The following is a 72089-nucleotide window of genomic DNA, read 5'->3' as shown; positions in this document are numbered from 1 at the left end:
GGTTGGGGACAGATAGGTTGGGGAGGGAACGGGACGGGGAATTGAAATGTAATTGGAACAAGAGAAGGTCACCATGTTCAGAGTGCTGGTGTGTGTGAAATGGTCTCCCAATCCATGCTCAGTCCTATCACCCAACAGGAAGGTTTCCTCATGTTAGCAGGGTCTATATGTGACTCCAGTCTGGGTCTCTAGGTGACCTCAGTCTGTCCTTACCCAGCACAAGCCTATAAGTGACATGAGAATGGGGAATGCAAAGGAGGGGAGGGAGGTGACTGAGGCAGGTATGGATGTTTTGTAAGGAGATAGAGGGTGGCAGAGAGGTTCTGTGTACATGAATTATAGTAAGGTGTTTGACATGGTTGTCCATGGTAGACTCATTCAGAAGGTCAGGAGATGTAGGATCCAGGGAACCGTGGCTTCATAGTTTTGGAAATGGCTTACCCAATGAAGGCAGGGAGAGGTTATAAATGGAACATATTCTGCCTTGAGCTTGGTGATCAGCAGTGTTCTGCAGGGATCTGTTCTAGGAACCCTGCTGTTTGTGATTTTTTAAAATATAAATAACTTGGATGAGGAAGTGAAAGGGTGAGTTCATAAATTCTGATGAATTAAAATAAGGTGTTGACATAATGCAGAGGTGGGTTGCATAGTGGGTGGTGGAATTGAATCCAGAAAAGTGCGGTGATAAACTTTGGAAGGTTGACCTTAAGGACAGAGTACGATGTTAATGATAAGATTGTCTGTAGTATAGAGGAGCAGAGGGATCCTGAGGGTTTTTTTACAAAGCATATACAGTGTTTCCGTTTTTTGCACTTTTTTTTGAATCTATTCAATGTACATATATTGTGGTTGATTTACTTGTTTATTTATTTTTATTATTTTTATTTTATTTATTTTAGTTTTTCTTCCAGATTATGTATTGCATTGACTGCTGCTGCTAAGTTAACAAATTTCTTGTTACATGCTGATGATAATAACCTGATTCTGATTCTGATCTCTTAAAGTTACTGAGTAAGTTGACAAGGTGAATAAGAAGGCGTGTTGGCCTTCATTAGTTGGTGCATTGAGTTCAAGAGTGTGGTAATGTTGTGGCTGTATAAAAATTTTGTTAGATGAAACAAAGTATTGTGTTCAGTTTCAGTTACCTCGTTACAGGAAGGATGTAGAAGATTTAGAAAGGGTGCAGGGGATATTTACCAGGATGTTTCCTGGATCAGGGAGCATGGCCTATGACGAAAGGTTATGTGGGCTGGATCTTTTCCCTTTCGATGGACAAAGCTTGAGATGTGGCTTGATAGAGATGTATAATATGACAGTCATTGATAAAGTGGACAGACAGAACCTATTTCCCAAGTCAGCAATGGCCAATACAAGAAGATATGCTTTTATGGTCACTGGAGGGAAGTATAGGGGATGTTAGAGAAAGTGTTTTCAGACAGAGAGTGATAAGTACATAGAACATACTGCCATGGGTCTGGTAGAGGTGGATACATTCGGGACATCTACATGACTTCTGGAAAGGCAAATTGATTATCAGAAGTTGCAGAGCACTGCAAGAGGGAAAAGCAGGGTTGATCTTGGAATAGATTAAAATGTAGGCACAACATTGCAGGCCGAATGGTCTGTACTATGCTGTATTGCTCAGTGTTCTATATTACAGACAGAAAAACCATGCATAGCTCTGTGATGACACTGGTGCCAAGCTGTATGGGTCCTAATACCCTTCCCTTGGACAATATCAGTGTCGTGGAGAGGGGAGACTCGCAGCATGGGCAACTGCTGGTCTTGCATACAACCTTGCCCAGGCCTGCGCCCTGGAAACCTTCCAAGGCACAAATCCATGGTCTCATGAGACTAACGGATGCCTAAAAAAAAACGAGAGTCAGAGGTATTGAAGACAGGAGTGGGGGGGGTGCAACGTGTGGGGTGGAGATGGCTGCTGGAGGGAGATAAGTGGGAATTCTGAGGGTGTGAAGTGGAAACACTAAGGGATGTCAGTGCTGGAATCTGACCACGGGCGATAATAAGAACCAGGAGGAGAGGGGTGAGGGGATGAAGGAACAGTAACCAGACAGGGGAGGGTTTGGGAGGCTGTGGGTGAGCTGTGTGTGTGTGTGTGTGTGTGTGTGTGTGTGTGTGTCTGGTAGGGAGGTGGAATGTGTGTGTGGTAGGGAGTGGAAGTTGGGGGAAGTTTGGGGCTGGAGGAGGATCGGAAGAAGTGGTGATTGTGGGAGGGGTAGCTCCCACTGGAAGGAGGGCTACTGAAATTGGAGAACTCACCTGTTGGTCTATAGACCAACCAGTGGGAACATTAGGTGGTGCTCCTCCAGTGTGGTTTGTGCCTCTGCCTGGAAGTGGAGGAAGTCGGGGATAGACAGGTTGGGTAGGGAATGGGACAGGGAATTGAAATGCAATTAGGAAGCGGGGATGGTCACTATAGACAGAACAGGTGTGTGTGAAATGGTCTCCCAACCTGTGCTGAGTCCTACCACCTCGCAGGAAGGTTTCCTTGTGTTACCATGGTCTATATTTGACTCCCATCTGTCCTTACTGAGTCTGGGTCTGTATGTAACTCCATTTCGTCCCTACCCAGTCTGGGTATGTATATATATATATATGACACCAGCCCATCCTTAGTCTAGGTCGATATGTGACTCCAGTTTGACTTTAACCATTCTGGGTCTATATGTGACTCCAGTCCGTCCTTACCCAGTCTGGGTCTATAATGTAATTTCAGACCGTCCTTGCCCTGTATGGGTCTATATGCGATTCCAGATTGTACTTATCCAGTCTAGGTCGATATATGACCCCAGACTGTCCTTACCCTGTATGGGTCTATATGTGATTCCTGCCTGGGTTTCTATGTGGCCTCGGTATGCCCTTACCCAGTTAAAATATGGGCATAACATTGTGGGCTGAATGGCCTATACTGTGCTGTACTTCTCAATCCCTCAATGTTCTATATTACAAACTGAGAGCCAGAGGTAGTGAGGATGGAGGGGTGAGTGTGTGGGGTGGAGATGGCTGCTGGAGGGAGATAAGCAGGAATGCTGAGGGTCTGAATATGCCAAGGACATGGCGTGGAAGACTAGTGTGCCATCAGGGTGCCGGATTTTCATGACTCTGGAAGTGGGCGGATTTAAGGCCGGTGCCGCCGCCTGATGCATCGTGGGAGTACGCAGAAGATCGATAGCAACGAGCTGGCTGTGTGCCCAGAGACCCAAGTTCTTTGGGCACAGAGCTCGGAAAAACCAATGCAGCAGTCTTTTAACACCATGAATCAGCAAGTTGTTTTGTTATATCTCCTCTCTCACTGTGAAATGGAGCCACCTTTTATTCCCTTATTAGGGAGAGGGAGAGAGCCTGTGGTATGTCGAATTACCGGGTGAACGAGTAGTCTTTTGGGTACTACACGTTTGTGTCTTTATTGATGCTTTGCTGCACGTCTGAGTACTCGTGGGGGTGCCGATGCTTTTGCTGGTGGGGGAGGGGGTTTGTTGCTTTGCTGCTGCTTATACATGGGAGGGGGGAGTTGGGGAGGCTTTGGAGTTCTAACATTTAACTGTTATTCATTCTTTGGGGCACTCCTCTGTTTTTCACGGACGTGTACAAAGAAAAAGAATTTCGGCCTGCATGTTGTATACATTTCCCTGACATTAAATGTACCTACTGAAACCTACTGAAGTGGAAACACAAAGGGATATCAGTGCCGTAATTTGATAAGGATCACGGGTGATAATGGGAACCAGGAGGAGAGGAGTGAGGGCTTGAAGGAACAGGAACTGAACAGGGGAGGGTTTGCGAGGCTGTGGGTGAGCTGTGTGTGTGGTAGGGAGGTGGGACAAGGAGTGGGAGTGGGGAAAGTTGTGGACAGAAGGAGGATCTGAAGAAGAGGTCATCATTGCAAGGACAGTTCTCTCTGGGAGGAGGGTTACTGAGACTGGAGAAATCAGTGCTTACCCCATTCGTCTATAGATCTCCCAGTGGGAACATGAGGTGGTGTTCCTCCACTCTGGGTTGTGCCTCTGCCTGTTGGTGGAGATTATCGGGGACAGACAGGTTGGGGAGGGATGGGACGGATAATTGAAATGTAACTGGGAGATGGGGATTATCACTGTGGACACATTGTTGGTGTGTATGAAACAATCTCCCAGTCTGCATTCAGTCCAACAACACAGGAGGAAGGTTTCCTCATGAAACCATGGTCTAAGTGTGGCTTCAGTCTGTCCTTACCCAATCTGGGCCCATATGTGTCTCTAGTCCATTCTTACCCAGTCCTAGTCTATATGTAATTCCAATCCGTCCTTACCTAGTATGAATCTATCTGTGACTCCAGTCTGTCCTTTCCAAGTCTGGGTCTATATGTGACTCCAAACCATTCTTACCCTATCTGGTCTACATTTGACTCCAATCCATCCTTACCCAGTCTGAGTCTGTCTGTGACTCCAATCTGTCCTTACCAAGTCTGGGTCCAAACCATCCTTACCCTATCTGGTCTAAATGTGACTCCAATCTGTCCTTATCCAGTCTGGGTCTATAGAGACTCCAATATGTATATACTCATTCTGGGTCTGTATGTGACCCAGATTTTTCTTCCCCTGTCTGAGCCTATATGTGTGTACATCTGTCTTTAATTACCCTGGGTCTGCATGTGACTCCAATCTGTCCTTACCTAGTCTGAGTTTTATATATGACTCCAGTCTGTCCTTCCCCAGTACTGGGTCTGCAAGTAACTCATCTGCCTTTACCCAGTCTGTGTCTATTTGTGATTTCAGTCCATCCTTACAGTTTGGTCTCTATGTGACTCCAGTCCAACTATTTTCAGTTCCAACAGCTAAGAGTGTTGGATATTTGAAAATTTGTTGACCTGTTAGGGCAGGGCTAATGAAGCATTTCTGATTGAATTGTTTTGCGCTACATCAGCCAATAAGCAGCAGGCACTGTATATTCATATAACCCTTTGGGAGGGGCTGAGGTATAATCACCGAGGTGACCCTGAAGTCTTGTGTTTCACAGAAGATGGAGGGAGGCAAGAGGAGTGGTGTAGTGTATGGTGTGTGGTGCAGAAGTGATTATCAGTATTTCAAGGCAAGATCCTGCATCAGGGCAGAGAGTGGGGAAGGAAATGTCAGTGTAGCAGTGCGGATGGAGTGAGAAGAAAGTTGTCAGGGGTGATGATGAGGGGATGAAGAGTATTTGGCTAATTTTCCCCATTAGGAAAGAGATGGAAGTGGGGGACAGAGTTAGATGGAGAATGTAGAACATTGATCATCTCTCACAGTACAGGTCCAGTACGATATTGTGCCAACCTTTTAATCTTCTCTAAGATCAATCTAACCCTTCCAGTCCACATAACTCTCCATTCATCCATGAGCTATGTGCCCATGTAAGAGTCTCTTCGATGATATAGATGGAGGGAGACGGAGAGCGAGTTCTAAAACTGACAGTTGGATGTATTGAAGATGGAGTGGGGAGTGTGAAGGGAGGAGATAGCTGCTGGAGGCAAGAAGTGCTATCAGTGTTGGAATCTGATTAATTCTGGGGTGCACCATAACAGGTAAAAGATAGAAGGAACAGGAACCTGAGAGGAGAGGGGAGGGGACTGAGGGTAACCTATATATGTGCTAGAAGGGTGGATCAAAGAGGAGGAGAGAGGAAAAGTTGGGAGGATGGGGGAGGATCGAAAGAAAAGTTGATTGTGAGAGGGATGTGTCCCACCAGGGGAAGGTTTACCTACAATGGGGAACTCTATACTCACCCCATTGCTCTGTAGGCCACCCAGGAGGGAACATGAGGTGGTGCTCCTCCAGTGTGGGTTGTGCCTCAGCCTGGCAGTAGGGAGAAGGTCGAGGACAGACAGGTTGGGATGGGAATGGGATGGGGAATTGAAATTAAACTGGGAAATTGGATGGTCACTATGTTGAGAGTGTAGGTGTGTGTGAAAGGTAATGGTTATGGGCCAAGTGCTGGGATTATCAGGAGGGGCCCCTACTGGCCAGGGTAGATACAATGGGACAAATTCCTCTTTTCCTGAGCTATGGCAGGTCTGTATGCTGAGGACCCTGCTCTACACTTTATACATACCTGACTATGTGGCTAAGCTCAGATCCAAAGCCATCTTGAAATTCACAGGCATCCCCTCATTGTCGTACACATCAGAGTTGGCAATGAGCGGAGCGGGTTTGCACATTTGGTCTTGAGTTTCTTAGGTGATTGAGATTTGTTTATTTGTCAAACACTAACAAACTTTCCCACTATCATAGGAGTCACTGCCTCAAGAAGGCAACATCCATCATCAAAAATCGCCATGATCCAAGCCATGCCAACCTCTGGTAGTTCCCACTGGACAGGAGGTCTCAAAGGACCTTTCAACCATTCTGTTCTCGAACCAAATGGCACAACCCCACTCCCTCACCATAGCAACACTGTGACTGCTTTGATCATTTTGTAATAAACTAGACTTTGCAATGTTTGTTTAATTATGTTCTTTCTTGTACAAATTGTGTACAATTGATGTCTAATGTATATTTTGTTGTGAATGTTGTGTGCCTGTGCTGCTGCTGCTGGTTAGTTTCTCATTGCTCCTGGGATTTGTGCAGATGACAATAATCTTGATTTTGACTTTTTCTACAGAGGTCCCTAAGCAAAGCGGAAGGGTTGGGATTGACCATGGAACAAATTGTTTGGCACAACTTGGTGTGCTGTTGACCTTGATCAGTAAGTTGGCGTGGGGAGGTGCGGGTCCTGGTTTCCTTCCAATTTTATGTTATATAAATGTGATTTGGCGGTTGTTGTTTTTTCTTCTTTTATATATATAGATGGTTGTAAGACGTATTGCTCCGGGAGTTGGTTCCTAATGGTTTGTTTTTTCTTTTGTAGTTAGTGGGTTATTTTTTTAGTTGGGGTTCTCTTTTTTCCTTCTTTTTCTTATATAAAATTTTGTTTTTTCATTAGCATATATAAGTTTTTTTTCAGCCTTAATTATATATATACTAATTAGTTGAACTTTTGTATTTTATAGCTGTAGAAGATTATATATCAATAAAAAGATTTTAAAAATGAAAAGGGAGGTGCAGGTCCACATCTTGGGCTGGGGTCGACTTCAGAATGAGGGATCACCTACTGTGGAAGGAGATGAGGAGGGGTCTCTCCTCTCCAAGGGTTGGGATGCTTATACTCCTCTGTTGCAGAGGACTCAGGGACTGGGACTGGTTCCGAGGGACCTCACTTGCACATCCCAGAGAAATATGTTTGTCCATCTAGATGTTTGTGGCTAGATGTTCTGGGAAAAACCAGAGGTTAGTAGATGATCTGAATGGGCACCATTGTCCATCTATTACAGTGTGCCTACATTTATTCAGGAAGGTTTTAGTCTGGATGGAGAGGGTTCAGGGTAAAGGGGCAGTTGTTCTGAGGGACCTGAATGAATACAATTGCTCTGGATCTAGAATTCACTGTCTGAGAGGGTGGAGGAGGCAGAGATTCATACCACATCTGGACCAGCACTGGAATGGACAGAGAGGCGTGCAGTTGGGTGTTGGCTGGGACCACACTTTCCACCTTCACCAGCTATGGGCTGAATGTGGTAGAGTGGTAAGATCCCACAGGCAGCACCACCCTCACCCTGATCGATGAGCAACTCTTCATAAAGGCAGGAACAGGGTGAGTCCATTCCCCAATGGCTCCCTCACCATCGGCTCCACCATCGTGTCCTATGAGGCCAAATACTTGGCCCAGGTGGGACCACCGTGGGCAGGGAGTCACCACCAACACCCTGCCATCAGCCTCTTGGTCTACGGTGAGTCCTCAACTACAACACCTCACCCCTTTTCCCTACCCTCCCCTGCCCTCCTCCTCCCCAACTCAACTGCTCACCCTCCCCAACTCAAAATCTCCTCCCCTACAAGAGCACTGCATCATCCCCACCATGGTCACTGACCGTCCATCTCTCTCTTCACCTCTTTCCCCTCCCCTCGCCATTTTATCACCCCCTCCCCTGCAATGACCTCCCAGGCTCATCACTCTCTCTATCACCCACCCTATGCCACCCCCACCCCTCTCTCCACTCTGGTTATGAAGGCCGTATGGGAATGGGAGTCAGGGAGAGTGTTGTATTTTGTACTGGAGGCCTTTGAACGGTGGTCTGCCGCAGGAGTTGGTGCTGGGATCCCTGTCACCGGTTGTCTATGATCTGGGTGAGACTGTAACCAGCATGGTGGGTCAGTTGGTCAGTGGGAGACTGAGGGGTTAGTGCATTCCAGACAGTGCGGAGGCTCTTGTGTCTACAGTTCCCTGGTGTGATGGTGATTCCAGTCGAGGTGACGGTGGGGGAAAATCCGGTGCAGACGGGAGTCAGCTGCAATACCACACCCTCCACCACCTCCCAGCTTTTCATCGTGGAATGGCAGGATCCCACGGGCGGTACCATCCTCACCCTGATCAACAGGCAGCTCTTCATCAAGACTGGGACTCGGTACACGGACAGAGTGGGTCTGCTGCCCAATGGCTCCCTCACCATCAGCTCCACCACCCTGGCCGACAATGACAACTGCTCAGTCAAGATGGAACTACCCAATAGGCAGGGAGTCACCACCAACAATCTGACCATCACTTCCTCTGCACCTTCCACCTACCCCTCTCCCCCTCTCAAACCACTCTCATTGACCCTCCTCCATATTCCCCACTGCTGATGAGACCTCACTGACTGAAAGTTCCCCTTGGACCAGTGAGGAAGGAGGTTCTAACTGTCCGCTCCTCCTTTCCTCCTCTGCCCTTGCCCCACATTTTCCTCCTCATCACCACTGCCCTCCCCACCCAAGTACACTCCCCTCTGTTCTCTCCCTTCCCTCATCCTCACTCCTTTCCCTCACGACCCTCCCAATATTGTGGTGACCCCCTTCTCCTCCCTCTCCCCTCCCACAACACCCACCCTCCTTCCTCTTCCTTGACCCAATCCCCACCAATGAGGTCCACTAACTGTGTCTCACAGAGCAGGTGATGGAGGTGACACACTCTGTCCCTTGTCCCTCCTCCTCTCCTCCAATGAGACCAACTGTCTGTCTCTCCCACAGGGCCGGTGACCCTGACCATGTCTCGGAGCGGAATCCTGTAGAACCTCCTTTCTGTTCCCCTAGCCAACAGTACCCTATCACTACACCTTGCCTCTTCTTCTGCTTCCCTATGAACCACAGAGCTGGACTCAGTGCCAGAGAGCTCACTATTGTGACGTTCCTCTGTTCGGCCATCCCTCCCCAACAGTATCCAAAGTGGTATACCTCTTATTGAGGGCAATGGAGACCTGAGTACTTTGCACTCTTCGACTTTCCCCTTTCCCCCTCCTGACAGTCACCAAGTTACCTGTGTCCTGCATCTTGGGTGTAACTACCTCCTTGTATGTCGTCTATCAACCCCTCAGCCTCCTGAATAATCCAGAGTTGATCCAGTTCTTACTGCAGCTGAATGCACTTTTTGCAGGTGTAGTTGTCAGGGACGCAGGAGGTTTCCCTGCCTTCCCACATCCTGCAAGAGGAGCATTCAACTCTCCTGCTTGGCTATCGCATTGCTCTAAATGTGCGTAAAAAAAAAGAATAAATAATGAAAATAACTACAACAGCCTCTGCCTCTCCTCGCTGAATTCTTGATGAGCTAAAGCCTCCAACAATGGCCCACTCACACTATGGCCACTCCACTTAAACCTAACTTCATCCTTGCCAAGTCCTTAATTATGTACAATCGAATCATGAACTGTGGTGTGCAAAAAGTGCCGACTGCCTGAGCTCCCTTCTTTTAAACTCTCTCTCCCTCTATGCAATCCCCTATCACCTCAGGATTGTTGCATGCAAAATATTATTCTATATATAAACCCTCTGAACCCATGGATTAGTCTCCAGCCTGTAACCCACTCTTGGGAATCTGTATTCTAGGAGTAGTTATTCTACTGTATATATAAACCTCCAGAATCCCTGGATTAGATACCAGCCTGTAAACCACGCCCAAGATCTGTTAGTCCTCATGACACCCCGGATAGACCTCAACCTGTCATCCATACTCGGGGATCTATTTTATAGTATATAAACCCCAAAAACCGGGAATAGTTCTGAGGCTGTAACACACTCCTGGGATCTGTTAATCTATATACGAACCCTTCCGAATTCCTGGATTAGATCCCAACCTGTTAGCCGCTCCCGGGTTCTGCTATGCTCTGTCAAGACTCCCAATGGAACTGATCTTCCCTTCCTCTATCCAGATGGTGGTCTGAGTGTCGCAATGTCGCCGGGAATTGCTTTGGGTTAACTGACTGGTGTCACAATCATTGGTGCGTTGAGCGTCCACTTTATGAAATGTCAGCATTTCTTTCTCTCAGTATAACTGTGGTGAGTCTCAAATATGATCACCAGATCCATACCCCACTCACCCTGTAATTCCCTTCCCCCTCCTCATCCAAGCACCAGGCTGTTTCACCATTGATTTCATGTCTACACACCCACCACACAGTAACTCTCAATTCACACTGGCTTGTACGCACAGTCCTTGCACACGTGCCTGCTACCATTCACTGTCAACCATGTCAGCACACACTTTCATGCTGAAAAGGACTCACACTCACTCATTCACACATACACACCCACACACATCCGTGTAAACACAGCAGGGAGAGTGGGGACGGGACACACACATCTCCCATACGGGGAGCCATTAGGCAGTGACACCACCACCATCACGCCACCTGTTCACCTCCCCACAACTTACCCCAGAAAACTGTAATGGAGTGGGAAAGGTGAGAGAGGAGAAATCCCTCCAGCCCTACAGCCTTCCACACTCCCTTTTCCTGGTTTCAGTCATTCCCGGGACCTGGCCCAGGTCAGTACGTATCGCCTCCTCCCTCCCTGACTCCTCGATGGTGGGGCGTTTGATCTGGATCTCACAACCAGAGTCGGTAAAGAAACCGCCAATAGGTTTCTAAGGGGGACGGCAGAGGGGGAACTTACGGGCAGTGGTGTTCTCCTCAAAGTTCAAAGTACATTTATTATCAAAGTATGTATATATGATACAACCTTGAGATACATCTCCTTACAGACAGACACAAAACAAGAAGGCCAAGAGAACCTGTTGCAAAAGAAAGGCCGAGAAACACCCAATGTGCAGACTAGATTAAAGTCTGTCATGAGCATTGTGGCCCATCAGGCCGGTGCTTATGCCGGTTTCCGTGGCGTGAAGCGACTGAGAGTACGAGACTCCCCCCCCCGGATAGGATGCCAGTCTATCGCGAGGTTAACCCCCAACATTTTTGCCGGTACCTATTCTCAGCTGGGTAGACTGGAGCATTGCATGGTTAGGTGCCTTGCTCAAGGACACATACGCTGCCTCGGCAGAGGCTCGAACCCACGACCTTCAGATCGCTAGTCCAATGCCCTGACCACTTGGCCACATGCCACATCCAATGTGTAGAGAGAGAGAAAAAACAACAAATCTTGCATGTGGACTAAAGCGAGTCCTCAGACACGAAACCCAGAGCAGGCCTCACAGCCTCAGCCACAGAGTTGAGTAAACATCGCGAAGTAGTGAACAGAACCAGCTCAACCCTCGCCTTTGGTCACCACCCTGCTTTTTCAATCCATCTGGCCCTGAGTTTAAACCGACCTGGGCCTTGTTGCATCAATACGCTTTGGGCCTGGACACCGCAACTGTGTTCCGGCCTGTACCTGATCTTTCCACAACGGCCCAGCACTCATCGATCAAACCTTGCTCTTGGATTAGGTGGATGGGTCCTGAATCAGCCTTTCCACCTTTTCTCCACTCCACTCGCTCTGACTTTGTTCTGTGAGCCACATGGAGAGGATATTGATGGGCTCACAGAGTGCATCACTGATTACATCAACTTCTGTGTGGACTGCAACGTTCCGAACTGTCTTTGTTATTCAAAAAACAAGCCATGGGTGACAAAGGACATTAAACACATCCTGAACGCTAAAAAGAGGGCGTTTAGAGATGGAAATAGGGAGGAGCTGAGGGCAATACAGAGGGACCTGAAAGCCAGGATCAGGGAGGCTAAAGGCAGGTACAGGAGGAAGCTGGAGTGGAAACTCCAGCAGAACAACATGAGAGAGGTCTGGAGGGGGATGAGGACCATCACTGGGTTCCGGCAAACTAGCAACAGAGGAGCTGAAGGCAGTGTGGACAGGGCCAATGAACTTAACCTGTTCTTTGACAGATTTGACATTGTGGCCCCTGCCCATCCCCCACATGAGCCATCTGTTGTTGGCCCCCAAACAACACATATTCCACTCTCTCCTCCTACCCCTCCTCACAGTCCCCCACCCTGCTCTCATGACTATACCCCTTCCCCACACAAAACCACCACGGTGGGCTTCACAGCTGAACAGATGAGAAGACAACTGAAACGTCTCAACCCAAGCAAGGCTGCAGGACCGGATGGTGTCAGTACCAGGGTGCTCAAAGCCTGTGCCCCTCAGCTATGTGGAGTACTTCGCCATGTACTCAACCTGAGCCTGAGGCTCCGGAGGGTTCCTGTACTGTGGAAGACGTCCTTCCTCGTCCCTGTGCCGAAGACACCGTGCCCCAGCGGCCTCAATGACTACAGACTGGTGGCATTGACCTCCCACATCATGAGGACCCTGGAGAGACTTGTTCTGGAGCTGCTCCGGCCTATGGTCAGGCCGCACTTAGATCCCCTCTAGTTCGCCTACCAGCCTCGACTAGGAGTTGAGGATGCCATCCTCTACCTGCTGAACCGTATCTACGCCCACCTGGACAAGCCAGCGAGCACTGTGAGGGTCATGTTTTTTGACTTCTCCAGTGCATTCAACACCATCCGCCCTGCTCTGCTGGGGGAGAAGCTGACAGCGATGCAGGTGGATGCTTCCCTGGTGCCATGGATTCTTGATTACCTGACTGGCAGACCGCAGTACGTGTGCTTGCAACACTGTGTGTCCGACAGAGTGATCAGCAGCACTGGGGCTCCACAGGGAACTGTCTTGTCTCCCTTTCTCTTCACCATTTACACCTCGGACTTCAACTACTGCACAGAGTCTTGTCATCTTCAGAACTTTTCTGATGACTCTGCCATAGTTGGATGCATCAGCAAGGGAGATGAGGCTGAGTACAGGGCTACAGTAGGAAAGTTTGTCACATGGTGTGAGCAGATTTATCTGCAGCTTAATGTGAGAAAGACTAAGGAGCTGGTGGTAGACCTGAGGGGAGCTAGGGTACCGGTGACCCCTGTTTCCATCCAGGGGGTCAGTGTGGACATGGTGGAGGATTACAAATACCTGGGGATATGAATTGACAATAAACTGGACTGGTCAAGGAACACTGAGGCTGTCTACAAGAAGGGTCAGAGCCGTCTCAATTTCCTGAGGAGTCTGAGGTCCTTTAACATCTGCTGGACGATGCTGAGGATGTTCTACGAGTCTGTGGTGGCCAGTGCTATCATGTTTGCTGTTGTGTGCTGGGGCAGCAGGCTGAGGGTAGCAGACACCAACAGAATCAACAAACTCATTCGTAAGACCAGTGATGTTGTGGGGATGGAACTGGACTCTCTCACGGTGATGTCTAAAAACAGGATGCTGTTCAAGTTGCATGCCATCTTGGACAATGTCTCCCGTCCACTACATAATGTACTGGTTGGGCACAGGAGTACATTCAGGCAGAGACTCATTCCACCGAGATGCAACACAGAGCGTCATAGGAAGTCATTCCTGCCTGTGGCCATCAAACTTTACAACTCCTCCCTTGGAGAGTCAGACACCCTGAGCCAATAGGCTGGCCCTGGACTTATTTCCTGGCATAATTTACTTATTACTATTTAACTATTTATGGTTTTATTACTATTTATTATTTATGGTGTAGCTGTAACAAAAAACAACTTCCCCCTGGATCAATAAAGTATAACTATGACTATGACTATATGCCTCGACCTTGTCCTGGCCTTGACTTGCACCCGCACACATCAACCCTCAACTCAGCCTTGCCTTTGCTTGCCTCTTCATTTTTTATGGTGATTGTTGATCATAATTATTGTTATGGAAAAAGCCTGATAAATAAAGCATTTATTTATTGCATTGTAGGGGAATTAAGAGTTATGGGGAAAAGGCAGGTAGATGGAAACGAGTCCATGGTCAGTTCAGCCATGATCTTATTGAACGACAGAGCAGGCTCGACAGGGCAGATGGCTGACCCCTGCTCTATTTCTTATGTACTTATGTAATTGTATTTCTTATTTTGGGAATAACCAGTAAGTTTTTGCTCGCCCTCAGCAGGGCCATCTTAAATTTCCCTCTCAGGTGGGAATGTGGGCTGTGTTCTCAAGGGAAAATGGTCAAGGAGCTGGAGTGGGGAGCGGGAATGGCATGGTGTATGAGAGGGAGGATGGGATGATAGGAGAGGCGGGTGTTCTGATGCTGAGCGCTGGACAATGAGCAACACAGTAGCGTAGCGGTGAATGTATACTGGCAATCACCTGTCATGTTTCAATTCCAACCGCTGTCTGTAAGGAGTTTGACCACGTGGGTTTTTTCCAGGTTTCCCGGTTTCCTCCCACATTCTAAAGACGTACGGACTAGTTAGTTGTTGCACAAGAAGCATGACAGGAGTCGGACAGCACATCCTGAGACTGTGTTCGTCGATGCGTATGACACATTCCACTGTATGCTTGGATGTTTTGTTGTATATGTGACAAACAAAGGTAATCTTTAATCTGAACTTCATCTCTCTCACCTTCTCCCTTCTCTGCCCCATTCGTGTCCTCATCTTCCACTTCCCTTGCGCTACAGTGAGAAGGCAGGAGATTGGGGCTGAGAGGTAAAATGATGAAATGGCAGAACAGACTCGATGGGCCAAATGGCCTAATTCTTCTCCTATATCTCATGGTTTTCTCCTCCACCACCCACCCTCCACTCCCTCTACTCTCCATTTCACTCTCTCTCCTTTTCATGTCATATTCTCCCCTTTCTCCCTCCCTCCCCTCCTTTTTCTCACACATCACCTCCTCCTTGACCCCCACTTCCCTCCTCCCTCTTCTCCCTCCCACTTCTCTTGCCACCACAGACAACAATTTGCTCAAATTAAATATTTATTAAGATAAACATTTAGCCATTCAGCCAAATAGACACATTAGGAAGAGCGTCTCAACGTAGTGACCATGTTCATACCTACAATCTAGGAAAGTCACAACCGGACTGTGCACTTTTAAACTCCGATTGAATTAGATGCTTGTATGAGGCTTACAAAATAAACAGTATAGATATTCCAATAATAAATGCAACGAGAAACTCAACACAAACTGGCGTCATGATTGTGATGTAAACTGAGGTAGTGCATGAAGAGCTGACAAAGTGACAATAGTGGAGAAACTGAGAGTTAAGGGTCTGAGAACAGGGCAGCCCCACTGGGAAGAGGATGTGAAAGAGGTGATCCGTTCAGGAGTCTAACCGCAGAGTGGAATCAATTGTTCCGGAGTCTGATTCCCACTCCGAGAAGGTAAAACAGAGATCAGGAAATGGACGAGAGTGGCTGGCATGCCTGAGCATACTGTTGGCCTTCCTGAGGCTGTGCAGGGTGTGGCTGGACAGGGTGAACAAGCTGGGAGAACCCTGTGACAGAGAGGGTAGTGATTACCTCTCTCTATGGGTTCTGACGGTCCGGAGGTGTGATACAGCCCAATGGAATACTTTCCATGATGCACCTCTGGAAGGTCTATGGAGTGCCTGTGGACATGCTGAATAGAGTATAGAACGTAGGACAATAGAGCACAGTACAGGTCACTTGGCCCTCGATGTTGTGCTGACAATGTTATTGATTGACTCCATGATCAATCTGAAACTTTCCTCTAACATAGCCCATAATCCTCCATTTTTCCCTCATCCATTTGCCTTTAAATTAGTCTTTTAAATCTCCCTAAAGTATCCACTGCCAGCAGTGCATTCCAGGCAATTCAATTACCACCCTGTTAAAAAAGCCTACCTCTGACATCTCTGCTGAACTTTCCTCCACGCACCTTAAATGAATGTGCTGTGACCTTACGCTATCCTCTCTATCAATGCCTCTCATAATCTTGTACCGCTCTACCAACTCACCTCTCATCATCCATTCCCTGGGATGGAGGACAGTTATGGGGAGAGACTGGATGGTTGGGACTGTTGTACGTGTGCAGAGAAGGCTGACAGAGACCTGATGGGATTGTGCAACACTATGTGGTCACAGATAGGGCAGACAGCAGAAATCCTATCCCTATGGCAGAGGAACGTAAAGCCAGAGGGTAGAGGATGGGGTGAGGGGTTCAGAGTGGGATCTGAGGGGGCATTCTCTCCCATGGAGGTGGGGGGGAAGGGGAGTCTGGAATGAGGGAATGGGGGAGGCAGAGAATCAGTGTAGAGGAACCTCACTGTAGAGCAACATTAACTCCGTGTCTGATCCTGGGGTTTGTGTGGGGCAGTGCAGAGGCAGATTCACTCTGTGTCTGATTCGGAGAATGTGTGATGGGACAGTATGGATGGAGATTCACTCTGTGTCTGACCCCGGGTGTCTGTGTCTGACCCCGGGAATGAGTGATGGGACGGTGTGGAGGGAATTTCCTGCTGTGTCTGATCCCAGGAGTGATTGATGGGATGGTGTGGATGGAGCTTCACTCTGTGTCTGACCCTGGGAGCGTGCGATGGGACGGTGTGCATTACTCTGTGTCTAACTCCAGGAGTGTGTGATGGGACGGTGAGGGGAGAGCTTCCCTCTGTATCAGAACCCAGGAGTGTGGGATAGGATGGTATGGAAGAAGCTCACTTTGTGTCTGACCCCGGGAGTGAGTGATGGGATGTTGTGGAGGGAGCTTCACTGTGTGTCTGACCCCGGGAGTGAGTGATAGGACGGTGTGGAGGGAGCTTCACTCTGTGTCTGACCCTGGGAGTCTGTGATGGGACTTGTGCATTACTCTGTGTCTAACTCCAGGAGTGTGTGATGGGACGGTGAGGGGAGAGCTTCACTCTGTGTCAGAACCCAGGAGTGTGTGATAGGATGGTATGGAGGAAGCTCACTTTGTGTCTGACCCCAGGAGTGAGTGATGGGATGGTGTGGAGGGAGCTTCACTGTGTGTCCGACCCCGGGAGTGAGTGATGGGACGGTGTGGAGGGAGCTTCACTCTGTGTCTGACCCTGGGAGTCTGTGATGGGACGGTGTGCATTATTTTGTGTCTAACCCCAGGAGTGTGTGATTGGACAGTGTAGAGGGATCTCACTCTGTGTCTGACCCCGGAGTGAAACCTGGAACAGTTTGGAGGGAGCTGCTCGCTGTGCCTTGCCCTCTTCCCCTGGCAGTTCATCCGATATACCCACCACCCTTTCGGTGAAGAAGTTGCCCCTTAAGTCCCCTTTACATCTTTCAACTCTTCACTCCATGTGCCCCAGATTAATGCTCCCTCTCCACCTGAAACTTGGAACATCCAGCAACAAGTGTGTAATGGGCTCGGAGAACATCACTGAGTCAATGTGAGAGTTCACGCATCCCTGAGGATTCCAGGACTGAATCCGATGCAGTCCATGTTCAAGCGTCGAACGGCTCAACCCATGTTCAGGACCCGATATGGCCCAATCCATGTTCAGGTCGCTGATCTGGCCCTTTTCCGGGTCCGTGAGCCAGTCCAGCCTGAGACGTGCAGAGGCCTCCGATTTGGATAGATCCATGTTTGCGACCTTGTATATGATCCCGATCCGGTTCAATCCTGATATGGTCCAGCCTTTGTCCCAGATGAATTCTTGGTTTCAGAGTCAGGAACCGGACGAGGATGAGGTCTGAGGTTGTATTAGGGTCCCTCATGTGAACAGAGGGGGTGGGGATGGGTTGTTTGTAGTGAGGCATTGGCCCTCGAGGCTTGTTCCATGAGGTAGGGTTCCTCAATATGCTGGACTTGTGAAAACACTCAATCACACATCAATATGAGGCGTCCATCCTTACCCTCACGGTCTGTATTAATATCCCCATCGGGGAGAGGACTCGGGGAGGATGATTGTTCTGTGGAATTCCACTGGGTCCTCCATAACCAGTCTCATGGGAGGGGCGGTCAGTGCTTTCGCAGGTCCACATTCCCCCTTCCGCCATCCTCCGCTGCCCCAGCCCTCAGACGAGGGTGGATTGGCGGCCGCTGGTTAGGGCCACACTGTGGGGTACAGATGCTCCGTTCAGAGTGGAGGGAACCATGGATCCTGTGGAAGGCTGTGGGAGGGGTTGGAGAGAAGGTGAGCGATGAGGGAGAGGGTGAGAAGGGGAGGGGTGAGCAAGATAGAGGGAGGGAGAGGAGTGATGGAGACCAGTGCAGGTGAGCAGGGGAGGATTGGGTGTGGTAGGGAGAGGATGGAGGAGATCGGAGGAGGGGGAAGGAGATGGGGAAACGGCTCAGGGGAAGAGGTGAGCAGTGATGGACAGAGAAGGGAAATGGAGGGGGGGAGGGACATTTGGGAAGGGGGAAGGGGATGGATGAGGGAAGTAGAGCAGTGAGAGTGGAGGAGGGGTAGGGATGGGGGAGAAGGGGACCAGGAGGGAAAGGAAGAGTGGAGGAGGAGGAGTGGGAGGGCAGGGGTGAGGAGGGGGAGAAGGGAAGAAAGATCACATTAGACTTGCTTCCAGGAGATCCCATGGTCTGTCCCATACCAACAGGCCATTCACCTCCTCCAGTCTAGTCGCACACACCATCCCCTACCGTCGCAACAAACTCTCCCCTCCCATTCCTCCCAGCCATTGCTGTCACCCTATCCTGGAGAGATCACACCCCACACCCCTACACAGAAACACAAGTGTAAGATCTGTAACCAAACATAATAACCACCCCTGTTCCTGCTGGAGCCAGGCAGTGCAGGCGAAGGGAGGGGGAGTGCAGGGGTGGTGGGTGTAAGGTCTGATGGAGTTGGGTCTGGTGTAATGTGTGCGTATAGGTGGGCGGGTGGGATCAGAAAAGCCCCTCACTCACTAGTTTGTGGCAGTAGAGAGGGAGTGGAGACCTGTCGGAAAGAGTGGGTGTGGGTAAGGAGGGGATGGCTATAGGGGGTTGATGTAGGTGTAGACATGAGTTTAGGGATGGGGGTGGGTAGGAAAGGACCCTCCTTACTCACCGGGTAGCTGCTGTAGTTCCCATCTGGACCCCCCCTTTCCAAGGGTGATGGTGAAGTGAAGCCTGGAGTCTCCTGTTGGTGCTTCTGGATCCAGGGCAGGACCTGTGGAGGGAGGGAGAGCAGGAAGGTTCAGTAAGCTGAAGGGTGCTCAGAATGACCCTTCAGCTTATTGACCACTGATTCCCACACCATACACACACACACACACACACTCACTCACTCACTCACTCACTCTCTCTCCAGATGCAGAGGCTGCCAACTTGGCCCCTTCTACCTTGCTCCACAGTCAGTCTGCTGCAGACTTCATCACCGTCTGTCTCTGATCCCCATCCTCCTCCAGCCTTGGAGATATTTATACCCCTCTCTCTGTACAAATTCCCAGAGATCCACCTTCCTCTGGGGCAAGGAGTTCCCAAGATTGCCCACCCTCTGCTCGACATCACCTCCCAGCCCAATGTTAAGTGACTGTCCTGACTTGAAACTCTCTCACTGGGAATTTTATCTCCACATCTCATCTGTCCTGTGACCGAGATGTCTGAAAGTTCACAGTTCGAAGCAAATTTATTGTCATAGTCACCATATACAACTCTGAGATTCATTTTCTTGAGGCATTTACAGGCAAATGAAGAATTCAATGAATTTTACAGAAATCTATACATAAATGGACGAAGACTGATAAACTGTGCAAAAAATACTGAGATCATGAGTTGTTGAGTACTTGGAAGTGAGTCTGTAGGTTGCAGAATCAGTTCAGTGTTGAGGTGATTGAAGTTATCCTCTCTGGTTCATAGGTTATGAACTGTTCCTGAACCTGATGGTGTGGGACCTAAGGACACGGACCACTATCCTCACTGCTCTTTATCCCTAGCTCAAGCTTAGCGTAGCTAGTGTGGATCCACCCTGAGATCTAGAGGAAGTCAGATAGTAGGCAGTAAATACCTATCCTCTGCTACCTCCCATAGAATGAGACAACACATAAACAAGCAATTCCACCTGACCTGTCCATACTGACCAAAGTCTCTTCTTGACCTTGGACAAGGAACACACCAAGTGCTGGAGGAACTCAGTGGATTGGGCACCATCAATGGAGGAAACAGGGCAGTCAATGTTTTGGGCCAAGATCTGGCCTCAGAGGGTGGACACACTGAGCCCCTCCAGCAAACAGTCTGTTGCTCCAAGTTGCAACATGTGCCATCTCCCAGCAGGAGGAGAAGATGGCAGCGTGCCGCACTGCGCGCAGCTCTCTGGCGAAAAATGATGTTGTACCTGTTAAATAGGGTCCGTGGACATTTCTGATTTGATGGAGAATGGATGTGAAATAACAGAGGAACATCTGGAGAAATTTCTGAAACACTCATCCTCTGCTGTCGTTACTGTGTGGTCGGGAATCTTTCGGAGGGTAGGCCTCAAAATCCCAGGTCTTGTCTGCTTTTGGCGACCGAGAAAGAGGTCGAATCGCTCGGACAGAGATGGCGCTCAGTACTCGGTGTCGGAGAGCTGATTGGAGCTCGAAGTTTTCGAATGACTCAGAGTTGGATTGTGGTCGGCAAGGCAGGGAGTTTTTCTTCCCTCTCCCGTCTGCGTGAGATGTGGGACATTTCAGAAACTTTGAACTAAAGCTCACGGACTTTCTTCATCAAGTTATGGTATTGTGCACTGTTGTAACTATATGTATAATTATGTGGTTTTGTCAGTTTTTTCAGTCTTGGTTTGTCCTGTGTTTTGTGATATCACACCGGAGGAAATAATGTATCATTTCTTAGTGCATGCGTTACTAAATGACAATAAAAGGGGACTACGTGTCTTCATACTCTAAATGAGATGGATCTTGGGATCCAGGTCCACAGATTCCTCAAGTTGCTGCACAAGTTGATAGGTGGATGGTGTATTGGCCTTCATTAATCAGGGGATTGAGTTCAAGAGCCGGGAAGTAATGTAACAGATCTATAAACCCCTGGTTAGATCACGCTTGGAATATTATCTTCAATTCTGGTCGCCTCATGATAGGAAGAATGTGGAGGCTTTGGAGAGTGTGCAGAGGAGATTTTACCAGGATGCTGCCTGGATTAGAGAGCATGTAGGTTGAATGAACCAGGGCTTTTGGCATGAAGGAGTATGAGGTGACTTGATAGATGTGTACAAGATGATAAAAGGCAGGATGATAGAGTAGACAGGTTACACAGGGTTATGTAGTAACCTCTGGGAGGTTACATAGTGGCTTTGTTTCCTCTGCCAAACCTGGAATTAACTTTCCCAGCTGGTCTAGTATGCAAGGAAACTATGGACCTCTGATACATTCATAGCTTGTTTCATGTTCAGAACTCCTGTCAATTTGTCTGAATCTGTTTGCATTTCTTTGAAGACCAGTTGATGGCCTGAGAACTTTACTTCCAATTTTGCAAATCTTTTTGTTCAGTAAATTCCATTCTGTTTCAGTTTCTGCGAGGCAGCTTCAACTCTTTTGTCATGTTCCACATTTGGGCCTCTAATGGTGAATATGTCATCTATTGACAGACTAATCACAGGCCTCCAGTCAGCGAGGCAACTGTCTACTACCACTCTCTGGCTTCTCCCACAAAGCCAATGTCTAATCTAATTTACTACCTCATTCTGAATGTTGAGTGACTAAAACTTCTTGACCAGCTTCCCATGCAGAATATTGTCAAATGCCTTACTAAAGTCCATGTAAGCAACATCCACTGCCTTGCCTTCATCCACTTTCCTGGTAACTTCCTCTAAAAACTCTATAAAATTGGTTAGACTTGACCTACCACACACAAAGCCATGCTGACTATCCTTAATCAGTCCATGTCTATTCAAATACTGATATATCTGTTCCCTTAGAATCAGTCAGTCAGTGGGTGCCGTCCCGAATCCGGGGTTGGTGGCTGTGCACTTCTATCTTCTTCAATCTTGCGACAGCACCGAGTACAGCCTCTCCTCCAGTTTGTCCTCACTGGCCGCCTTGGCACCGCCCACCGCCGCCCCCGGCGAACTCGAGCCCGAGGCCATGTCCTCCTCCAGCTGCGGCCGCCTCTTCGAGCTCAGCTCTTCCTTAGGCGGAGGCCTTGGGCAGGTCCAGGCACACGGTGCAGCGCCCAAGTTCATCATGTCTCTTCTACGATTTGTAGATACGTGGTGAGGCTTTAATATCTTCCACGGAAGACGGCCGTTGGCTCACAAGGAGCTCATCCGCCCTTTCTCAGGTCTTGTTTTTTTTTAGTCCTGCTGGGTGTCCTCACACCCTCCTCAGCAGACTAAGTCTGGTGGGGAGCCGGCCCAAGTCGCTGACCACTCCACCACGTCCCCCGGCCGAGTGCCGGACTCCCGACCCCTGCCAAATCTCTCCGAGCGCCCAGCGCCTGACTGAAAACCTTAGAACACCTTCCAATAACTTTCCTATATTTAATGCTAGTCTCACCAGCCTATAAGTTCCTGGTTTATGTTTAGAGCCTTTCTTAAGCAGCAGAACAACATTGGCTATCCTCCTCTCCTCTGGTACCTCTCCTGTCTCTAAAGATCATTTAAATATCTCTGCTAGGGCTCCTGCAATTTCTGCACTCGCCTCCCAAAGGATCTGAGGAAACACCTTATCAGGCCCCGGAGATTTATCCACCCTAATTAGGATAGCAAACAGCTTCTCCTCTATAATCTGTACAGGATCCATGAAGTTGATGCCACTTTGCCTCACTTCTGCAGACTCTATGTCCATCTCCTCATTAAATGCAGATGTAAAAAATTTGTTTCAGATCACCCCATCTGCTTTGGCTCCACACATGGATTACCATTCTGATCTTCCAGAGGACCAATTTTGTCATCTCAGAAATGATCTGGTTTCTTTTTTAATTGTTCTCTTACATTCCTTATACTCTATAAGCACCTTATTTGTTTCTACCTGCCTATACCTGTTATGCTGCTCCTATTTTCCTTAACCAGGGCCTCAATATCTCTCCAAAAAACCAAGGTTCCCTACACTTGTTTCCTTTATCTTTTATTTTCACAGGTACATTCCAGTGTTGCACTCTCAAAAATTCTCTTTTGGAGGCCTCCACTTACCAAGTACACCTTTTCCAGAAAACAGCCTGTCCCAATCCACACTTGCTAGATAATTTCTGATTGTCTTGAAATTGGCCCTTCTCCAACTTAGAACTCAACACGTGGACCAGATGTTTCTTTTTGCATATGTACTTTCAAACTAATGGCATTGTGGTCACTACATGCAAAGTGTTCCCCTACACAATCTTCCGTCACCTGGACTGTCTCGTTCCCTAACAGCAGATCCAGTTTCACACGTTCTTTCATTGGGACGTCTATGTACTGATGAAGGATACTTTTCTCAACACAGTTGATAAACACTATCCCACCTCATCCTTTTACAGTATGGGAGTCCCAGTGAATGTGCAGAATGTTAAAATCACCTGCTATAATAACCTCATATTCCTTGCAACGATCTGCAATCTCTCTACAAACTTGCTCCTCTAAATCCCTTGGACTGTTGTGAAGTCTGCAATATAGCCCCATTAACATGGTCATGCCTTTCTTATTTCTCAGTTCCACCCGTAGTGCCTCCCCTAGGTGAGTTCTCCAGTCTGTCCTGATGAAGCACAATCATGACAGTTTCTCATGCCACCCTTCCTCCTTTCATACCTTCCAGTCTGTCACAACTAAAACAATGGAACCACAGAATATTGAGCTGTCAGTCCTGCCCCTCCTGCAACCAAGTCTTACTAATGGCTACAATACCATACTTCTAGGTGTTAATCCATGCCCTGAGATCACTTGCTTTTCCTACGATACTTCTTGCATTAAAATATACGCACCTCAGGACTCTATTCACGTATTGCTCAACGTTCTGATTCCTGACATTGTCTGAGGTCTTACCAACATCTGTCTCCACAACCTATCATGAACTGTTCTGGCACTCTGGTTCCCATCCCCCTACAACTCTAGTATAAACCCCAACTTGTGGAATATTCCTAAATCTCTCCTTCTCTGTTTTGTACTCATTTATCTGAGCATTTGTCAGTCCTAATCCACCCATGGTATCATCTGCTTTGTCACCCATGATGACTATCATTGTGCTTACTTGTTGCTCTTCTGAAGCTTGAGTGAGATTGCTTGCAACCCTAAATTTCTCAAACTGTCTGAGCACCTAGTTTAGAGAAATGAAATTTCTTGAGAGGCTTGTTAGGTAAGTAGATGTAGGTACTGCATGTTATTGCTTCATTTTCATGTTTGTTTGTTTAGTATTTTACTTATTTGGACTCCAAGAGTCATCTTTTTTCCCCAAAGAGTTTGACTGACTTCTCTGCATTGTCTGTGTCTCTGGGCACTTCTCCAGGCTAGCGGCCACAGATTATTACAATGTATCCACTTTTGGGTGTAGTTTGAAGGTGTTGCCCAGGCTAGCTCTCTGCTCAACCTCATGGTGTGTATGATTAGACACTAGCATAGGCAGTTTAGGTTGATAAAACTACGAATATTTTTCATAGATTAACCACTTTTTTACCGTGTTGTGTTCTTTATTGAAGGATAGTGTAGAGCACGCCAAGGTATCAGCATGCAGGATACTGAACTGAACTTTATTGATAACACTCCTTGTACCGTATGTGAACTCCTCCCATGAGGGAGTGGCTAACTGGGTGACATAGATATAACTACCACTACACACACCCAGCAGAATCTTATCCCTTACCCACATGCTGAGGGGCAATTCACAGTGGCTCATTAACCACTTCCTTCCGAACAAGCGCCCCACTCCACACTCTCTCTCACACACACACAAACACTCACACACAGTGCTGAAGGTCTTATTGAATGGGGGTCTTTGGTGCTGTGACAGAATGACAGAGACGGGCAGTGGGATAGAGACCACAGGAGATTAAGAAACAGGAAATGGTGTAGGAGACAGTGAGAGTGTGGGGATTGCATCACAGACGAGGTGGGTTGTTGGGCCGGACAGTTTACAGGCAGGGGGATGGGTATTGGAGCAGGACGGGGGTCAGAGAAGTGTAGGGATATAGGGGTCATAGTGTGTCAAAGAGACTGGGGAACATAGGGGCTGGAGGGGTTCACGGAGACAGGCTGAGGAGAGCATCTCACCTTGGCGTCCACCTCCCTTGATCTTGCAGCCACTGCTTGTTTTTTTGAGGGGGCATTCCTGTTTTCTGTAGGGTTAGACAAGGACAGTTAGTAGAGCAGGGGAGGGAGAAATTTGGGGGCATAGACCCCATGCCCTGTCGTAACCCTCCTCCTCGCCCACAACATCCCCTCTCCCACACCTGCCTCTCACCCTTGGTTCCACCTTCGCTTCCCATTCCACCAAAATTACTCCATGCCTTCAATTTTGCTCCCCGTTGGTTCACTCCCTGCTCCATCCCCTTCCACTTAACACATCCCCTTTCACTAGTCCTGTTTCCCTCCAAGTCCACAGCCAGTCTCACAGATCCCCTTTTCTTCCCTGGCCCTTTGTCCCTATTTTACTCCCTCCCCACTCCCCCTTTTCCCAGTCCTTCTTTCAGCATTCACTTCCTTCCCCGTCTGCACTCTGCCATCCCTTCCCTCTGAACAATCAGCTCTCTGAGGGAAGCTGTACTGGGCAGATTGGTGATGTCCCTGTCGGGCTGTTGTGACTCCCATTCACACCCGCTTGGCTGTGTATATACAGGGGTGTGTGTGTATGTACGCGCGCATGGGGGTGTGTGGGTGCGCATTGGTGTGTGTGTGTTTGTGGGTGTGCACTGGTGTGTGTGTGAGTGTGTGTGTGTGTGTGTGTGTGTGTGTGTGTGTGTGTGGTTGTGCATTGGTGTGTGTGTGCACATTGGCGTGTGTGTCTGTTTCTGTGGGTGTGTGTGCACGTGAATGTGTGTTTGATTGTGTGTGTGTGTGGGTGTGTACATGGGGGGGTGTGGGTGTGCATTGGTGTGTATGTATGTGGGTGTGCATTGGTGTGTGTGTGTGTATTGGCGTATGTGTGTTTCTGTGGGTGTGCGTGCACGTGCTTGTGTGTTTGATTGTGTGTGCGTGTATGTGTGTGTTTCTGTGGGTGTGCATGCACGTGCATGTGTGTTTGATTTTGTGTGTGTGTGCGTGCACACGCACGTGCCATATGTGCAGGTGTATCTATGAGTATGCATTTGCCTGTGTGTATGAGGCTGTGTAGGTGTATCTGTGTGTGTCTACAGGTGTGGGTGTGTCTGAATGTGAGTGTACGCAGGGTTGTGTATGTATGTGTGGCTGTGTGTACGTCAGGGAGTGAGTGAAAGTGGTTGTGGGATTACCCCTTGGTCCAGACACAGCCTGCAGTTATACTCACTCTTGCGCTTCAACAGGAAGACAATCAGGAGGACAAGGAGGACTAGGGCAGCCACTGCTCCAATAACGACCCCCACCACCCCTCCAACACTCAGACATCCACCTGCAGAGAGAAGGGAGGGTCAGTCTGAGCAGAGACAGAGAAAGGCACCCCCCTCCCCTCCGGAGTGAAGTACAGGCTGGGATCTAATCCAGGGTTTCAGGGGGTTTATATATAGAATACCAGATCCCCTGGAGTGGTTTGCCGGCCGGGATCTAATCCAGGTGTCCTGGAGGGGGAGGGGGTTTATATATGGAATAACAGATTCCCAGGAGTGAGTTGCAGGCTGGGGATCTAATCCAGGTGTAGGGGTGGGGGTTTGTATATAGAATAACAGATTCCTGGGAATGGGTTACAGGCAGGAATCTAATCGAGGGGATCAGCAGGTTGATATATAGAACACAGATCCCCGGGAGTAGGTTACCAGATGTGATCTGATCCAGGGCATCAGTGGACTGATACATAGAATCATAGATCCCAGGTGTGGGTTACAGAGCACGATCTGACTCAGAGAATCCGTGGGTCAGTAATAGAATTGCAGATCCCCAGGAGTGGGTTACAGAGCGCGATCTGATCCAGACTCTGGGCAGCAACAGAGTGATGTGTGTGTGTGACAGACTCGGTGATCAAATTGCCATGGTTCCCACACTGAGAACAGTTTCACTCACCCACACCGACGACATTAGTGGACACTGCCCTCTCAAATCCTGTCTGGACGTTGAATGCGGTGCAGATGTACAACCCTGTGTCATTGGAGGTCAAACTGTTGATTAAGAGGGTGCTGCCTTGTGCTAGTGCCTGTCCCTGCCGTGTCCAGCTGAAGTTGGCCTGAGGCACGGAGTCTGCTCGGCAGATCAAACTCCCGCTTCGTCCCAGAATGACCTGGTCTGGGGTAACACAGTCTGATTGGAACTGACGGCTCACCACTAGCGATTCTGGGCCATCTGTGGGGTCAGGGATAGACAGAGACCATAAGAGTTTCTGGAAGAATGACTATCTGGGTATTTGGTTGTGGGCATCACTATATGCGTTTGTGTCAGTGTATCTTTCTGCAAGTGTCTTAGTGTGCATATCTGGGTGTGCATGTGTTTGTGTGACTGTCTCTGAGAGCTTGTGTCTGTCTGTAATGTACCTTTGAGTGTGAGAGTTTGTGTATCTTTGAGAATATTTCTGTGTCTCTGTGAGTGTGTCTGAATATGTGTCTGTGTCTGTCTGTGTGAGAGAGAGACAGAGAGCGCAAGAGAGAGTATACGTGTTTGTCTCTGTGAATGCTTCTGAGAGTTTGTGTTTGTCTATAATGTACCTCTGAGTGTGAGAGTTTGTGTGTCTTCGGAAACATTACTGTGTGTGAGTGTGTCTGAATATATGCGTGTATCTGTGATACACCACGGCATGTGAGAGTATGTGTGTCTGTGAGATATCTGTCTGAAGGGTGTGTAGAGTATCTGTGAAAGTGTCTTTTCTATCAGTGAGTGTGTGTCTGTGACACTGAGGTTGGTCCCATTTCTGGGCCTAATCTGTGTCCCTGAACTCTGCTCCCAATCAGTTCTAATCTCAGCACTCCTCTCCCATCCCCACTTTTCTGTCCACACCCCCCCATCCAACCCCTCCTCTTCTTCACATCTCTCCCTCCCTCATCTTTCTCCCCTCCCTCCTCTCCCACATACTCTCCTTCCTACCCTCTCCCCTACCTTAATTCACCCCTCTTTCTCCATCATCTTTCTCCTCCCTCCTTTCTCACACTGTCTCCCTCCTTTAACCCCACCCTAACTACCCTCTCTTCATTCCCTTCCTTCACCCCTCTCACTCCCTCCTCTCCCACATTCTCTCTCTCCCTTCCCCTTCACTTCCTACCCTTCTGTCCCTACATCCTCCTTGCCACAGAGCTCACACTACACACCCTGTGTCTCTTCCAATCATTCCACTCCCTACCCACGCTCTCTATGCCTGCTCCTAACCCTTTCAATCCCATTTGCCCAAACACCTTTCCTCAACCCTCTTCCCCACCCTGCCCTGCCCTGCCCTGCCAACACAATAGAAACTGACACAGGGAGCCGTTGGTGACAGCGTAACCCAACACACACATGTACCGCCGGGCATCCATGCAGCCCTCATCCTTCCTTCCTGTGTACCATCCACCCCTCCACTTCCTCATTCAGCCTCTCTTCCTCTCTGACTCCTTCTTCCTCATCACACCTCACTCACTCCCACCTCCTCCTTGGCCTGCAGTCAATCTTCCTCCCCTCACTCTCCCTCTCACTTCACACTCTCCCATCCTTGTCCTGCTTCTTCCCCAAAACCAACCACTTCCTCCCTTCTCTCCTGCCTCTCCCTCCCTTCTGCCTTCCTGCCCTCCCTCTCCCTCCTTTCTCCCCGCTTCTCACTCTCCATCCCCAAAACCCGCCACTCCCTGCTTCCTCTTCCCTCTCTTCCTGCCCAAAACCACTTCCTTCTTTCACTTCTCCCCTTCCTCCCTCCTTCTTTCTCCCTTCTCTTTTCTCTCCCCTTCTCCAAAACCTGCCCCTCCCCTCCCTCTTCCTCCCCCTTCTCCCTACTCAAAACCAACACCCCTCCCTTCTCTCCACCTTTCCCTTCCTTCCCTCCCTTCCTCCTCTCCCTTTTCCTCTCCTTCCTCAAAACTCAACCCCCCCTCCAGTCTGTCCCTTCCTCATCCTTCCTCTCCCTCTCCTTCCCCAAACCCTCCCCTTCCACCCACCCGCTTAAAACTGCTTAAAACCTCCCTTAAAACCTTCCTCACTCTCTCTCTCCCACCTCTTCCTCAAAACCCACCCTCCATTCTCCATCTTCACTCCACCCTTCCCCATCCTCCTCCTTCCAATCTCCCTCTCTACTCCTCTCCCATTTCCCAACCCTTCTCCCACTTTGTCCACTCCCCTCCCCTTCCCCCTTCTTTCTTTCTTCTGTACTGCCCTCTCCTCTGACTGGCTTTCTTCCCATCCACTCCAATCCTTCCTTACTGCTGTCCCTCCCTCCACTCTTCTACACAACCACCTTCCTTCCCTCCCTCGCTCTCCCTCCTCGGTGATACTCACAGTAGACGGTGAGGCTCCGCCTCTGGGAGTCACTGGAGATGGGATTCCTCACCACACACGTGTACCGCCCGGCGTCCGTGCGCACCACCTGCCGGATGCTCATCTCACTGCCCGCCACTCGCACCCGGCTCGAGTTGACCAGGGGCCGTTCGTCCTTAAGCCACGAGAAGGAGATGCGAGTGCCAGTGAGGACTGAACAGGAGTGGGAGAAATTGGCCGTACCCTCCAGGATTCCACTCCGGGGCCTGGTCAGGGTAACCCCTGTCACCGGCTCTGTGGGAGAGACACAGTTAGTGGGACTCATTGGGGGAGAGTTGGAGGGGAAGGTTAAAGGGACGGGATGTGTCACCCCCATCACCGGCTCTGTGGGGGAGACACACAGAGTTAGTGGGACTCATTGCGGAGAGGAGAAGGTTAAAAAGACAGAGCTTGTTTATAAACAGGCAATATGTAGTAAAGAGAAGTTGTTGATAGGGCAAAATTGCAATTAGTAGGATGAGTTGCAATGGAAGAGGCAGACAAAATCGAAAAGAGTGAATACTGAACAAAAGGTATAATAATTGAATGTGCACAATATACGGATTAAGGTAAGTGAAATTGCAGCACTGTTACAGATCGGCAGGTATGTTGTAGGCATCATTGAATCAAGGCTGAAAGAAGATTATAGCTGGGAGTTTAATATCTAAGGATACACATTGTATCAAAATGACAGGCAGGAAGGCGGAAAGGGCTGTTTGCTCTGTTGGTAAAAAATGAAATCAAATCATTAGAAGGAGGTGACATAGGACCAGAAAGTGTTGAATCATTGTGGAAAGAGCTAAGGAATTGCAAGAGCAAAAAGGCCCATAAACAGTGTCAAGGATGTGGTCTAAAAATTACTAAGGGAGATAGAAAATGCACGACAAAAGGGCAACGTTACAATAGTTATGGGGGGGTGACAATATGCAGGTAGATTGGAAAAATCAGGTCGGTGCTGGATTCCAGGAGGGGAGAATTTCTAGATGCCTATGAGACATGGTTGAGCCCACTAGGGGATCAGCTATTCTGGATTGGACATTGTGCAATGCACCAGAATTGATTACAGAGCTTAAGGTGAAAGAACCCTTCAGGGTAAGTGGTCAAAATATGATCAATTTCACCCTGAAATTTGAGGAGAAGAAGAAGCTAAAGTCAAACGTATCAGTATTACAGTGGAGTAAAGAGAATTACAGAGGCATGAAAGAGGAGTTGGCCTGAATTGATAGGAAAAGAACACTGGCAGGGATGATGGCAGAACAACAATAGCTGGAATTTCTGAAAGCAATTCAGAAGGCATAGGATATATACATCCCAAAGAGGAAGAATTATTCTATAGGAAAGATGACACCACCGTAGCAAACAAGAGAAGTTAAAGCCAACATAAAAACCAAAGGGAGTAAAAATTTGTGGGAAGTGAGAGGACTGGGCAGCTTTTAAGATCTCACAGAAAACAACTATAAAAGTCATTAAGAAGATAATAGTGAGCCAATAATATTAAAGAGGATACCGAAAGTTTCTTCAGATATATAAAGTGTAAAAGAGAGGCAAGAGCAGATATCGGATCGCTGGAAAACAATGCTGAAGAGGTAGCAATGGTGGACAAACTTAATAAGTATTTTGCATCAGTCTTCACTGTGGAAGACATTAGCTGTATGATGTATGTTCAGTTATCAGACGGCATGAAGGGTGTGAAGTTAGAGAGAAGGTTCTTGGGAAACTGAAAGGTCTGAAGGTAGATAAGTCATCTGGACATAATGGTGTACACCCCAGAGTTCTGAAAGAGGTGGCAGAAGAGATCATGGAGGCATTAGTAATGATCTTTCAAGAATCTCTAGATTCTGAAATTGCTCCAGTAGACTGGAAAATTACAAATGTCACTCCACTCTTCAAGGTGGGAGAGAGGCAGAAGAAAGGAAACCAGTTAGTTTGACCTCCGTGGATGGGAAGATGTTGGAGTCAGTTATTCAGGATGAGATCTCAGGCTTCTTGGAGGTATATGATAAAATAGGCAGCAGTTAGCATGGTTCCTCAAGGCAAAATCTTGTCTGATAATTCTGTTGGAGTTCTTTGAAGAAATAACAGGTAAGATTGACAAAGGAGAATTGGTTGAATTTTATACTTGGATTTTCAAAAGGCCTTTGACAAGGTGCCACACATGAGGCTGCTTAAACAAGCTACGAGCCCATGGTATTACAGGAAAGATTCTATCATAGGTAAAGCAGTGGCTGATTGGCAGGAGGCAAAGAGTGGGAATAAATAAAGCCTTTTCTGGTTAGCTGATAGTGACTAGCAATGTTCCACAGGGGTCTGTGTTGGGACCGATTCTTTTTACATTATATGTCAATGATTTGGCTGATGGAATTGATGGCTTTGCTGCAGTATGCAGATGATGTGATGATAGGTGGAGAGGCAGGTAGTTTTGAGGAAGTAGAGAGTCTACATAAGTACTTAGACAGATTAGGAGTATGGGCAAAGAAATGACAGATGGAATACAGTGATGAGAAGTTTTAAGGTCATGCACTATGGTAGAAGAATGGAGAAAAAATGCAAAAAACTGAGGTGAAAAGGAAATTGGGACTCCTTGTGCAGGATTCCCTAAAGGTTAATTTGCAGGGTTAGCATGAGTGTGTGGTGAGTAAGGCAAATGTAGTGTTAGCATTCATTTTAAGAGGACTAGAATGTAAAAGCAAGGATGTAATGTTGAGACTTTATAAAGCACAGGTGAGGTCTCAATTGGAGTATTGTGAGCAGTTTTGGACCCCTTATCTTAGAAAGGATGTGCTGAGACTGGAAAGGGTTCAAAGGAGGTTCATGAAAATGATTGTAGGATAGAATGGCCTGTATTTACTGGAATTCAGAAGAATAAGGGGAGACCTCATTGAAACCTATTGATTGGTGAAAGGTCTTGATAGAGTGGATATGGAGAGGGCACAGCTGCAGATTAGAGGAGATGAGGAGGAATTTCTTCAGCCAGTGCATGGTAAATCTGTGGAGTTCTTTGCCGCAGGTAGCTATAGAGGCCAAGTCTGAATGTATATTTAAGGCAGATATTGAAAGATTCTTGATTGGTCAGGGCATGAAGGGATATGGGGAGAAGGCAGGAGATTGGGGCCGAGAGGAAAATTGGATCAGACATGATGAAATGGTGGAGAAAACTCAATGGGCCTAATGGCCCAATTCTCTTCCTGTATCTTATGGTCCAAAGGGTCAAAGTGTGTCACCCCCATCACCGGCTCTGTGGAGGAGACAGACAGTGGGTCATTGGGGGGGGGGAGGAGGAGGAGGGGGAGGGAAAAGGGACAGAATGTGTCACCCCCATCACCAGCTGTGTGGAGGAGACAGACAGTGGGTCATTGGGGGGGGGGAGGAGGAGGAGGGGGAGGGAAAATGGTCAGAGTGTGTCACCCCCATCACTGGCTCTGTGGAGGAGACAGACAGTGGGTCATTGGGGGGGGGAGGAGGAGGAGGGGGAGGGAAAAGGGACAGAATGTGTCACCCCCATCACTGGCTCTGTGGAGGAGACAGACAGTGGGTCATTGGGGGTGGGGAGGAGGAGGAGGGGGAGGGAAAATGGTCAGAGTGTGTCACCTCCATCACTGGCTCTGTGGAGGAGACAGACAGTGGGTCATTGGGGGGGGGAGGAGGAGGAGGGGGAGGGAAAATGGTCAGAGTGTGTCACCCCCATCACTGGCTCTGTGGAGGAGACAGACAGTGGGTCATTGGGGGTGGGGAGGAGGAGGAGGGGGAGGGAAAATGGTCAGAGTGTGTCACCTCCATCACTGGCTCTGTGGAGGAGACAGACAGTGGGTCATTGGGGGGGGGAGGAGGAGGAGGGGGAGGGAAAAGGGACAGAATGTGTCACCCCCATCACCAGCTGTGTGGAGGAGACAGACAGTGGGTCATTGGGGGTGGGGAGGAGGAGGAGGGGGAGGGAAAATGGTCAGAGTGTGTCACCCCCATCACTGGCTCTGTGGAGGAGACAGACAGTGGGTCATTGGGGGGGGGAGGAGGAGGAGGGGGAGGGAAAATGGTCAGAGTGTGTCACCCCCATCACTGGCTCTGTGGAGGAGACAAACAGTGGGTCATTGGGGAAGAGGGAGAGGGGGAGGGAAAAGGGACAGAATGTGTCATCCCGATCACCGGCTTTCTGGGGAAGACACAAACAATCACTGGGACTTATCGGTGGATGGGTGGGTTGGAGAGGAAGAGCAGTACGAGGGAGATTTGGAGGGAATAGGGAGAGGCAGAGGCCTGGAGTGAGCAGAGAGGCAGATGGCAGAGAGATTGTCAAAGGGAATGGGTAAGGGGGAAGGGGGAGGGTGAAGACTGGGGGGCCAGATTGAGTGCAGGAAAGAGTGTGAAGGCTGGGCAGAGGGTGAATCGAGGGAGAGGCCATGTTATCCCTCTCCAGATCTTTGGGAGAAGATAGTCTGTCCTGTTGGGTGGGGGAATGCATAGGAGAGTGGCTGAACAGGGGATGGAGAGGAGGGACCCCCATCCTGTGGGGGTATTAAGAACGGTGGAGAGCAGGGGGAAAACAGTGAGTGAGTGGATTGGGTGGTGAGGAGGCAGCTGAGAAGGCAAAGGGGAGAGGGGAGGTCAGTGAGGATGCAGAGGGAGGGATGAGGTAGAGAGTTGGGAGCAATGGAAGATAAGGGGGAAGGTGTATGATAAGGAGGGGGAGAGGATTGTGGTGGGTAGGGGGAGAAACAGAGGGAGACGTGGGCCCAGAGTGATGAGATGGGGAGGGCAGGGGCAAGAGGAGAGTGGAAAGACAGAGGAATTGTGGGGGGTGGGGGATGTGTGCTAGTGATGAGGTGGCGGAGAAGAGGGGTCTGAATCATGGAAGAAGAGTGGTTCCATTGAAGAGTGGGAGGGTGCAGACTGAGAACGGCAGTAATCTGGTGTTTTGTCTGCGGACTCACCGTAAACCAAGAGATTGATGGTCAGAATGTTGGTGGTGAGTCCCTGCCCACTGTTTGGTTCCACCTTGACTGAGTAGTTGCCTTCGTCGGCCAGGGTGGTGGAGCTGATGGTGAGGGAGCCATTGGGCAGCAGACTCACTCTGTTCGTGTACCGAGTCCCAGTCTTGATGAAGAGCTGCCCATTGATCTGGGTGAGGATGGTACCGCCCGTGGGTTCCTGCCATTCCACGATGAAAAGCTGGGAGGTGGTGGAGATGGGGAGTGTGGTATTCCAGCCGACTCCCGTCTGCACCGGATTTTCCCCCACCGTCACCTCGACTGGCATTCCCATCACACCAGGGAATGGCCAGGGAACTGTAGACACAGAGAACCTCCTCACCGTCTGGAACAGCACTGACCCCACAGTCTCCCACTGACCAACTGACCCATCACGCTGGCTACAGTCTCACCCAGATCATAGACAACCAGTGACAGGGGTCCCTTTGGAACCAGGGCGGAGAGCAGTACAGACCCTTGTGTCAGCGTCCCATCATCGCTCCATTTCTCCTACAACCCTCATTACAGCACAGGAATGGGTCCTTTAGTTCATCTAGTTGGTCCAAGCTAATTAAACTCATCCTTTCTGCCTACACAGTGTGTCCATATCCCTCCAATCTCTGCACAGGACTGTGTCTGCCTCACAGCCTCTTAAACACCTCCATCGAATCGGCCTCCAATACCACCCCTGGCAGCACATTCCAGTCACCCAACACTCTCTGTGTAAAAAGCAAATTTGTCCTGCATATCTCCTCTGAACTTTCTCCCTCTTCCTGTAAATGCATACCCTCTGGTATTAGACATTTGCTCCCAGGAAGAAAAGTTATTGGCGCTCTTTATCTCTGCCTCTCATAATCTTATAAACCTCCACCAGAGCTCCCCTCGACCTCTATCGCTCTAGAGAGAAAAAAAAATACAGCCAACCTCTCCTTATAGCTCGTACCCTCTAATCCAGGCATCCTGGTGAACTTCTGTATCCCCTCCAAAGTTCCCACACCCTTCCTATAAAGGCGAGACTGTAATTCTCCAGATGTGGCCTGACCAGTTTGACAAAGCTACAACATAGCTTTCTGACTCTTGAACACAGTGCGTTGACTCATAAGAATAAACATTCCATACGTATTCTTTACCAAATGTAAATATCCTATCTGACTTCTAGTGTGAAAGAAACAACCTGCCCAAAACAGGCCAGTCGACCCACCAAGGTGGTGCTGGTGAAGCTACTTGCCGGTGGCAAACTAAACAGAGAAAACAACTAAATACCTTATTAATCACACTTTCTTCTGGTAAACAACCACTGCAATCAATAGCCTGTAACTTCTCTTTCGGTTATTCTGAACTGCCTGCACGATCTGGCATTTTTGTGGTGTGAATGGAAGTCTCGAAGGCGCTGTACGGTTGCGGCACCGAGACCAGAATCGAGGGGATTCAACATGGCAGAACTGAGGCGAGGCAGAGCCTGGGCCTGGGCCCGAGAGTGAGGCAAGACCCCATATTTAAACAAGTTAAGCGCCTGGCCAAATTGGAAATGTCAGATAAACGCCGAATTGAGGCCCGACAGCGCATCATAACGATAGGGCCTGGGTCTGAGAACAAGGTTTGACTCTATATTTGGACGATTTAGGGACTGGGCCCTGATTGAAATGGTCCGGGTATCGGGGCTGGAGGTGAGGTATAGGCCAGTTCATCTCACTGCTCCGCGCCCTTTACTCAGCTCTGCACTTCAGTGAATCTGTGATCTGCTCTTCAGTCGGCTGCAGCGAAGACTGGCTTCATGTCTGAGGATGGGCTCACTTTCATAAACTTTCATTTCATTCTCAATGCTACTTGCTCCCTTTCATTGTTAGCACAATTTGTTTTTTCTCTCATCATGTTGGGTGTTTGATAGTCTTTTTTTTAATGGGTTTTATTGAGTTGCTTGGGTTTATAGCTGGATGTAAGGAGATGAATCTCAAGGTTGTGTAAAGTACACAAGCTTTAATAATAAATGTACTTTGAACTTTGAAGTCCACACATTTGCATTATCCCATATTACTCTCCCCACATTCTGGCCCAGTGGGTAGACCCTAAATCTGCCAGCTTCAAACCAGATGTCTGGTGCTCGTGTGTGTGTGTGTGTGTGTGTGTGTGTGTGTGTGTGTGTGTGTGTGTGTGTGTGTGTGTCTGTGTGTGTGTGAAATTAGAAATGTTTGCAATAAAGGAACAGCAGTTATAATGGGTGACCTCAATCTACATGTAGATTGGGTGAACCAAATTGGTAAAGGAGCGGAGGAAGAGGTTTTCTTGGAATGTATGCGGGATGGTTTTTTGAACCAACATGTCGAGGAACCGACTAGAGAGCAGGCTATTCTGGACTGGGTTTTGAGCAATGAGGAAGGGTTAATTAGCAATCTTGTCGTGAGAGGCCCCTTGGGTAAGAGTGACCATAATATGGTGGAATTCTTCATTAAGATGGAGAGTGACATAGTTAATTCAGAAACAAAGGTTCTGAACTTGAAGAGGGGTAACTTTGAAGGTATGAGACGTGAATTAGCTAAGATAGACTGGCAAATGACGCTTAAAGGATTGACGGTGGATATGCAATGGCAAGCATTTAAAGGTTGCATGGATGAACTACAACAATTGTTCATCCCAGTTTAGCAAAAGAATAAATCAAGGAAGGTAGTGCACCCGTGGCTGACAAGAGAAATTAGGGATAGTATCAATTCCAAAGAAGAAGCATACAAATTAGCCAGAAGAAGTGGCTCACCTGAGGACTGGGAGAAATTCAGAGTTCAGCAGAGGAGGACAAAGGGCTTAATTAGGAAGGGGAAAAAAGATTATGAGAGAAAACTGGCAGGGAACATAAAAACTGACTATAAAAGCTTTTATAGATATGTAAAAAGGAAAAGACTGGTAAAGACAAATGTACGTCCCTACAGACAGAAACAGGTGAATTGATTATGGGGAGCAAGGACATGGCAGACCAACTGAATAATTACTTTGGTTCTGTCTTCACTAAGGAGGACATAAATAATCTTCCAGAAATAGTAGGGGACAGAGGGTCCAGTGAGATGGAGGAACTGAGCGAAATACATGTTAATAGTGAAGTGGTGTTACGTAAATTGAAGGGATTGAAGGCAGATAAATCCCCAGGGCCAGATGGTCTGCATCCTAGAGTGCTTAAGGAAGTAGCTCAAGAAATAGTGGATGCATTAGTGATAATTTTTCAAAACTCGTTAGATTCTGGACTAGTTCCTGAGGATTGGAGGGTGGCTAATGTAACCCCACTTTTTAAAAAAGGAGGGAGAGAGAAACCGGGGAATTATAGACCGGTTAGCCTAACGTCGGTGGTGGGGAAACTGCTGGAGTCAGTTATCAAAGATGTGATAACAGCACATTTAGAAAGCGGCGAAATCATCAAAGTCAGCATGGATTTGTGAAAGGAAAATCATATCTGACGAATCTCATAGAATTTTTGGAGGGTGTAACTAGTAGAGTGGACAGGGGAGAACCAGTGGATGTGGTATATTTGGATTTTCAAAAGACTTTTGACAAGGTCCCACACAGGAGATTAGTGTGCAAACTTAAAGCACACGGTATTGGGGGTAAGGTATTGATGTGGATGGAGAATTGGTTAGCAGACAGGAAGCAAAGAGTGGGAATAAATGGGACCTTTTCAGAATGGCAGGCAGTGACTAATGGGGTACCGCAAGGCTCAGTGCTGGGACCCCAGTTGTTTACAATATATATTAATGACTTGGATGAGGGAATTAAATGCAGCATCTCCAAGTTTGCGGATGACATGAAGCTGGGTGGCAGTGTTAGCTGTGAGGAGGATGCTAAGAGGATGCAGAGTGACTTGGATAGGTTAGGTGAGTGGGCAAATTCATGGCAGATGCAATTTAATGTGGATAAATGTGAAATTATCCACTTTGGTGGCAAAAATAGGAAAACAGATTATTATCTGAATGGTGGCCGATTAGGAAAAGGGGAGGTGCAACGAGACCTGGGTGTCATTATACACCAGTCATTGAAAGTGGGAATGCAGGTACAGCAGGCAGTGAAAAAGGCGAATGGTATGCTGGCATTTATAGCGAGAGAATTCGAGTACAGGAGCAGGGATGTACTACTGCAGTTGTACAAGGCCTTGGTGAGACCACACCTGGAGTATTGTGTGCAGTTTTGGTCCCCTAATCTGAGGAAAGACATCCTTGCCATAGAGGGAGTACAAAGAAGGTTCACCAGATTGATTCCTGGGATGGCAGGACTTTCATATGAAGAAAGTCTGGATGAACTGGGCTTGTACTCGTTGGAATTTAGAAGATTGAGGGGGGATCTGATTGAAACGTATAAAATCCTAAAGGGATTGGACAGGCTAGATGCAGGAAGATTGTTCCCGATGTTGGGGAAGTCCAGAACAAGGGGTCACAGTTTGAGGATAAAGGGGAAGCCTTTTAGGACCGAGATTAGGAAAAACTTCTTCACACAGAGAGTGGTGAATCTGTGGAATTCTCTGCCACAGGAAACAGTTGAGGCCAGTTCATTGGCTATATTTAAGAGGGAGTTAGATAGGGCCCTTGTGGCTACAGGGATCAGAGGGTATGGAGGGAACGTTGGGGCGGGGTTCTGAGTTGGATGATCAGCCATGATCATAATAAATGGTGGTGCAGGCTCGAAGGGCCGAATGGCCTACTCCTGCACCTATTTTCTATGTTTCTGTGTGTGTGTGTGTGTGTGTGTGTGCCTATAGTTTCCATGTTCGATCTCTGATTACATGGTTTTCCACTGGGGTTTCCAGTTTGCTCACACATCCCAACGACATGCTGCATCAGTGAATTAATCAGCTGCTGTGGACTGCCACTCCCCTGTCCAGTGTAGAACGTGGGCTCAGTTGGTGGTAGAGTGGGCAATTGGAATGGCATAGGTGTTAATAGGTCAACAGGGTCTCCGACTGAATCTGTACCAACACATGATTTTTCCAACAGAGGATTCCAAACATCCTCAGCCCTCAGAGAGGAGGGATCCCTCCTCATCTCCATCCGGACTGGGTGACCTCTGATTCTGAAGCCCTTGCCCCAGACCATAATAAGCATTTCATCTGGTTTGCATGGCAACTGCTCTTCCTGTGATCACAAGAAACTGCTGAGAGCTCAGCACATCATGGGAACTAGTCTCAGTCTCCGCTCTGTCTACACTTCCCACTGCCTCAGTAATGCAGCTAGCATGAACAAACCCACCCCCCCACTCCAGACCTTCTCTCTTTTCCTCTCTGCCAATGAGACAGAAGGCAGAAAGGCCCACCACCAGGCTCAAAGACTGCTTCTACCCCACTGTTACTGTCCTACCGTCCTAGGGTGTAAGATGGACTCTTGACCTCACAATCTACCTCACATCTTGGCCTTTGCACCTATTGTCTGCCTTCACTGTACTTTCTCTGGAACCGTAACAATCTATTCTGCATTCTGTTTTCTTTGTTGTATGGGATGATCTTTCTAGACAGTGCACAAACTGAAGTACGAGTGACAATAATAAATTAGTGACCCTGTGCCAACTTACCAATGAGGAGGACCAGCCACAACAGCATCTGCTGAGGTGCCATGGATGAATTCCTCACCTTGCACTTCTTCCACAGAGATCTGTAACCAAGGTAGATTGTCAAAGAATGGTATAGCAGAGGAACAGGCCATTCAGCCCATCACATCCATCCTGACCGGTGGGCGCCCCATCCTATTAATCCCATCTCCTAGCACATGGCCTTGGTCCCTCACCCATTCCAGTGGGTGTCCAGGGACATCATGGTGTCCCAACTACACCAACTCTCCCCAGCAGTGTGTATCAGTTAGTTACAATAGTGCAATGGTCAGAAATGCACGGACTACCCCGGCTGTGGACTGAACAACGTTGCTTAAAATTGGAGCATAACCCTCCCTGCCCCCTGCTCTTGCCTTACCCCAACTAATGATGACCCCAGACATTCTCTCTTCTCCCCACTCACATCAGAAAAAGCCTGAAAGCTCCAACCACAGGCTAAAGGGCAGTTTCTGTCTTGAGATTATCAGACACTTGGATGCACCCCTCGTACAAAGAGATGGATCCTTAACCTCACAACCTATCTTGTTATGATCTTCCATTTAATTGTTTACCTGTGTTGCACTTTCTCTGTAACTGTTACACTTTGTTCTACATTCTGTTATTGTTTTGCACTATGTAATGATCTCATCTATATGAGCCATTTGGCCCATCACATTGGCTCCACCATTTCATCACGGCTGATCCCTTTTCCCTCTCAGCCTCAATCACCTAGCTTCTTGCTCTATCTCTTCATGCCCTGACAAATCAAGAATCGATCAACTTCTGCCTTAATTATACCCAAATACTTGGCCTCCACAGCCTCCTGTGACAACAAATTCCGCAGATTCATCTCACTAAAGAAATTCTTCCTCATCTCTATTCTAAAAAGTCACCCCTCTATTTTAAGGCTGCGTCCTCTGGTCTTAGACTCTCCCACCATATGAAACATCCTCTCCATATCCACTGTATCTTTTTCAATATTTTTATTAATTACTTGCATAGACGAATACAAAATACATTATGATATTATGGAAACAGAAACAAGATTGAAATGCCCCGTAACTATGTATAGTAAATTAACCATGATATTGAAAAGGTATATTTTAATCTAATCTAAAGCAAAATCAAAACCCCATAACAAAACAGAAAAAAAGAGAGAAAAAAAAAACAGCTGTTTGGTTAGAAGAGAAGGAACAAAATCTCTGACATATAGTCGTAAATTCAAACATATAATCTCCATCATCATTGCTGAACAAGTCGAAGATTGTGAAAGTAATTCCAAAAAGGTCCCCATAATGTGAAAATATCTTGCCTAGGTATAGAAATAGAACACCTAATCTTCTCTAGATTTAAACATGACATAGCATCAATCAACCAATGGGCATGAGTAGGCGGAGCGAAAATTTTCCATTTAAGCAACAAAACTCTTCTGGCTAAAAGAGAAGTAAAAGCCAAGATATGCAAATCATTCGGCTTAAGAGTAAAATCATTTTCTCTCACAATGCCAAACAAGGCAATCAGAGGGTTGGGTTTAAAATTCATGCCCTGACTAATCAAGAATCGATCAACTTCTGCTTTAATTATACCCAAATACTCGGCCTCCACAGCCTCCTGTGACAACAAATTCCACAGATTAATCTCACTAAAGAAATTCTTCCTCATCTAAAAGGTCACTCATCTATTTTAAGGCTGTGTCCTCTGGTCTTAGGCTCCCCACCATACGAACCATCCTCTCCACATCCACTGTTTCAAGGCCATGCAACATTTGATTGGTTTTAATGATGTAACTCCTCATTGTTCAGAATTCCAGTGAGTACAGGCCCAGAGCCATCAAATGATCTTTATATGACAAGCCATTTAATCCTGGAGTCATTTTCTGAACATCCTGTGAATGCTCTCCAGAGTCAGTGCATCCTTTCTAAGATAAGGGGCCCAAAACTTCTCTCAAAACTACAAGTGAGGCCTCATCAGTGCCTTATAAAGCCTCAACATTACATTCTTGCTTTCATTTTCTAGTCCTCTCAAAATGAGTGCTAACATTGCACTTGCTTTCCTCATCACCAATTCAACTTGCAATTTAACCTTCGGGGAATCCTGCACAAGGACTCTCAAGTCACTTTGCACCACAATTTTTTTGTAATTTACTCTCCAGTTAGAAAATATTCTACCCTTTTATTTCTTCTACCGAAGTGCATGACTATACACTTCCTGACACAAGTTACACAAAAGTGACTGTTCCCCAGCACTGAGAGTGACCCAAGCATTCATGGTGTGTGTCCAAGCCTCAGCGATACATGACCTCATGTTCATCAGGATTAATCTCCATCTGTTAGCTATCTGGCCCACACACAGACATCTCTTGGCATCCTCTGGACAACTCCACCAGTCTTTGAGCCACCTCAGTGAAGATGGACCATCCAACAGGTCGAGGAACTCATTGTGAATGGGAGGTGTTGCCTGACTGGGAGACCACACAATGTGGATGGGGTCAACATACCTGGGGGTCTTCACATGGGACCATTCAGTAGGGAGTTAATGATTGGGGGGTGGGGGGGGGGAGGTTGGTGCAGAGTGTTTCTGCAGCAGATGGGAGGAGGTGTGTGTGGAAATGGGAGCAGGTATTTAGCCACTGTTCAATAACAGAGTGAGCTCCGATGTAAGGTCCGATCTGGGACCTTGGGTACCAACACCCAGAGAGACTGGCAATGTAGCCAGTGGCCAAAAGTTGGTCGTATCACATCTAGTTTACTGTGAGCAGTTTTGGGCTCCTTATCTAACAAAGGATGTGCTGGTATTGGAGAGTGTCCAGAGGAGGTTCACAAGAGTGAAGGGGTTAATGTATGAGAAGCATTTGACTCTGGGCTTGTACTTGCTTGAGTTTAGAAGAATGGGGGTGCGGGGGGGTGGAATTTCAATAAAATCTATCGAATATTGAAAAGCCTAGACAGAAAGGATGTGGAGAGGATGCTTCCAAAAGGTGGGGAGCCTGGGACCAGAGGACACAACCTCAGAACAGAAGGAAGTCCCTTTAGAACAGAGATGAAGAGGAATTTCTTTAGCCAATGTGTGGTGAATCTGTAGACAACTGTGGAAGACAAGTCTGCAGGTATTTAAGACGGAGGTTAATAGGATCTTGATTTGTCAGGGCATCAAGGTTTACGGGGAGAAGGTAGGAAAATAGGGTTGAAAAGGATAATAAATCAGCCATGATGGTATGATGGAGCAGACTCAATGGACCAAATGGCCTAATTCTGCTCCTATGTCTAATGCTGGGAGACTGAACACAGGGAGTGGGCTGGAGGGTGTGTGGTGCTGCAGTTAACCAACACAATGGTCACACCACATCCTGAGGATTCATAAGGTGAGGACCACATCAGGAACAATCCAAGCAGTCAGAGAGACCACATCTGGAGCATTCTGAACAAAGAGACCACATCTGGAGCATTCTGAACAGTCAGATAGACCACATCGGGAGCACCGCGAATAGTCAGAGAGACCTCATCTGGAGCAATCCAAACAGAGAGATCACATCTGGAGCACTGCGAGTAGTCAGAGAGACTACTCTCTACAGTCAGAGAGACCATATCTGGAGCATTCCCAACAATCAGAGAAACCACATCAGAAGCAATCCCAACAGGGAGACCACATCAGGAGTACTCCGAACAGTCACATAGACCACATCGGGAACAATCTGAAGAGAGATCCCACCTGGAGCATTCCAAACAGTCAGATAGATCACATCTGGAGCATTCCAAACAGTCAGATAGACCACATCTGGAGTACTCTGCATAGTCAGAGAGACCAAATTGGAGCACTGTGGACTGTATTTAAGCACAGTTGTTAATCCATTAAGAGCGGTTCAGAAATGGTTTATTGACTTATCCTCGGATAGGATGGGATGTCTATGGAAAAGGTCAAACCAGTTGGGTTTGTACCCATGGGTTTGAGTGGATGGCGAGGGGATGTTCGTGAGGGCTCTGTGCAATATGCGTGGGGATAGAAATTCCTGGATTTCTGTTTCTACAAAGGATCACTGTGTAGAAACAGACCAGCCTGGTTGCAATGAATTCCACAAATTCATCTCCCTCTGGCTATAAAATTCCTCCTCAACACACACAAAATGCTAGAGGAACTCAGCAGGTCAGGTAGCATCTAAGGAAAGGAATGGAGTTAACATTTTCATGCTGAGATCCTTCATCCGGGCTGGAAATGAAGGGGGAAGAAGACAGAATAAGAATGTGGGGGGAGGGGAGGAAGAAGTACAAGGTGGCAGGTGATTGGTGAAACCGGGAGCGGGGAGGGGTGAAGTGAAGAGCTGGGAAGTTGATTGGTGAAAGAGATAAATGGCTGGAGAAGGGGGAATCTGATAGGACAGGATAGAAGACCATGGAAGAAAGGGAAGGAGAAGGAGCACCAGAGGGAGGTGATGGGCAGATGAGAAGAGAAGTTTTGAAAATGGGCTGACAAGTGGAATGGAAATGGGAAGTAGAGCTGAAATGGGTGGCCACCAAGAGATTTCTCTTTTTCTAGCGGATGGAGAGCGTAGGTGCTCGGTGAAGCGGTCTCCCAATCTACGTCCAGTCTCAGTGATATACAGGAAGCCACACATGGAGCACCAGATACAATAGACTCGCAGGTGAAGTGTCACCTCACCTGTTAGGGGCCCTGAATGGAAGAGAGGGTGGAGTTGTAGGGGCAGGTGAGGAACTTGTTCCGCTTGCAAGGATTAGTTCCAGGAGGGAGATCAGTGGGGAGGGATGAATGGACAAGGGAGTGCATAGGGAATGATCCCTGTGGAAAGTGGAAAGTGTGGCGGGGGTGGCTTGTTGAGGGGGAAGATGTGCTTTGTGGTGGGATCCTGTTGGAGATGTTGAAAGTTTTGGAGAATTATGTGCCGGATGCAGAGAGTTTCTGGGCCTTGGGAGGATGAACAGTGATCTCACTGCTACACACTATCATGAGGCAGAGATAACGTCTCACACGACAGCCAAGTGACCTCCTCTGTGTAATACAGAGAGAATACAGAGTACTATAGCACAGCTACAGGCCTTTGAGGCCAACGGATCTGTGCTGTTCATGACAACACTATAACTAATCTCCTCTGCTGTACAGAGAACATAGATCAGCAGAGTATAGGCTGTTTGGGCCATGATGTTGTGCTGACCTTTTAACCTACTCCAAGATCAATCTAACCCTACCTTCCTACACAGCCACCATTTTGCTTTCATCCATGTGTCTGCCTAAGAATCTCTCAAATGTCCTTAATCTACCTGCGTCTATCAGCAACCCTGGCGGCACGATCCTCACACCCACCACTCTGTGTAAAAAACCTACCCTGGACACCCCCTAAACCTTCCTCCACTCATCTTAAAAGAATGTCTTGTGGTGACAGCCACTACTGCCCTGCAAAAACAGTCTTGGGGCATTCTATCGATGCCTCTTATCATTTTGAACACCTCTAGCAAATCATCTTTCATCCTCCTTCATTCCCAAGAGAAAAGTCCCAGCTCACTCAACCTATTCTCATAAAACACACTCTCCAATCCAGGCAGCATCCTGGCAAATCTCCTCAGCACCACTTCCTTCCCATAATGCGGCAACTAGAATTGTACATAATATTCCAAGTGTCGTCTCACCAGGGCTTTATGGAGTTGTGACATTAACTCACAGCTCCTGAATTAAATCCCTGATTAACGAAGGCCAAGTTAACACTCATTCACTGAACATTAGAGAAAACCCTAGTACACTCAATATTTCCTCATGGGACATGGTCCATATCCCTCCTTTCCACGTGTCTGTCAAAAAACTCTTAAACACGTCTACCATATCTGCCTCCACTATCACCCCTGGCAGTGCATTGCAGACAACACACACAAAACGTTGGAGGAACTCAGCAGGCCAGGCCAAGACCCTTCATCAGGACTGGAAAGATAGAGGGAAGATGCCAGAATAAGACGATGAGGAGAGTTGGCACATGCTGGCTGAGACCAGGTGAGCGGGAAGTTCGGTGGGTGGGGGTAAAGGGAATAATGTGAGAAGCTGGGAGGTGGTAGGTGGATAAAGTAAAGAGCTGGAGAAGAACAAATCTGAAAGGAGAGAACAGTGGACCATGGGAGAAAGAGAAGGAGGAAGGGCACCAAAGTGCGGGGTGGGAGGTGTTTGGTCAAATGAGGAGGAAAAAGAGTGGGATAGAATCCAGACTGGAGAATGGAAAAGGTGAGGGTTAGGGGGAGAAATTACCGAAAGTTGGAGAAATCAATATTCGTGACATCAGGCTGGAGACAACCTAAACGGACTATGAGGTGCTGACGAGACTTGGAGTTAAAATGGGCGGCTACCAGGAGATCCCACTTGCAGATGGAGTGAAGGTGCTCGACAAAATGCTCCCCCAGTCTACGAGAGCCAGGCACCCATCCCTCTCCATCCTGCAAAATGTGCCTCGCATATATCTCCTCAAAACTTTTCCCCATATCACCATGATTGAATATTTATACTTCACATAATTTTATAGAATCTCATTTCAACCATGGCATTTCAACCATGATTGAATGTTTATGCTTCACGTAGTTTGATAAATCTCTATCAGGTCTCCACTCAGCTTCCAGTGCCCCAGAAAAAACAACACAAGATTGTCCAACCACTTGTTATACAGTAGCTCAGACCCACTGATCCAGGCAGCATCCTGGTGAATCTTTTCTGTACTCTCTCTACAACCCACTCACCCATCCTGTAGGCGGCAGTGGCTCCTCTTGTCGACCTGTATCTGCTTTCCTGGAGACCAGAGGGAAAGGGAGAGCCCAGTTTCTGATCCACGGCCAGAATTGGGATTCTGTCCAGATACGGTGCTGGAAGCTGGGAATGTTCTGTCATCCACTGTTGGCTGATGACGGGAGGATGTCAGTCCTGAGCAGTGTGCGAGAATCTGCCCCAATTGGGCAGTGAATCCAGGGTCTGTAACCCAGCACTGTGCTGTGGCGACGTTCAGGATGGCCCCGGGACAAGCGAGGATATGGCACACCTACACAAACCGGTTCCACTGGAAATACAACCTGACCTCCGCTTAAAGAGACACCAACCAGAGCATGGAGGAGGGTGATGTGGCAAGAGGGCTAGGCCATCGAGCCCATCAAACAGGCCCTTCTTATTCTGCACTGGCCATCCAGTGCCCAATCCTGCTGATTACCACTGGGTCATAGAGTCATACAAAGACATCGATAAGTACAGCACAAAAACAGGCCCTTTGGCATACCATGCCAAAAACACTTAAACTGCCTTCCCCTATCAATCTGCACTGGGACCATAGTCCTCCATATCCCTATTATCCATGTACTTCTCTTAAACATTGAACTCGAGCTCATATGCAGCACGTGCTGGCAGCTTGTTCCACACTCTCACCACCCTCTGAGTGAAGAAGTTTTCCCTCACGTTCCCCTTAAGCTTCCTTCAGTTAGTCCTGACGAAGGGTCTTGGCCTGAAACGTCGACTGTATCTCTTCCTAGAGATGCTGCCTGGCCTGCTGCATTCACCAACAGCTTTGATGTGTGTTGCCCCTTAAGCTTTTCATCTTGCACCCTTAACCCATGTTCTCTGGTTGTTGTCCCACCCAACCTCAGTGGAAAAAGCTTACTTGCATTTATCCTGTCTACACCCCTCATAACTTTGTAGACCTCTATCAAATCTCCTCTCAATCTTCTACGTTATAAAGAAAACAGTCCTAACCTATTCAGTCTTAGCTTATAACTCAGGTCCTCCAGACGTGGCAATGTCCTTGTAAATTTTCTCTGCACTCTTTCAACCTTACTTACATCTTTCCTGTAGGTAGGTGACCAAAACTGCACACAATACTCCAAATTAGGTCTCACTAATGTCTTATACAAGTTCAACATAACATCCCATCTTCTGTACTCAATACATTGATTTATGAAAGCCAATGTGCCAAAAGCATTACTTCCAGCCCTATCGATCTGTAATGCCACTTTCAATAAGTTATGGACCTATATTCCCACATCCCTTTGTTATACCATACGCCTCAGTGCCCTATCCAGGTTGGTCCCACTGATGTGCAAAACCTCGCACTTGTCTGCATTAAATTCAATCTGCCATTTTTCAGCCCATTTTTCTTGGTGTCATCCTCAAAGTTGGTGATCCAGTTAACCACATTATCATCCAGATTGTTCATACAGATGGCACTCAACACCTTTCCCTGCAGCACTCCACTAGTCACAGGCTTCCAGTCAGAGAGGCAACCACCTACTATCACAAAGAGAACTACAGCACAGAAACAGGCCTTTCGGCCCATCAAGACTACATCATCCACTGAGCAATCACGGGAGCCAACCCCACTGGCAAATGCTGGGTCGTCGAATGATATAGAATACTACAGTGTAAAATCAGGTTCTTCAGCTCATCTAGTCCATGATGGTCTGATACGCTTAATCCTATCTATCTGCACTTGAACTATATCCTTCATAACCCTTCAATCCATAGATTTATACAAACTTCTCTTAAATGTGACAACTGAACCCACATCCACCACTTCTGCTGGCAGCCTTTTCTATAATTGCAACATTCTCCGCGTGAAGATCTCCCTAAGGTTCCCCTTAAATAGTTCTCCCTTAACCTATGACCTCTAGTCCTAGTCTCACCCAATGTAAGAAGAAAAATAGCTGCAGTTATCTACTCTATCTATACCCGTCATAATTTCGTATATCTCTATCATTCTCCTACACTCTAGTGAATAAAGTACTAATTTATTCAACCTTCCCCTACAACTGAGGTCCCAGCAACATTCCTGTAAATTTTCTCTGCATCCTTTCAATTTTACTGGTATCTTTCCTGTAGGTAGGTGACCAGAACTGCATGCAGTACTACAAACTCAACTTCTCCAGTGTCTCATACAACTTCAGCATCTGATCCTGACTCCTGTACTTAATGCTCTGATTTACAAATCTATTGCACCTCAAGCTCTCTTCACAACCCTATCTACTTGTGATGCCAATTTCAGGATCTATTGCCTCCTCTTCCTGGTACTCCATCTGCCCTGGAGTCTGGAGCTGCTCCCTGAATTTCCTCACTGAAATGCTTCTCCTCAGGCTGTGACACAGCACACTCCAGAGGATCACCACATCAGGTACACTCTGGGTGGTCTACAGACCAACAGCGGGAGCATAGCTTTCCCAGCTCTTTGGGAACTGCTCTATCTCTGTCCCCTTCCTAGAATGCAGGACACAGGAAATAAATCATTGCAGCATAACAACATGTCCTTTGTCCTTTGGTGTTATGCTAAACAAGTTAAAGCAATTATACTCAATTAAATTGCACAATGACCTTCTAACTGATTTCCCAAACATCCAAATATCTAACAGTCTCTTAATCCTTCCACTATATCTGGCTCTACCACCACCCCAGACAGTGCATCTAGATACTCTGTAAAAACTTGCTCCTCATATCTCCTATGAGCTTACCCCTTCTCACCTTGACTGGTATTTCCCAGGCATTAGACATTTCCACCCAGGGGGAAATGTCAAATGCCTCTCAATCTCAATTTTATAATATTTATATTATAAATGTAATATATTTGATAATGCTTTAATTATGAATAAGTTTTACTTTGTTTAAAAAAATGAGATCAGGTCTCCCCTCAGCTCCACCGGTCCAGATAAAAACAGCGCACGTTTCTCCCCGGTAATGCTCCCCAAATCTTCCACTGCTACATTGACAATTGCATTGGTGCTGCTTCATACATTCATGCTGAACACATCAATTTCATGAACTTTGCCTCCAACTTCCATCTTGTCCTTAAATTCACTTGATTCATTTCTGACTCCTCCCTCTCCTTTCTCAATTTCTCAGTCTCCATCATTGGAGATAAGCTGTTGACAGACAGCTTTTATAAACCTACCGATTTGCATGGCCATCTTGACTGTACCTCTTCCCACCTTTGTCTCCTGTAAAAACTCTATTCACTTTTCTGAGTTCCTTCATTTCCACCCCGCCTGTTCCCAGGATGAGGCTTTCCTTTCCAGGACATCAGAGACGTCCTCATTCTTCCTCCACCATTGATGCTGCCCTCACTCGCATTTCATTCCTTCCCCAGATATTTGCGCTCACCCCATCTTTCCACTGTTTTAACAACGATAGAGGCACTCTGTCCTTACCTACCACCCTATGAGCCTTCACGTCCAACACATCATTCTCCTCAACATCCACCATCTCTAAAGGGATCATACCATTAAACACAGCTTTATCCTCGCCCACCCCCACTTTCTACAGAGACTGCTTCCTCCGTAAGTCCTTTGTCCATTCGTCCTTCCCCGCTAACCTTCCCTCCTGTTACTTATCCCTGCAAGCGGTCTAAGTCCCTATTCACCGCCATTCAGGTGAGGTAAACACTTCACCTGCAAATCTGCTAGGGTTGTCTATTGTGTTTGGTGCTTCTGAAGTGGCCTCCTCTACATTGGTGAGACTCTTCATAAATTGGGAAGAGTCAATTGGCATCATTGAGAACCTTTGTACCAGCTGCCAAAAATGGAGCTACCCAGTGGCCAAACTTTTTAAATCTGATTCCCATTCCTGTTCTGACATGTTGGTCTATGGTCTCCTCTTGGCCAAGATGAGGCCACTCTCAGGTGGAGGAGCAACACCTTATATTCCTTTTGGGTAACCTCCAACCTGATGGCATGAACACTGATTTCTCCTTCTGTTAAAACAATGTTTCCCTCCCTCTCACCTCTTCTTCTGTTCACCACTGTGGCCTCTTACCTCCTCTCACCTACCTATCACCTTCCCTTGGATCCCCTCCTCTTTCCCTTTCTCCGACAGTCCACCCTACTCTCCTCTCAGGTTTCTTACTGTCCAGCCCGCTCACTTGTCACTTTCCAGCTAGCCTCCTTCTCTTCTCCAATCTTGTTTTATTCTTGTGCCTTCCCCCTTTCTTCTCAGTCCTGAAGAAAGGGTCTCGGCCTGAGACATTGACTGTTTATTCATTTCCATTGATGCTGCCTGACCTCTGATTTGCTCGAACATTTCATGTGTGTTGCAAATTTGTCCAACTTCTTCTTACAGCTCATTCCCCTAATCCAGACAGCATCCTGGCGAACCTCTTCTGCACCATCTCCAAATCTCCCACAGCCTTCCTGTAGTAGGGCAGCCAGAACTGTCTGCAATCCTGCAGATGTGGCCTGACCAGTTTTACAAAGCTCTAACATAACTTCCTGACTCTTGAATTCAATGCATTGACACAAAGAGACAAAAATTCCACACATGTTCTTTAGCAAACACCAATATCCTGCCTGTCAAAGAGACAACCAGAATGAACATCTTTCCTGCAAGCAATACTCCAGAAGGGGCCTGAGTTGTGTTTTATAAATCTGCAACATAACTGTCTGTCTCTTGAGCTCAGTTCCTTGTACTCTATTCCTGATCTACCCAGTTCCACCAACCCCACCACCATTGCCCTGTTGCTTTCTTTTCGCCCACCCTCTCCATCCACCGATCACCCACACACCCCTCAGACTGGGTCCCTCTAACCCTTCAGTTCCCCTTCCCATCTCAGCAGCATCCTTTCTTCAGCAGGGCAAACAGAACTGCAAATGTTACTTCAGCTGTGCTCCCACCAATGCTTCAAACAGCTGTGACATTACGTCCCAACTCCCAGCCCAGTGCCCTGAAGGAAGGAGGCAAGCAATGGGGCCTGAGAATAAGGGGGAGGAGGAATGAGGTCATCTCAACCGTGATGGTACTGAATTGTGGTGTAGTCTAGAGGAGCAGAGTGGCCCTTCTTATTCTGTTGTGTCCTGTTCTTCAGATGGGGAGACCAAGCCAGTGCACAGAAGAGGAACCTTGCCAGGAGGCATCTCCCGTGGATCTCCACAGGGATCAACACATAATGGATCTGCATGGGGATCTCTCTGTGAAAGATGCTATCGAGGTGGACCTCTCCAAGATCTCCACTGTGGGGATCTTCACTGGAAAGACCTCCATAGGAATTTCCTCTAACTTGAGGAATCTCTGCAGGTCCTCTATGGCTGTAGGGAGGGGGAAGTCTCAGGAAGAATGGGGCATTGGGGAGCTAGTAGAGGCTGGATGAACAAATGGACTCTTCCTGCTTCCGAGTGTTCTGTGGTTTGGGGCTGAAAGATATGCACTCAGGACTAGTGGAGCTCCCTCAATGGACTAGTATTGGCTCAAGAGCCAAATAGTGTTAAGGACTGATGGTTGAATAACAGGACCCTCCTCACACTCTCTCTCTCACTTGCTCCTCATCCTCACAGCACCGCTCTGCTCCCTCCCTCACCTCCCCATCACTTTCTCACCTCCCCATCTCCCCTCCCTCCATCCTTCACCCTCCCTCCTCCTCCCCCTTTGTTCCCCTGCCTACCTGCAATACCCTCCACTCGCAGGACTGAGGAGTGAGGTTAGGGGTCAAGACCTGTGCCAGCACGAGGCACTGCAGGGGGCAGGGTCAAGGTGCGGGTGGTAAGGGCAAATCAACAGGGGCGCCAAGGTGGGGCAGTGGGGATGGGGCTGAAGGAAATGAGAGACAAAAATCAGTCACCGATACTCTCCCACAACAGCTACTTCCTGCTTCAGGTGAAAACACCTGGGCTCCACCTGTGCTCTTAAAAGGGCAATGCTCCATGTGGGGTCCACACAACCCAGAAGCAGGCATGCAATAATACACACACACACACACACACACCCTCATTTACAGAAACAGAGCATAAACATGAAGCCACGTTCTGTACAGCGATTCACAGAATCACACACAGGATTGTCTAAATTCAGATTCAGATTTAGATTTATTTATAATATGTACATTGAAACAAACAGTGAATTGCATCATCAGCAATAGCAACCAACACTCCCAAAGATGTGCTGGGGAAGCCCACAGGGGTTGTCAAACTTTCCTGTGCCTACAGGTTCAGCAGACAAACACAGAATGCAGCAAGAAACGAAACAACAACTACAGCATAACAAATGTAATCCCTCGCACACATAGAAACGCCTTCAGCTCCAGCACAGTCCTCTATATCCAGGACAGTACACCAATCTCAAGAAAAGTCCTCCAGCTCCAGAACAGACCCCAGCCTTGAGGAGAGGCCTCTGGCTCCAGCTAAGTCCTCCAGACTCCAGACAACCTTCCAGTCTCCAAGACAGTCTGACAGCCTCCAGGACAGACCTTTAGCCTTGAGGAGAGGCCTCCAGATCCAGGAAGCTCCTCTAGTGCTAGGACAGTCCTCCAGCTACTGGGAGGCCTCCAGCTCCAAGATAGTCCTCAACAACAGTCCTCCACCCTACAGAACAGTCCTCCAACACCAGGATTGCCCTCCAGCCTCCAGGATATTCCAACAGCTCCAGGTCAGATCTCCAGCTTCCAGGACAGTCCTCCAGCATCCAAGACAATCCTCCACCCTCCGTAACAATTCGCCAGCTACAGTGCAGGCGTCTAGTCTCCAGAAAAGACCTCCAGCCTGCAGGAGAATTCTCCAGTTCCATGGAAATCTTCAGCTTTCAGAATAGTCCCAACAGCCTTTTAGTCAGTCTTTCAGCCTCCAGGAAGGACCTCCAATTCCAGGTATAGACCTCCAGTTCCAGGATAGAGTGCTCCAGCTGTGGACAGTCTTCCAGCTCCAGAAAAGCCATCCAGCCTCGGGGATAGCCCTGCCGCACCAGGACAATGCTCTAGCATCCAGGACAGTTCCCCAGCTCCAGGGCAGTCCATCAGCCTCTAGGAAAGACCTCCAACTTCAGTAAAAGCTTCCAGCTGCAGGACAGTCCTCCAGCTCCAGGGCCGTTCTTCAGTTCCAGGACAGTCCTCCAGCTCCAGGGCCGTTCTCCAGTTCCAGGGCATTTCTCCAGCTCCAAGGCATTTCTCCAGCTCCAAGGCATTTCTCCAGCTCCAGGGCAGTCTCCCAGCTTCGAGGCATTTCTCCAGCTCCACAGCAGTCCTCCATTCTCCAGAAAACTCCACCAGCTGTCAGGACAGTCCTTCATCCTCTAGAACACTCCACCAGTATCCAGAAGAAGCCTTCATCCTCCAGGATAGTCCCTAGTTGCTGAAAATTCCTCTAGCACCAGGAGAGGCCAACTTCAGGGTGGCCCTCCAGCCTCTAGAACAGGCTTCCACTCTCCAGAACTGCCCTCCAGCTACAGAGCAGTTCCCTCATTTGAAGATAGTTCCTCATCTCCAGGATTGTCCTCCAGCTACAATAACAACCTCCAGCTCCAGGACAGATCTCCAGCTCAAAGACAGGCCTCCAGGTCCAGGTTAGTCCTCCAGCTCCAGGGAAGCTCCCCCATCTCAAATACAGACCTCATCTCCAGGGCTGTCATCCAGTTCCGGGATGGTCCTCCAGTTCCTGGACACCACTCTATCCAGTGCAGTTCTCAAACTCTAAACCAGGCATCCAGCTCCGGGGCAGTTCTCCAGATCCAGGACAGCCCTTCAACTCCTGGGCAGTTTGGCAGCACCAAGCCACACCTCTTGCTCTAGGACAGTTCTACAGCTACAGGGCACTGCAGGCCAGGTCTCCAGCTCCAGGCTAGGCCTCCAGCTCCAGGGCAGTTCTCCAGATCCAGAGCAACCCTCCAGCTCCAGGGCAATTCTCCAGATCCAGGGCAGTCCTCCAGTGCAGGGCAGTCCTCCAGCTCCAGCGCAGTTCTCCAGATCCAGGGCAGTCCTCCAGTGCAGGGCAGTCCTCCAGCTCCAGCGCAGTTCTCCAGATCCAGGGCAGTCCTCCAGTGCAGGGCAGTCCTCCAGCTCCAGAGCAGTCCTCCAGTGCAGGGCAGTTCCCCAGATCGAGGGAACTGCAGGCCAGGCCTCCAGCTCCAGGGCAGTTCTCCACATCCAGGGCTGCCCTCCAGTGCAGGGCAGTTCCCAGCTCCAGGGCAACGCAGGCCAGGTCTCCAGCTCCAGGCTAGGCCTCCAGCTCCAGGGCAGTTCTCCAGATCCAAGGCAGTCTTCCAGCTCCAGAGTAGTCCTCCAATGCAGAGCAGTCCTCCAGCTCCAGAGCAGTCCTCCAGTGCAGGGCAGTTCCTCAGCTCTAGGGCACTGCAGGCCAGGTCTCCAGCTCCAGGCTAGGCCTCCAGATCCAGTGCCGTCCTCCACTGCAGGGCACTTCCCCAGCTCCAGGGCAGTTCTCCAGCTCCAGGGCAGTTCTCCAGATCCAGGTCAGTCCTCCAGCTCCAGGACAGTCCTCTAGCTCCAGGGCAGTCATCCAGTGCAGGGCAGTCCTCCAGTGCATGGCAGACCTCCAGCTCCAGAGCAGTCCTCCAGTGCAGGGCAGTTCCCCAGCTCCAGAGCGCTGCAGGCGAGGTCTCCAGCTCCAGAGCAGTCCTCCAGTGCAGGGCAGTTCCCCAGCTCCAGAGCACTGCAGGCGAGGTCTCCAGCTCCAGGGCAGTCCTCCAGTGCATGGCAGTCCTCCAGCTCCAGAGCAGTCCTCCAGATCCAGGGCAGTCCTCCAGCTCCAGGCAGGTCCTCCAACACCATGGGCAGTCCTCCCACTCCAGGACTGCCCCTGGAAAACCCTGCAGCTGCAGGATATTCCTCCAACCTTAAGGACAGTCCTGCAGCTCAGTACTACTTGACCAGTCAGTGATTGGAAGTGTAGTAGTACCAGTCAGTGATTGGAAGTGTGAGAAGACGTAGCTCACTCACATTTACCAATTGAGTGCATAGATCAGGCATCAATTCTGGGTGGTTTGGTGTTTTGAGCTGCAGTTACTCAGCCAGCAGGAGTTTTTGGCAAGAATAAATTAAAATATGTCAGGGGCAAGCAGAGCAGGGATTACTGGGATGAATAATTAGAGTGGTTATTTGAGGCTTTTGCTCTTTGAGGCTTCAGCACGGATAGGATTGAGTGAGAGATGGTGAAAAAGCTGGAGGCAGATATTTTTCCCAGTTTATTAATTTCTTCCTTCTTTATATTTGCACAGTTTGAAGAGTCGGGATGCCAGGCAGGGTAGCTGACTACTCCGCTTCCGAGCAGTGTGACGGGAGGGAGACTGCCAGTGCCCCCATGACTACTGCGAGAAGTGCATCCAGCTGCAGCATCTAATGTTCAACTCTGAGTTGCAGCTAGAATTGGATGAACTACAAATCATTCAGCAGTCTGAGGGGCTGATAGTTTGGACATATAGAGAGGTAGTTACATCCAATGTGCAGGACACAGGAGACTGGGTGACAGTCAGGAAGGGGAAAGGGGTTATGGAGCCAATGCAGAGTACCCCTGTGGTCATTCCCCTTAACAACACTTCGGATACTGTTGGGGGTGGGGGACTGGGGGAATGATCTAGCAGAGGAAAGCCACAGCAGTCAAGTCTCTGGCACTGAGTCAGACTCAATGATGGAAGGGAAGTGGGGAGAAGAGGCGAGCTGTGGTGATAGAGGATTCGGTAGTTAGGGGAACAGAAAGGACGTTCTGTGGATGAGAATGAGATTACCAGATGGGATATTCCCTCCCAATGTCAAGGTCCAGAATATCTCAGATCAAGCCCTCAGCATTTTCAAGTGGGAGGGGTGAGCAGCCAAAGGTCATGGTGTAGGTACCAATGACATAGATAGGACAGGTGACAAGGTTTTGCAAAGTGAGTTTTGGGAGTTAGGTTTCATATTAAAGGATAGGACCTCCAGGATTGTGATCTCAGAATTGCTACCTGTGTCATGTGCTAGTAAGGCCAGAACTAGAAAGATTATACAGTTTAACAAGTGGCAAAGGATTTGTTGAAGGAAGGTGTGAGATTTTTGGATCGTTGGGCTTTCTTCAGGGAAGAAGGAACCTGTACTTTTTTCAGCTGAACTGAAGAGGTACAAATAGCTCAGTGGGATGGTGTTCGTGCTGCATATTGGGGAAGGATGGGGTGTGCGGTGGGTTTAAACGGTGGTTTAGGGAGTTGTTCGAAGAGATAGTGGAAAGGTTGTGGAGACAGATGGTGGTTTGAACTCAAAATCAGGATTCAAAAGGTGCAACTAATATCCCGAACTGCATATATTTTAGTGCAAGGACGCCAGATGAGCTCAGGGCATGGAGGAACAGTGGGAGCTATGCTATTGTAGTCATTAGTGAGACTTGGTTGCAGGAGGGGCAAGACTGGCAGCTCAATATTCCGGGGTTCCTCTGTTTCAGATGAAGTAGAGCATGAAGGATTAAAGAAGGACGAGTGGTGTTACTGGTTGGGGAAATGTCACAGCATTGTTCCATCAGGACAGACTGGAGATCTCATCTTGAGAGGCTTTATGGGTGGAACTGAGAAATAAGAAAGCTATGACCTCGTTAATGGCGTTATATTATAGACCACCCAACAGTCTGTGGGAATTAGAGGAACAAATTTGTCAGGAGATCACAGTATTGAAAGAAGCTTAATGTTATTATAGTTACAGATTTTAACTTTCCACATATTGACTGGAACTCTTATGTTATAAAAGGACAACATGGGATAGAATTTGTCAAAAATGTTCAGGAAAGTTTCCTTAATCAGTATGTGGAAGTTTCAAAGTGAAAGTATGCAATACTTGACCTGTTATTCGGGATTGAGACGGGGCAGATGATAGAAGTTAGTGTAGGGGAATACTTTGCATCTAGGGACCACATTGCCATTAGTTTCAAAGTAAGTAGGAAAAAAGCTGGGTCTGGTCCATGGGTTGAGATTCTAAATTGGAGAAAGGCCAATTTTGATGCTATCAGAAAGGAATTGGCAACTGTGGATTGGGAGAGCCTGTTTTTTGGCAAAGGAGCACTTGATAAGTCGGAGGCCTTCAAAAGTGAAATTTTGAGAATACAAAGCTAGTATGTGCTTTTCATAATAGAAAGTAAAGATAACAGATACAGGGAGCCTTGTTTTTCAAGAGATATTGAGACCCTGGTTAAGAAAAAAGAGGTGCATAGCCAATATGGGCAAATTGGAACAAACAAGGTGTTATGGAGTATAAGAAATGCAAGATACACTTAAGACTTTAATTAGGAGGGATAAAAGAAGAAATGGGGTTGCTCTAGCAGAAAATGTCAAAGAGAATCCTAAGGGATTCCACAGATATGTGAAGAGCAAAAGAATTGCAAGGAACAAAATTGGTCCTCTTGAAGATCAGAATGGTAATCTATGTGTGGAACCAAAAGGGATGGGGGAGAACTTAAATGGATTTTTGACATCTGTATTTAATTAGGATATGGACACAGAATCTATAAAAGTGTGGCAAAGCAACAGCAAGGTCATGGACCCTATACAGATTACAGAGGAAGAGGTGTTAGCTGTCTTGAGGCAAACTGGAGTGGACAAACACCCTGGGTCCAAGTGTTCGCTCGGACCCCATAGGTGGTGGGTACAGAAATTATAGGACCTCTAGTGGAGGTACTTAAAACATCCAGAAGTACTGGAGGATTGGAGGATAGCTAATTGGAGGATGTTTCTCTGACTGGGGGCCTGTGACTAATGGTGTTCTGGAGGGATCATTCCTGGGTCCTTTGTTGTTTGTCATCTATATCCATGATCTGGATGATAATGTGATTATCTTGATCAGCAAATTTTTTTAGATGATGCCAAGATTGGGAGTGTAGTGGACAGCGAGGAAGATGACCAGAGCTTGCAGCAGAACCTGGAGCAGCTGGAAAAATGGCGGATGGAATTTAAGGCAGAGAAGTGCGAGGTGTTGCACTTTGTTTGGAGCAACCAGGGTAGGTCTTACACTGTGGAGTGTGGTAGAACAAAAAGGTCTGGCAATACAGGTCCACATTTCTTTGAAAGTGGCAGCACAGATATATAGGGTCATAAAGAAAGCTTTTGGCACACTTGCCTTCATTAATCAAAGAACTGAGTACAGGAGTTGGATGTTATGTTGAAGTTTTATAAGATATTGGTGAAGCCTAATTTGGAGCGTTGTGTGCAGTATTGGTCACCTACCTACAGGAGGGGAGGGAGAGAACGTCAACTCAGACCATGAGAGGCCTGCATCGGGCATTTTCATGCCTTACAAGGCACAGATTGGAAGTCTGTGTAGGGCGCCACTCCTCGCACGGACTAGAGCAGCGTGTGATTAAGTGCCTTGCTCAAGGACACAAGCACGCAGCCACAGCTGCGGCTCGAACTAGCAACCTTGAGTTAACTAGACGAACGCCTTAACCTCTTGGCCACGTGTCTCTACAGGAGGGATGTAAACAGGGTTGAGAGAGTGCAAAGAAAATTTACAAGGACGTGACCAGGATTGGATGACCTGAATTATAAGGAAAGATTGAATAAATCAGCAAACACGCGGAAATCTGCAGATGCTGGAAATTCAAGCAACGCACACAAAAAGCTGGTGGAACGCAGCAGGCCAGGCAGCATCTATTGGAAGAGGTACAGTTGACGTCTTGGGCCGAGACCCTTCATCAGGATGAAGTCAGGACTTTATTCTTTGAAACATGGAAGATTGAAATGAGATTTGATAGAGGTATGCAAAATTTTGAGGGGTATATATGGGACAAATGCAAGTAGACTTTCTCTAGAGGTTGGGTGAGACTACAACTAGAGGTCATGGGTTAAGGGTGAAAGGTGAAAAATTTAGGAGGAATATGAAATTTAGAAGGGGATTTCAATTTTTAAGAGAAGTTTGGATAGGTACACAGATAGTAGGGATATAGAGGGCTATGATCCTCAAGGGTTAGGGTGAAGGATAGATTTTTGCATAATAGAGAAATGAAGGGCTATAGGGAAAAGGTAGGTAGGTGAAGTTGAGTCCATGGACAGATCAGCCGTGATGTTATTGAATGGCAAAGCTAATGAGCTGCATGCTCCTGCTCCTATTTCTTATGTTCTTATGATCCGTGTCGATGGGGGTAGGCAGTTTAAATGGTTCAGCACAGACTAGATGGGCTGAAGGTCCTGTTTCAGTGCTGTACTTTTCTATGGCTCCATGACAGGCCCCCAGCCTCCAGGACAGCACTGCTCCCTCCATGACAAACCTTCAGCTCCTGGACAGCCTTCCAGCCTTCGGAACAGGGCCCCAGCTTCTAGCCTGCATTCTCCAGGCTTTGGTCATCTGGCTTCTGGACCTCTGATTGAACTTCGGGCTTCAGTCATCTGTATCAACCCCCAGACCACCTGATGACAGGGTCCTAAACTCCAGATTTGCCAACTCACCAGTCTTCCTGCCTTCTGCTCGCATGTATATATGATCCCTGTACCCACCAACCTGCGTTAGCCTGCCATCTACAGGTGTCCTTCTTCACCTGTTTGTGTCGTTGACTTTGGAGCACTGAGCAGAAATTTAGACTGTGACCTAACTTTAAATTCCTCAAACTCCCTAACCCTAAGCTGGCCTCTAATTCCCCACTCTGTGCCAAGAACCCGCCCAACAAATTGAAAAATCAATTACTCCTGAACCACAATCTCAACAGAGAGCACTTCTTTCCATTCATGAAAAGGCCTAGACTGGTTAAGTACAGTCCGGAGTCACATGAAGCTCTTGTTGTGGTTGTTGGTGATCAGCTTGCTTCAGTAGTTTATGGGAATCGACATCTCGGGGGATCTATGAACCCAACATATTGGTGCAATTACGAAGAAAGCGCATGAGTGGCTGTATTTTATTTGGCGTTTCAGGCTCTTGGTGATGGAGAACATTGTCACTGGTTACATCTCTGCCTAGTATTGCTGCTCCAATGTACAGCGTCAAAAGCGGCTGGAAAGGATTGTAAACTCAGCTAGCTCCATAGCAGGCACGAGCCACCCCACTATTTAAGGCATCCTCAAAGGGAGATGGTGGCATCCATCAATATATATCCTCACCACCCAGAATATGCCAGCTTCTCACTGCTACCATCAGGAAGGAGGTACAGGAGCCCAAAGATCCACACTCAATGTTTTAGTAACAGCTACTTCTGCTCCACCACCAGATTTCTGAACGGATAGTAAACTGATCAACCTTACCTCACTCTCCTCTTTTCCTCTGTCTATCTTTATAATTTACAGCAATGTTATGTCTTTGCACTTTATTGCTGATGCAGATCAACAAATTCCACTTTCTACAAGTCACTGGTAGCAAACACGATTCTAATACTGAGTTGTTGTCGTAGTGTTGCAGCCTCTGTCGTGTAACAGTTACACTGGAGGCAGGAGTGCTGCTGTTGTAAAGGTTGTGATTACTGGTAACACTCACAACACGCTGGAGGAACTCGGCAGGTTGGGCAGCATCCGTGGAAAAGATCGGTTGATGTTTTGGGCCGGAACCCTTCGTCAGGGATGCTGCCCGGACCAATCTTTTCCACGGATGCTGCCCGACCTGCTGAGTTCCTCCAGCGTGTTGTGACTGTTGCTTTGACGCCAGCATCTGCAGATTATTTTGTGTTTGTCATTACTGGTGGCGTTGCCGTTGTAAAGGTCGTGATACTGGTGGGATTGCCGTTGTTGTGAAAGTTGTTATACTGGTGGTGTTGGGATTGCTGTTGTTATGATGGTTGTTATACTGGTTGTTGTGTTTGCTGCTCTTTCTGATCATTTCTCTGTTTTTTATGGAATTACTATATCTCTATCTACTGGTGCTCAAACTGAGGTAATCACAAAACAATATATCACTGAAAACACCAAGGTACTGTTCACACAGACCTTTTCTCACACACCCACCCTCTCTCCCAGCTTTGTCAATGGTCTTGGAGATGATCTCAACTCTAAAATTACAGATGTCATTTAGGCAATTGCCCCCACAAGAATAAAAGTAGTTACTGTAAAGAGAAAAGAAACAACGTGGAGAAATACCTTGCTGGTTAAACTCCAAAAAAGAGAGTGTCAAAAAGCTGAACATAGGTGGTGGAAAACAAAACTCCGAGTCCATTACAACATTTATAAAGAAGCTCTTCACATCTATATTTTAGAGTTGAGACGTTCAAGGCAGTCCTTCACTATTATAAACAAAAACAGTAATAATGCATGTGCCTTATTTGCTAGAGTTGATAGGCTCAGTCGTCCTCCTGTATCAGTAGCACCTGCACTTCCATCTACAAAGTCATGAAAGGACCTTGTGTTCTCTTCTACTGACAAAATTCAGGAGATTAGATATGCTGGCTGTGTGTCTTCAAACGAATTTAGTTAAGATGGCACAATTCAAACCTATTGACCATAAAACTTTAGAAGAAATTGTGCTGCACTTGAAATCCTCCTCCTGTTCCCTTGACATTTTACCTAGAACCTTCTCTTTAAGAGTGGTTAATTGCATGGCGCCAGACATTCTGCAAATAGATAACACTTCCCTTCTGTCAGGCTGCTTCCCAAAAGCCCTGAAAGCTGCAGTTATTGAGCCCCTTTCAAAAATGAACAACCTAGATGCCTCAGTAATTAATAACTACAGGCCTATATCAAACTTACCATATTTAAGCAAAATCTTTGAAAAGGTTGTTTATCAGGAACTCAATAGCTCTTTGGTACTAAGCAACTGTATGGATGCTTTCCAGTCTGGATTTTGACAACACCATAGTACTGAGACTGTTCTGGTCAAGGTTTTAAATGACATCTGCTTAACCTATGATGATGGTAAAATTTCACTTTTGGTTCTACTGGATCTCAGCGTCACTTTTGACACTGTGGACCATGGCATATTACTGGACAGACCGGAAAACTGGGTAGGACTTTCCAGTACAGTCCTAAAGCGGTTTAGATTAGATGATGAGGACACTCAGTCCTCGTTTATTGTCATTTAGAAATGCATGCATTAAAAAATGATACAATATTCCTCCAGTATGATATCACAGAAACACAAGACAGACCAAGACTAAAACTGACAAAAACCACATTATTATAATATCTAGTTACAACAGTGCAAAGCAATACCGTAATTTGATAACAGCAGACCATGGGCACGGTAAAAAAAAGTCTCAAAGTCCCGATAACCCCCAACATCTCGCGCAGACGGTAGAAGGGAGAAACTCTCCCTGCCATGAGCTTCCAGCGCCGCAAACATGCCGATGCAGCACCCTGGAAGCAAATCGTTTTTACAGGATAGGGACTATTCTGAATTGATTGGCAGCTACATATCTGACCAAACAAAAATGACATGTGAAGTGCCTCGAGGGTCCATACTGGTGCCTCCTCTGTTTAATGTATACGTGCTCTATCTAGCTCAAATCATGGTAAGCAACAAAATATTAATTACGTGGATAACACCCAGATTTATATAACAGTGTCATCAAGTGACGACGGTCCCATGGAATCTCGGAAGAAACTATATTGAACAAATCACAGATTGGATGAGCCAAAAAGGAATGATTAGAAGTCAGTGCTCACTTCGAATCCCTGTTGTTACAGTCCAAAAACCAAGCCAGAAATCTTGGTGTTGTTTTTAAAAATGCAAACACGAGGAATTCTGAAGATACTAGAATTTCAAGCAACACACATAAAAGTTGCTGGTGAACGCAAGAGGCCAGGCAGTATCTCCAGGAAGAGGTATAGGTGATATTTTGGACCAAGACCCTTTGTCAGGACATGTTTCTCAGCCTGAAACGTCGGCTGTACCTCTTCCTAGAGATACTGCCTGGCCTGCTGCGTTCACCAGTAACTTTTATGGGTGAACCTTGGTGTTGTGATGGTCTCCAACTAAAATTTTAACTGTCACATTAAGACAATTACAAAGTCAGCCTGATACCCTCTTAAAAATTTAGCAAGCGTTAAAGCACTTATATCTCAGCAAGATCTAGAAAAACTCATCCATGCATTTATTTTTAGTAGGCTTGACTAATGTAATGGCATTTTCACAGGTCTCTAAAAAACTCCCTCAGACAGCTGCAGCTCATTCAGAATGCTAGCATCCTCACTAAGACCAAGAAAGTAGAACATATCACTCCACTTCTCAGGCTTCCTGTCCATCAGAGGACTGACTTTGCTAATCTACTTATCGTATCTATTTTTGGATGATTTTGTTCTCTAATATATATTCTGATACTTGATGTTTGATTTTATATCTTGTTTTATGTAAACCACTTTGAACTGCCTTGTGTTTAAAAAGTGCTCTGCAAATAAACTTGCCCTGCCTAGAGCTGGTTATACTGGTGATGGTGGGAGTGCTGTGGTTGTAGAGGCTGTGATGCTGGTGGTATTGGCAATGCTGTTGTTGTTGATGTTTTTATACTGTTGGTGGGGGTTGTTGAGGTTGTTATACTGTTGTTGGGGGTTGTTGAGGTTGTTATACTGTTGGTGGGGGTTGTAGAGGTTGTGATAGTGTTGGTGGGGGTCTTGTTGCTCAAGCAATCTTTGCAGTGATGGTCAGTGTTTAGTTGTTAATGCTATTGTAACTGCCGTTTTTCAGCCTGTGACTAGTTGTACCTGGTGTTTTAGTGGTAGTTGTAGTTAGCTGTTGGACAAGTAGTTCACAATCAGAATCAGTTTTAAAATCACCAACATATGTCATGAAATTTATTGCTTTCCCACAGCAATATAGTGTACTACAGAATAATAAGTTACAATAGTTATAGATAAAAATCACATTAAATATATAGTGTAAGATGAGAGGAAAATAGTGAAGCAGTTTTCATGGGTTCATTGTCCATTCAGCAATCTGATGGCAGAGGGGATGATGCTGTTTCTAAATAGTATTTCCTACCTGATGGCAGCAATGAGTAGAAGGCAGGTCCTGGGTGATGGCGGTCCTTAAAGATGGATGTTGCCATTTTCAGGCATTGGCTTTTGAAGGTGTCTTTGATGCTGGGGAGCTGAGTGCCCATGATGGAGCTGACTGAATTTACAACTTTCTGCAGCTTTTGCCAATCCCGCGCAGTGGCCCCTCCATCCCAGACAGTGGTGCAACCAGTTCAAATGCTCTCCATGGTATAACTGTAGAAATTAGTGTTGTGTTTGTTGGTGTAGTTCACTCACGCCAACACAGAAACGATTGCACAACTAATGGACTGCAACTCATCCAATATTTATTACTTATTTATTTTACGACTTTGATTTTAAAATTTTTGTATTTACATAATTTGTTGTGCAGGTTGGTTGTTTATCTTATTTATGAGCAGTTTTTCATTGTTTCTATTGTGTTTGCATTTACTGTGAATGCCAGCAATAACACAAACCTCAGGGTTATATATGTGCTTTAACAATAAATTTTATTTTCAACTTTGATCATTGAGTGATTGTAGATGTTGATGTGGAGTTGCTCTGCCCTCTCCTGGACACAGAACAGTACTGCACCTTGTCTCCCTCCACCCGCCATCCTCCAGACCCACAGATGACACCAAAACCCTCCCTCAACTCACTCAACCCCTCACCTCTGAATCTCCACCCCTCCCAGCACCACACCATTTCTCCACCACCTCCCAAAATCCCCACACCCACCGCCAGCACGATCTCCCCACAGACCCTCCCACACTCCTGTGAGACCGAGTACACAGAAACCCACACACCAACACCCCAACACCCCAACACCCCATTCTCTTCCCTTCAACAATTGCCCATGCTCTCCCCACCCTCTCAACTACATCCCATCCTACCTGACCCAGGCAGTACAATGGATGCAAACCCACTCCCACCACACACATACTGACCCAGGACTCAATAACACGGTGAGGAGGAGGTGGGAAAGGAAGCACTTCAGCCAGCGTACACACACGCACACACTCATACAGATATACACACACTGACACATCAACACACACACATATACACACACACACACATGCACTGACACAGACGCACATACACACACTCACATACTCACACACATTGACACATCCACAGACATACACACACACACACACACTCACAGGCACCAACACATTGACACACACTCACATACACACACCGACACACATAGTCACACACTCACACACATACACACACCCCAACACTGACCCATTGTCCACACAATCACCCCAACACCAACTAATCTGACACACACCCCAAAACACCATCATACCACACACACACTCACCTTCTCTGAAGCACACATATACATGCAATCACACAGACACAATCACACAGAAATGCTCCTGTGTACACACGTGATGGAAACCCTCAAGTAGACATGTACACCTCACACACGGCGCTGATGTTACGTGCGAGACGTGCTGACTGTAACAGGAACCTGCTGGACTGTGCGGAACTGTAGGTAATGTGGTTTCCCTCTACTTCCATCCACATCAGTTCCAGGAGAAGTTGGCAGTACTTCCTGCCCCATTCCTGGGAAATGCAGGTACTCAGCCTCATGAATCCTAGGTCTGGTTGCTGGACAGGAACAGAAGGGATCTGGAGATATCACTGATGTGTGTTATGTCTCTGATCGCCCACCCTGCCCTGTGACTTCTCTCCCGTACCTCACACTGAACTATGACATCTGCCGCATCCCCCACTCTGACCTAAGACACTGTCCCATCCCTCACCCTGCCCTGAGACCTCTCTCCTATATCCCACACTGACCTGTGATACCTGTCCCATCCCCTACACTGAACTGTGACCTGCTTCCCACCCCCCCAACCTGACCTGTGTCATGTCTCCTATCCCCCACCCTGACCTGTGTCATGTCTCCTATACCCCACCCTGACCTCCCCTGTCACCTATCCCCCACCCAAACCCATGACCTCGGTTCGATCTCCACCCTGGCCTGTGTCCTGTCTTCCACCCTCCCCCTCCAGCCCTCTCCTTCTCAGTATCACTTTCAGATTTGTTTGTCATATTTTTCAAAACATACAGTGAAAAGTGTTAATAGACAACACCCTCAAGGATGCTCTGGGGGCTGCTTGCAAGTGTCACCCCTCATTCTGGAACATGCTCACGATGTCCAGCAGAACAACACAAGCTGCGACAACAAGAACGACAGAATAAACAGGACAACAACAGGAAAACAAGCCCCTCATCCTTCCTCCCAATGACTCACACATATAGGTCACCAAACCCTTTCTGGGCGTCCTGTCTCAGGCCCTGGACTCACAGACTCACAGACGTCAGGCTGCCACACCTCTTCCTCTTCCACACGATTTCTAAGTGGACATTGAACCCGTGAACATAACTTCACTACTTCTTTATTTCTGCTTTTTTGTACTTCTTATTTGATCTTAACATCGAATATACATACCATATACTTACTGTATTAAGGTTTATTTTTCTATATTGCATTGTACTGCTGCCGCAAAGTTATCAGGTTTCATGGCACACACTGGAAATATTCAGAAATGCACAAATATCGCGTCTCCAACTTCCATTTTCCAGCTCTGGACTCACCAGCTTCGGTCTTCGATCTGGCCTCGTTTCTCTGCCCCACCCGCCAGATGCTGCCCCTTCCAAGTCACCGAAATCTCGGCTTGTGATAGATAGAGAATTTACCTTGTACAACCCAACCTCTCTCCTTCTCCAAACCCCTGCCCAGGGAAACAGTCACACATTGGAGTTGTAAACTATGCCCGGTCTCCACAGACAAAGATCTCCCTATGCTCCACCACATGATCCTGCTGCCTGGTGTACACCACACCGGCTACAGGATCGGTAAAGAACATCGAAACACCTTTCCCAACCCAGACGTTCTCTCCTGTCAACCACCCCATCAGCCAGAAGGTACAAAAGCTTGAAAGCACATCTCGCCAGGCCCAAGGACAGCTGCTATCCTGCTGTCATTAGGCTGTTGAATGGTCCCCTAGTACAATAATGTGGACACAGGAACTTCTGCAGATGCTGGAAATCTTGAGCACCACTTTCTGTGTCTGACCCCTGGAGTGAGTTCTGGGATGGTGTGGAGGGGGCATCACTCTGTTTCTGACCCCAGGAGTGTGTCCTGGGACAGCGTGGAGGGGGCATCTCTCTGTTTCTGACTCCAGGAGTGTGTCCTGGGACAGTGTGGAGGGAGTTTTACTCTGTGTCTGACCCCCAGGAGTGTGTCCTGGGACAGTGTGGAGGGAGCTTCACTCTGTTTCTGACCCCAGGAGTGTGTCCTGGGACAGTGTGGAGGGAGCTTCACTCTGTTTCTGACCCCAGGAGTGTGTCCTGGGACAGTGTGGAGGGGGCATCTCTCTGTTTCTGACCCCAGAAGTGTGTCCTGGGACAGTGTGGAGGGAGCTTCACTCTGTTTCTGACCCCAGGAGTGTGTCCTGGGACAGTGTGGAGGGAGCTTCACTCTGCATCTGACCTGAGGGTGTGTGATAGAACAGCGTAGAAAGAACTTCACCCTGTGTCCGAACCTGGGCGTGTGTGATGCGAGGACCTGGTCATTTCTGTTGTGTGAAATGACCTCATTTGAAACGGTGCAATTGCGGGAATGTAAAAATTCTGGAAACTCTTCACAATTTCAGCAGGATTTCTAGTAAGAGAAAGGAGTGCAATTCTCGAGAGGATGACGGGTTTTGATATTGCTCAGGAATAACTGCTGTGCTGAACAGTGCAGCCTTGTGATCACCAGGGTGCTGCGAGTCAATCTGCCGTTAATCTCTTCAGCACAGCTTTGCTCTCCTATGGTTTGTACAGGTGCGGGGCAGCACAATGGGGTAGAGTTAAACTGATCTCAATCTTTTTGAACAAATCTGCCCTCACCTGGCGTCAAACATTGGAAACAAGGCAGGTGCCCACTGTGTAATTACTGAAGGAGTTCTGATGTGCACAGACACGGGAAGACAGACAGACACACACACACACAGTCATTCTCTCTCAGACACACACAGACCCAGGCACACACTCACACTATCTCTCAGTCACACACACACATGCACAGAGTCACTCTCTCTCTCTCTCACACACACACACTCTCTTTCACACACATAGACACAGGCTGACACACACACACACACATGCACAGAGTAACTCTCTCTCTCTCTTTCACACACACAGACCCAGGCTGATATGCACACACATTCTCCCTCTCTCACAGACACATACTTCCTCTCTCTCTCACACACACACATACACATACTCAGGCTGACATGCACACACATTCTCCCTCTCTCACAGACACGTACACTTTCTCTCTGTCTCATACACACACACACAAACACACACACACACACACAGGCCCAAGCAGACATGCACTGCACACACATTCTGCCAGTCTCACACAGGCAGACACACACACTCACCCCAAGTCACACAAATGTTTGAAATGTTACACAGTGGGACAGGGTGTCAATGGGACATCCCATTGGAGGAGTGAAAGAGAAAGACTACCGTGACCCTGGGGAATTCAGCTGGTGGCTCCCAGTGGTGGCTGGTGTAGTCATGTGAGAGGTTTGGGGATTTTACACAACGTCGGTGCCTCAGGCCGTCCCATATTAAATCAGCCGCTGTCAGTGAGGCTCACATAGTTCCATCACCACTCTCATCTTGAGGACTACCTGTGGAAACAGCCAAGGTAAGCGTGGACAAGCCTAAAAGAGGGTGGTCTCTGGGGAGGGTTCGGAGGATGTTCACAAGGATAATTCCAGGAATGAGTGGCATAATGGACGTAGAAGGCGCACGTGTTGGCTACAGGGTTGTACTTAATGAAGGATGGTTGGGGGGGGGGCATGAAATTCAATGAAACCTCTTGCACACTGAAAGGCCTGGATAGAATGGGCATGGAGAGGATGTCTCCATCAGTGAGGAAGTCTAGGACCAGAGGACACAGTCTCAGAATAGAAGGATGTTCCTTTGGAAAAGAGAGGAGGAAGGATATCTTTAGCCAGAGGGTGGTGAATCTGTGGAATTCGTTGACACAGATGACTGTAGTGGCCAAGCCACTGACGGTATTTAAGACAGAAATTATTAGGTTCTTGATTGGTGCAGGGTTTAAGGGTTGCCAGGGAGAAGCCAGGAGAATGGAATGAGTCATGACTGTTTAGGGGAGCAGTCTAGATGGGCTGAAAGCCTAATTCTGTTTTTGTATCTTATGACATCATGAAGTGACCCAGGCAATGATGCTGAGGTCAGCAACAGCTTCTCCTCACCCTTTGTAAAGTCTTAGTCAGACCACTGCATCAAGTTCTGATCATCTCACCAAAGGACAGCGGTGACCACATACAGGAGGATGCAGGAGAAATCCCCCAGGACATTGCCCGAGAGGGGATCAGAATCAGAAACAGATTTACTATCACTGTCATTTTGTTATTTTGGGACAACAGTACAGTGCTTGACATTAAATGTTAACCGAATCGTGATTAAACTGACCAAGATTCCCTCCCGCCTGCATTCGGACCACATCCCTCTGAGTATTTCCTATCCATCCTACCTGCTGTAGTGCTGTCGTGGTTGCAGAGAAAGGGACATGGCAGCCCCACAAAACTCAGGTTAGACCACGTGTGGAATATTGTGTTCAGTTCTGGTCACCTCATGTGGAAGAATGTGGAAGCTTTATAGTGGGTACAGAGCAGAAATCCAGTACCAGATGCCACCTGGCCGAATCCTTATGAAGATGGTCTAAGGGAGCTGGGGCTTTTCCCTGTCAAATGGAGGATGAGAATTGCCTTGACAGAGGTGTACAAGATGATAAGAGGTGTCAGAGTGGACAGCTAGTGCTTTCTTCCTAGGGCGGCAATGGCTAATGCAAGAGAACAGAATTTCAAGTTGTTCGGAGAAAACTATTGTGCGGTCTCAGATGTACTTTACATTTGTTGCACAGAACAATGGGTATGTGGAACGTCCTGCCGGGGTGCTGCTCAAGGCAGATATATTACGGATGTTTAAGAGTCTTTTAAATATGCACATGGATGATAGAAATAATGGAGGGCTATGTGGGAGGGAAGGGTTAGATTGATCTGGGAGTAGGTTAAAAGGCTGGCACAACACTGTGCACTGAGGACCTACACTCTGTGTTGTAATACTCCACGTTAGGGAGTTGGAGCTGGAACCGGATGAACTCCGGATGACTGGGGAGGCTGAAGGAGTGGTAGGTATATACAGGGTGGCAGTTACACCCAAGGTGCAGGACACAGGAAACTGGGTGACAGTCAGGAAGGGGAAAAGGGGTTAAGGAGCCAATGCAGTCAGCAGGATGGGTTGCAATGCAAAAGGCGGACACAATGGAAAGGGTAAATACTGGGCTGAAAGTGTTATATTTGAATGCATGCAGTATACAGAACAAGGTAGATAAATGCAGCACCACTGCAGATTGGCAAGTACGATGCTGTAGGCATCACTGAATCATGGCCTGAAAGAAAATTATGCCTGGGAGCTTAATGTCCAAGAATACACATTGCATCGAAGGAACAGGCAGGAAGGCAGAGTGGGCAGGGTTGTTCTGTTGTTAAAAATTAAATCAAATCACTAGAAAGAGGTGACATGGACTCAGCAGGTGTTGAATCACTGTGTATAGAACTAAGGAACTGAAAGGGTAAAAGTACTCTGATGGGAGTTGTATACAGGTCCCCAAACAGTAGTAAGGATGTGGCCTACAAATTACAACAGGAGATAGAAAAAGGGCAATGTTACAATAGTGTTGGGGGATTTCGATATGCAGGTAGATTGGGAAAATCAGGTTGGTGCTGGATTCCAGGAGGGGGAATTTCTACAGTGCCTATGAGATAGCTTTTTAGAGCAGCTTGTGGTTGAGCCCATTAGGAGATCGGCTATTCGGATTGGGTGTTGTGCAATAAACTAGAATTGATTAGAGGCCTTAAAATAAAAGAATCTTTAGGGACAAGTGATTATAATAAGATCAAATTCACCATGAAATTTAAGAAGAAGATGCTAAAATCAGATGTATCAGTATTACGGTGAAGTAAAGGGAATTACAGAGGCATGAGAGAGGAGCTGGACAGAATTGAGTGGAAGACAATTCTGGCAGGGATGAAGGCAGAGCACTAATGGCTGGAATTTCTCAGAGAAATTTGGAAGGCACAGGATATAAACATCCCAAAGTGCAAGAAAAGTTCTAAAGTAAAGATGACACAACTATGACTAACACGAGAAGTCAAAACCAACATAAAAGCAGAAGAGAGGGCGTGGAACAAAAAATAGTGGGAAGTTAGAGGATTGGGAAAATGATGCTGGAGAGGTAGTAATGGGGGTGGACGAGCTGAATAAGTATTTTGCATCAATCTCACTGTGGAAGACACTAGCAGCATGGTGGAAGTTCCAGATTTCAGGGGTCATGAAGTGTGAAGTTATCATAAGTAGAGAAAAGGTTCTTGGG

This window comes from Mobula birostris, chromosome 8 (genome assembly GCF_030028105.1).
Source record: "Mobula birostris isolate sMobBir1 chromosome 8, sMobBir1.hap1, whole genome shotgun sequence".
Lineage (NCBI taxonomy): Eukaryota > Metazoa > Chordata > Chondrichthyes > Myliobatiformes > Myliobatidae > Mobula > Mobula birostris.
The sequence above is the reverse complement of the archived record's forward strand: the minus strand, read 5'-3'. Positions refer to the sequence as shown.